Source organism: Zea mays, chromosome 5 (genome assembly GCF_902167145.1).
Source record: "Zea mays cultivar B73 chromosome 5, Zm-B73-REFERENCE-NAM-5.0, whole genome shotgun sequence".
In the NCBI taxonomy this organism is placed as follows: Eukaryota; Viridiplantae; Streptophyta; class Magnoliopsida; order Poales; family Poaceae; genus Zea; species Zea mays.
Window position 1 is genome coordinate 161,181,103 of NC_050100.1, and position 72,089 is coordinate 161,253,191.

Sequence of the window (72,089 nt, forward strand, 5' to 3'; positions counted from 1 at the left end):
CCGCCTGAACCGAAGAAAGGAAGTTGTTATCAGATGGCTGTCGATAGCAGTGAAGCAGACCCAATTGAGAGTATCAAGGTTGTGTCTGAGTTTCCAGATGTGTTTCCAAAGGACTTGTCAGGTATGCCACCAGAGCGGAAAGTTGAATTTGCCATAGAGCTTCTTCCTAGAACCACCCCCATCTTCAAGAGAGCTTACAGAATATTTGGGCCAGAGTTGGTTGAGCTTAAGAAGCAGATCGATGAGTTGTCAGAGAAAGGTTACATCCGGCCAAGCACCTCGCCTTGGGCCGCCCCTGTCCTATTTGTGGAAAAGAAAGATGGCACCAAAAGGATGTGTATCGATTATCGAGCTCTGAATGAGGTCACCATCAAGAACAAGTACCCCTTGCCCAGAATAGAAGATCTGTTTGACCAGTTAAGAGGAGCCAGTGTGTTCTCCAAGGTAGATCTAAGGTCAGGATATCATCAGCTCAGGATCCGACCTTCAGACATTCCGAAGACGGCATTCATTACCAAGTATGGGTTGTATGAGTTCACTGTGATGTCTTTCGGTCTAACAAATGCACCGGCCTTCTTCATGAACTTGATGAACAGTGTATTCATGGACTATCCTGACAAGTTTGTGGTGGTACTCATTGATGATATTCTGATATATTCCCAAAGCGAAGAAGAGCATGCAAGTCATTTGAGGATGGTATTGCAGAGATTGCGAGAGCACCAGTTGTATGCAAAGTTGAGCAAGTGTGAGTTCTGGATCAGTGAAGTCCTGTTCTTGGGTCATATAATCAACAAAGAGGGATTGGCTGTGGATCCAAAGAAAGTGGCAGACATTCTGAACTGGAAAGCACCAACAGATGCCCGAGGGATCAAGAGCTTCATTGGAATGGCCGGATATTATCGACGATTCATTGAAGGGTTTTCGAAGATTGCGAAACCAATGACAGCGTTGTTAGGCAACAAGGTTGAGTTCAAGTGGACCCAGAAATGTCAAGAGGCCTTCGAAGCACTGAAAGAAAAGTTGACTACATCGCCTGTCTTAGTCTTGCCCGATGTGCACAAGCCCTTCTCGGTGTATTGCGATGCTTGTTACACCGGTTTGGGATGCGTGTTGATGCAAGAGGGAAGAGTTGTAGCTTACTCGTCCCGACAGCTGAAGGTTCATGAGCAGAATTATCCAATCCATGACCTAGAGTTGGCAGCAGTGGTTCACGCACTGAAGACATGGAGGCACTATCTGTATGGACAGAAATGTGATGTTTACACAGACCACAAGAGTCTGAAGTACATATTCACTCAGTCAGAGCTGAATATGAGGCAAAGAAGATGGTTAGAGCTGATCAAAGACTATGAGTTGGAGATTCACTACCATCCAGGCAAAGCGAACGTAGTGGCAGATGCTTTGAGCAGGAAGAGTTAGATCAATCTGATGGTCGCTCGTCCGATGCCCTATGAGTTGGCCAAAGAGTTTGACAGGTTGAGTCTCGGATTTCTGAATAATTCGTGAGGAGTTGCAATTGAGTTGGAACCTACCCTAGAGCGGGAAATCAAAGAAGCGCAGAAGAATGATGAGAAGATCAGTGAGATCCGGCGACTGATTCTGGAAGGCAAAGGCAAAGATTTTCGGGAAGATGCAGAAAGTGTGATATGGTTCAAAGACCGCTTGTGTGTTCCCAATGTCCAGTCTATTCAGGAGTTGATTCTCAAGGAAGCTCATGAGACAGCCTATTCGATTCACCCTAGAAGTGAGAAGATGTATCAGGATCTGAAGAAGAAATTCTGGTGGTACGGAATGAAGAGAGAAATCGCAGAGCATGTGGCTATGTGTGATAGTTGTCGGCAAATCAAGGCAGAGCACCAGAGACTAGCTGGATTGTTGCAACCGTTGCAAATTCCTCAGTGGAAATGGGACGAAATCGGTATGGACTTCATAGTCGGATTGCCTCGCACTCGAGCTGGCTACGATTCCATTTGGGTAGTGGTGGACCGCTTGACCAAGTCAGCCCACTTCATACCGGTCAAGACCAACTACAGCAGTGCAGTATTGGCAGAGTTGTACATGTCTCGGATCGTTTGTCTTCATGGTGTGCCAAAGAAGATAGTGTCAAACAAAGGAACGCAGTTCACCTCTCATTTCTAGCAGCAGTTGCATGAAGCCTTGGGCACACATCTGAATTTCAGTTCAGCTTATCACCCGCAGACAGATGGTCAGACCGAAAGAACCAATCAAATCCTTGAAGACATGTTGAGAGCCTGTGCGTTGCAAGATCAGTCCGGATGGAACAAGCGATTGCCTTATTCAGAGTTCTCCTATAACAACAGTTACCAGGCCAGCTTGAAGATGTCACCATTTCAGGCGCTTTATGGAAGGAGTTGTAGAACTCCGTTGCAATGGGATCATCCTGGGGAAAAGCAAGTGTTCGGGCCAGACATTCTGCTTGAAGCCGAAGAGAACATCAAGATGGTCCGAGAGAATTTGAAGATAGCGCAATCAAGGTAGCGAAGCTATGCAGACACAAGAAGAAGAGAGCTGAGTTTCGAGGTTGGAGACTTCGTCTATCTGAAAGTGTCACCGATCAGAGGAGTCAGAAGATTCGGAGTCAAAGGCAAGCTAGCACCCCACTACATCGGTCCGTACCAAATTCTCGCAAAGCGTGGAGAAGTGGCCTATCAGCTCAGTTTGCCAGAAGGCTTGTCCGCAGTGCAGATGTCTTTCATGTGTCTCAGTTGAAGAAGTGCTTACGTGTGCTAGAGGAGCAGTTGCCAGTGGAAGGTCTGGAGGTCCAAGAGGACTTGACCTACACAGAGAAACCAGCGCAGATCCTTGAGACGGCAGACAGAGTCACCCGAAGAAAGACCATCAGAATGTGCAAAGTCAGATGGAATCATCACTCTGAGGAAGAAGCAACTTGGGAGCGCGAAGATGATCTGATGGCTAAATACCCTGAGCTCTTTGCAAGCCAACCCTGAATCTCGAGGGCGAGATTCTTTTAAGGGGGATAGGTTTGTAACGCCCTGAATTTGGGGGTAGAATTTTTTTCTTCTTTTCTCTCACCAAATTCGGGCGTTACTCTCTTTTCTCTTCCCCGCTTCGCTCCTCCTTCCCAAGTTCAAAACCAGTAAAGTGACAGGTGTCCGTGTCATGTATGAACAAAACCTAAGTGTAATGGGTGTTGCATCATGCCGACGCACATTTCTTTGTCTGATGTTGCGTGTTCGTCTCGTTCTGTTTCGGCTTTTCGGCTCGCGAGTGGAGTCTGTTTAATGGTCGTGCGTGTCGTGGGTGCCGATCCGCGTTGTGATCCAATCCAGCCCAGCCCAGCCCGACCCGGTCCGACTCGCGCGCCCCTGGCACCCCTGGCCACCCCATGCGCGCCCTCCCCCTCCCCCCCAGATCCATTTGCTTCATTTGATTTCTCCCGTGCAGCAACCTCTCTCTCTTCCACCTCTCCCTCTCTCCCTGTGGTGCCCTTGGGTTTGGAGTCGAGATCGCCGGAATTTGGATCCCCGGAGGTGAGTTTTCCCCTCCCCTTCCTCTCCCTCTCTCTCCTTCCCCTCCCCTTCTTCTTCCCCTGCGCGCCCTCCCCTTCCCCCGTCGCGCGCGCCCCTGCGGGCCCCGTACCGGCGCGCCGCCCCCGTGCCCGCCCCGGCGAGCCGCCCTCGTGCCGCCCCGCGCCCCCCGGCGTCCTCCCCGCGCCCAGCGAGCCCTCCCTGGCCCCGCGCCCGCGGCCCCTTGCCCACGCCGCCCCGGCATCCTCGCGCCCGGCGCCGGCGGCTCGGCCCCTGCCTGCCGCGCCCTCGCCTCGCCGAGCCTGCCCCGTCGCGAGCCCTCGCTCCCCAGCCGTGCCCCGGCGGCTGCGCCCTCGTCGCGCGCCCCAGCGGCCTTGCCCGGCCCCGTGCCCTGCCCTCGGCCGCGCCCCTGCCCCGGCGACTCGCGTCCCGCGTGCCTCACGGTTCGCGTGCCTTCGGCACGCGTAATGTGCTTTCGCGCGTGCGACCGTAGTCGCACTGCGCTTAATATCGTTTTAATCTATTTAAATTGTTTAGTCGACATGCTGCGTCGCGCGCTTCATCGCGCGACGATTCTTTTAATTTATAAATATTAGTGTGCTGCGTCGCGCGCTTCATCACGCGACGATCCATTTTGATTTCAGGTTGTTTATTGTGTGACGTTGCGCGTCCAGTCGCGCGACGTTTCACTTTAAGCTCAGCTCTGTCGATGTGTGCGTCGTGCGTTTCGCCACGCGACGCTCAACGTCTCTTTATAATTAATGCAAGTGTCTCGTCGTGCGCTATGTCGCACGACGAGTCGTTAATTTCTTAATTCGATTTAGAGTGCTATATCGCGCGTCTCGCCACACGACAATCCTTTTAATTTATCTTCATCTGCTTATAATGATTAGACATGAAACATGACTTTACTTTATGCTAAACGTAGTGTCTACATTAATGCCTTTCAATTGAGTGAGTGGTTTAATTCATAATAATGTAACGTGATCGTTTCTCGACTGTCTTTTCCTCTTTCTCTCTTAACCGTAATTGCGAGCTCGCGTGGAACGTGTGTTTACTTACTGCATTCTATTGTATGGTGTACTGTTCTTTTGTATTAAATATGTGGATGTATGTATATTTGCGCTCGCATAGAGAACGATCCGATCGGAGAACCCGAAGAACTCGCAGGAGAAGCTCCTGAGCAGCAGTCGGTTGGTGGAGGCAAGTGTCCCTCGACCTATCTCTGTCCTATTCATTCTTTAATTCACCTCCCGCATTACACATTTATACCTAAGGATTTACTTGCTTTTGTTATCCATGTCCTTGTTTACCTATTTGGGTTGGATTATTATTGCTTAGTCTTATGCTATTGCTCAACTCTAATCAATGAACTTGATGAGATTATCTATGATACGTTGTTTTCCCTTTTGATTATGATGATGGTACTGTGACATTTAAGGGGGCTCGAGCTATTTCTCGAGTGCCTCTCCGTAAGGACCTGTTCGTTGGATGACCGCCCGGGAAAACTGTGCAACCATGAGGGCGGAGTGGGACGCCCTTAGCTGAATAATTAGAGGAACTGAGGTGTAGTTTGCTTCGCCGTCGTGCCGTCAATGGGGCTCGGTGTATGCGGCTCGCTCTGCCAAGGTTGGTTTGCCCCTTGGGGAGGAGTGCGGTACATTTAGGAAACCTAACGGGCGGCTACAGCCTCAGGGAATCTTTGTAAAGGCTACGTAGTGAGACCCTGCCTATTCACCTTGGTAGTGTTTAAGGGTTTGATCGGCCCGAGGCAAGAGGGAATCACGGCTTGTGGGTAAAGTGCGCAACCTCTGCAGAGTGTTATGAAACTGATATATCAGCCATGCTCGCGGTTATGAGCGGCCAAGGGAGCTCTAGTGATTAGTGGTATTGATCAGAGATGTTCGGATTACAAGTGACAATGAGACTGTTGGTTCTTGGTTTCGACTCTGGTAATGGTAAGTGGTACTCTTTTCGTTTGGAAAGGAGTACATTTGGGTTAATAACGTGGGTTAACTCTAAAACTTGGCTTTTTCTACTAGTAATAATAATCTGACCAACTAAAAGCAACTGCTTGACTTATCCCCACATAAAGCTAGTCAACTACAGCCAAACAGGACACTTGCTGAGTATGTTGATGTGTACTCACCCTTGCTCTACACACCAACCCCCCCCCCAGGTTGTCCACATTGCAACCATTGCTCAGGAGAAGATGAAGCCGTGGAAGGAGACTTCTAGGAGTTCCAAGACTACGATGAGTTCTAGGCGTGGGTTAGCGGCAACCCCCAGTCGGCTGCCTGTGAAGGCCGCGTTTATCTACGTTTCTTTTCCGCACTTTGATTATTGTAAAGACTATGTGGATGTCTCAGACATATGATGTAATCGACTATTATTTCCCTTTTTTAATACTATTTGAGCACTGTGTGATGATGTCCATGTTATGTAACTGTTGTGTACGTGAATTGCTGATCCTGGCACGTACATGGTTCGCATTCGGTTTGCCTTCTAAAACCGGGTGTGACACTTCGGAATGCCGAAGATCTGAAAAACACCTTCCCTGAGCTCGTTGCTGAGAAACGATTAAAATACTCTAAGCGTTGGGTGGTCCACCGTTCAGCGAATACAGGCGATCCGGCGGTTCACCTCCCAAGCGTCGAGTGGTCCACCGTTCAGCGGGTGCTGGCGATTTGGCGGTTCACCTTCCCACCTACAGCACTATATAAACAGATGGGTTGGTGCATAGTTACCACAGCATTCATTGCCATTGCACTGTTGTGCTGTTAAAAAATTTATCTATAGCCGAAGCTTTTTTCACTGCACTCTCAAGCGAGCGCTTCATCATTTAGAGTTAACTTCGTTAGAAGAGTGAGCTTCGTCAAAACTATAAAACAACCATCAACTTTGTTAAAACCGCAAAAAATCCATCAAATGGCCAGAGTGCGTTCGACTGCAAGGGTGTCTCGTGAGGGAGAAGAAACCGAGGTCACTGAGACAGCACCAATTTCTAAAGTCATGAAACAATCAGGTCTAGTTGTGACAGAGGGAACTACTGATGAAGGTACTCCTGTTGCCGAAGCTGAATAGATCGTTGCTGAAGAAAAAAAATATTGATGAAGATGAGGAAGATTATAGTATTTTGATCCCAACAAAACCTAGCCATATAGTGGTTTTCAAGAGCTTCTTCAGAGCAGGACTGTGATTCCCTCTGAACGAGAGATAGGGGAAGTCTTGAAAAATTTCGAAATATATCTTCATCAGCTAACCCCTAACGCCATTGTTAGGCTTAGCGTCTTCATCTGGGCCCCCCGAAGCCAAGGGATGAGCCCAGATGCCGAAGCATTCTGCCGAGTGCACGAGTTGCACTACCAGACGAAGGCCAGGGCAGACGGTCTTCATGAAAATTTTGGTTGCTACAATTTTGCGTATCGCAAGGATACAAAGGCTCCAGTTCTCGGTTACCGCACAAAAAGGCCAACCGGCTAGAAAGGTGAATGGTGTTATATTAAGGCTGATGAGATGTAGAGGGGGAAACTGATGACGATGGTCATGTGCCCGATGTCCTTAAACTTCGGAATGACCAGGCCCCTGTGCAACATGAAGCTAGGGTCACCATGCCAGCTGGTCGGAGTAGAATTCTGGGTGGTGGCTAAGCAAATCAGCACTAGGGACTTGGTGCAGGAATACCTGGCCAACCGGACGTATCCAACGTCAAGTGGCTGGGGATGCCGAAGATGAAGGGGACAAAGAAGAAACATGAACTTGTTCGATTATCTTATCGTTTCAAATTTGAAAAACAGTTCAAGGAGCCTTGCCAAGAATGGCTAGATATGATTGAAACTATGTGCAATGAAATATTGGGAAACTATACCAAGAAAGAAGACCAATTGATGACAGCAGCCTTCAGCACCCGGCCAAAACGAAGGTTAAACCGGGTGATGGATGCTCTAAAATTTGAATATCCTGATTATGAGCGGCTTAGAAGGGTGTCGAAGGGGTAAAAAGGAAAAGAATTGTCAGCGTTCTGAATAGACAAGCTGCCAGAATGGTGAAGGAGGATGAGAAGGTTTTAAAGAAGAGAAAATCCAGTCCTGAGCCAAAGATGGCAGCTTCGAAGAAAAGAAAGGCTGAAATTCTAGAGCCGAAGGTTACTGAGGTAGAAGAGGAGACTCCTTCGACACCTCCTACTACCGAAGTGGCAGAAATTTTAAAGGTAATGACTGAATCTCTACCTATCAAGCTGCTAAGTCCTCTGGGACCGGAACTGATGAAGCTTTTACAGAAGAAGGACGAGCCTTCGGCTGCAAAGAAGGCGGATGGGCAGAAAAAGCGAAGAATCGTTACTGTAATGCAAGCCATTGAACGGACGCCACCATCAGCCTCGGCATCTAAAATAACACCTATTGCAAGCGTCGAGGCCACTACCGAAGCAAATACCTCTGTCGAAGCTGCAGCTGCTGCCGAAGCCACCAACCTTGAGAGTACACTTTCTAGAATTGATAAACTGCTCTTGGATATGGCTACGGAAGAGACAGCTGCGGCTGCAGAGGAGGTCATGGCCACAGTGCCTGACAAAGGAAGGAGGATTGTCGATGCTGCTTCGGAGGAGAAAGACTTCGACCTTCGGAACCTGGTCGGGCAAGAATTATCCGAGGCCGAAAAGGAGCTACAGGAGTATGGTATATCCTGTGGCTACCAGCCAGGAGCCATGCTCTTTGGTGGGATCGATGAAGAGGCCTTAGGATGCATTCGCGACCGCACCGGGGCAAAGATAATCGGCACTCTATCGAAGAGTGTCGGTTTCCCGAAGCTCGAAGCTAATATTAGCAGCTACCGGCGACAACATATCGTCGACAATTTGTTTTATTTCAACTTTAAGGTAAAATTCCTCTCTTTTTTAAAAAGATCAAGCAAAATTTTCTTTTTATTTTTGTGATGAAGCAAAGTTTTCTGATGAAGGTTTATTTCTACAAAGTATGTTGCTAAGCAAGGCACTGAGAATGCAGTAAGACCTTGAAGACAAAAAGAACGAAATTATAATCGAGGGTTTGGAAAATAAATTAAAGACTACGAAGCTTCTCTTGAGAAGAAAGATTTCCTGCTTCAGGCAATGGAGGGTTCACTTACAGAAGCCCAAGCCGAAAACGCTAGATTAAACGAGGAACTTCTCCAAAAATCAGAGAGCTTTGAACAAGAGAGAAAAGATTTGCAAACAAAATTCGAAGCTAAAGCTGACAAAAATACAAAGCTACAACAAACTTTGAAAGATCTTCGGAACATATGTTTAAACTTTGGCAACCGCTGCGTACAAAGACTGAAAAGGGTCTTCAACTCGGTTGGAGCCAGCTCCGAAGAGTTTACCCCTTCAGCTGAAGGTATTCCAAACACCTTCGAACACATTGAAGGCGAAGTTGAGGCGCTTGATGAAGTGATAGCCGGGCACGATGACTTCTATGCCCAGCTGGCTTCCCGCGGCACGGCTGTAGCATTCATGAAGGCTGGTTGCACACATGGAAAAACGGTAAACAAACCAACCTTCAGTCTGTCTCCAACAGACTTGGTTGATATCCCCAGCGAAGCCCGAAGTATTAGAAATAGATTTATAACTCAAATTTGGGCGAAGGGTGGGTCAGATTTGGCTGGTGACGAGGCCCGAAGCTTGCTTAAGCCAGTATGAAACTTATACATGTTGGCTGCCGTCTCTTGTAATTACTTTTTACCTTATACTGCTTGTTTGTGTGCAGGATGGTGGTGTCGAAGATTGATAGTCCGAAGCACATTCCGAAGGCTGCTGAAGCTATTTTTTAGGCTTGCCTGCATAGAACTTAGAAGCATTTGTATTATCTTTGTAAAGGACATTGTAATCGAGGATTGAACATTACTTTGTATACTTGTCCATACCTTGTAATATATTTTTACCTTTCCATCCATATATAAATTGCTTTGCTATGGACAAAACTTGTATCTTTTGAGCCAAAGGCGAAAAACACCTTCCCTTCTTTTCATACACAACGAAGCATGTCCTTGCTTCTTCGTGCTCATCGAAGCATTGTTGTCAAAGCTGAAGTATTTCTGTTTGTGCTTCATGTTATGATGGTGATGATCCTACGAATGTCTACATGAATGTGTATGAATGCAATGAATGATGTAATGTATTGTGCAAATGAATGTCCCGAACACACACACGAAACCACACCCAGACTCTGCATCCCCTTATGAACGACTTTTGAGTCTTTTAAGCTCTGCATCCCCTTAGGAATGACTTTTGAGCTTCTTCACCTTCTATTTCGGTGGTATTTAAGTTCTGCATCCCCTTAGGAATGACTTTTGAACTTCTTCACCTTATATTTCGGTGGCATTTGGCTCTGCATTCCCTTTGGAATGACTTTTGAGCAGAAAACTTACTATGCGCTCCCTTAGGAACGACTTTTGCATCTTCGTCAAATTTTTGGCTCTGCATTCCCTTAGGAACGACTTTTGAGCAGAAAACTTACGCTGCGCTCCCTTAGGAATGACTTTTTTGCAGCTTCGTCAAGCTCTGCATCCCCTTGGGGACGTCTTTTGAGCTTCTCCTTGTTTTTCTTTTTGCACCCGATGGTGCAGGCTCAGATTTTACATATTACATCTTTGGGGGATTTGTCCCTCGTAGGGCTAATTAAGAATGAAAAATTACAAGCTATGGCCCCATTAAAAACCTTTCTCCCCTCTTGAAAGGAAAAGGGTGCCATAGAAAAAATGAAAAAAGATTACATCAAAGTACACATAGTATCGCCGAAGCTCATCCGCATTCCAAGATCTGGGTATGTCGTTGCCGTCCATATCCTTCTATCTATAAGAACCGGGTCTTAACAAAGATATTACCAGAAATGGACCTTCCCACTTCAGTTGCAACTTGCCCATTGTATCTGGGTTGGCCACTCTCCGAAGCACCAGATGTCATGGCTTGATAATTTTCAATCGAACTTTTCTATCACGCCACCTTATTGTTTCGGCCTGATATTTATTGATGTGCTCTATAGCCTGAAGTCTGGTCTCTTCTATAGTATCTTTTGTTATTTGATAATCAGCTTCGTCTTCTGCCAAAGTTGTTTTTCTTATTGACCCTGTCTTTGCTTCTTCTGAAGTTATTGCTTCGTCACCAAATAGGAGCTTGAAGGGTGTAAATCCTGTTGACCTTGACGTAGTTGTGTTGTGGCTTCATACCACTTTAATCAACTCATCTGGCCACTTTCCTCTGGGTTGGTTGAAGATTAGCTTCATTATTCCTGTCATTATAATGTCATTTGCTCTTTCTACCAGCCCATTTGATTCTGGATGCCTAACTGATGCAAAATGAATATTCGTACCAATTTTGTCACAAAAATCTTTTGTCCACAGTTATTGCCTTCGGCACACCGAAGTGACAAACAATATTCTGCCAGAAGAATTTTTGGACCCTGATCGAAGTTATTGTAGCCAAGGGCTTCGCCTCAATCCACTTGGAAAAATATTCTACTGCCACTACAACATACTTCAAGTTGCCCTGTGCTGGTGGGAGTGGACCTAACAAATCCAGGCCCCATCTTTGCAATGGCCAGGTTGGCTGTATTAACTGGGTTAGTGACGAAGGTTGTTTCTGGTCTCTTGCACATTTTTGACAATTTTTGCACTTTTGAACCAGATCTACTGCATCTGAAGCTGCCTTCGGCCAATAAAATCCTTATCTGAAAACCTTCCCCAGCAAAGGACTAGACCCAATGTGAGATCCACACAAACCAGCATGTATTTCCTTCATCAGCTCTATACCTTCGGTTCTGGATAAACACTTGAGAAGTGGAGAGCAGACTCCATGCTTGTATAACTCCCCTTCTATTAATGACATATGGTCTTGTCCTTGCTTCCATTCTTTTATTATAAACTTCGTCATCCGAAAGACATTTACCTTGGAGGAAAGATATGATTTCAGTCCTCCAATCTTCACTATGTACAGGTGATATTGCAAGCACTGCTCTCTCTAGAAGTTCAACTGAAGGTGCTTTTATTGTCTCAAAAAATACTTCCGAAGGTAGAGGGAGCCCTTGTGCCGCTGACTTAGCTAGCAGATCTACATGCTCATTTTCCCCTCTTGGAATATTTTTTACAGAGAATCTTTCGAAGGAAGCCTCCAGTCTTCGGACTGTATCCAAATATTTTTCAAGCTTCGGATCTCTTGCCTTGCTACTTTTGTCTATATGACCAGAAATGACTTGGGAGTCTGATTTAAGGATCGCCCTTCTTATTCCCATTGCCTTTAGCTTCCGAAGCCCCAACAGAGGAGCTTCGTATTTAGCAATATTATTTGTACAACTGAAGTCCAACCTTGCTGTGTAGCATGTTCTGACTTTAGAGGGCGCTACTGGAACAGCAGCCGCTACTGCGCCGAAGGTTCCCCAAGAACCATCACAGAAGACTGTCCAGGCTTCGGCGTCTTTTGTTACTTCTTCTCTGTGATCCCCTAGCGTCCAATCAGCAATGAAATCTGCTAACGCCTGGGACTGAATTGAGGATCAATATACATAACCAATAGTGAATTCATTTAGCTCGTCAGCCCATTTTCCGATCCTTCCAGTAGCTTCTCTATTCCTCATTATGTCCTTCAGAGGTTGTGATGAAGGAACAATTATATGATATGCTTGAAAATAATGCTGAAGCTTCCTGGAGGCCATCAACACAGCATATAATACCTTCTCCAATTCTGTATAATTTTTCTTTGATAAGCTTAGAACTTCGGAAACGAAATATACTGGTGCTCGTCTTTTGACTTGGCCATCTTGCTTCTCCTGTACAAGCGCCGCACTGACTGCAGAGTGAGAGGCTGCTACCTATAGGAGTAACAGAGCCCCTGGCGAAGGTGGAGTTAGAGTTGTCAAGTCTATCAAGTATTGCTTTAACTCTTCAAAAGCCTTTTGCTGAGCCGGACCCCATTGGAAAACTTTGGCTGACTTTAGTATTTCCAAGAATGGTAGATTCCTTTCTGCTGATCTTGAAATAAATCTATTTAACGATGCCAGCCTTCTTGCCAATCGTTGAGCCCCCTTCTTTGAATTTGGCGGCTCCATCTGAAGGATAGCTTCGATCTTATTTGGGTTAGCTTCGATTCCCTTCGTTGATACCAGACAACCAAGGAACTTGCCCTTCTTTACTCCAAAAACACACTTTTCTGGATTTAAGTCTAGCTTGCTTAAAATTGGCAAAAGTCTCTTGCAAGTCAACAATATGATTCTTTTGCTTCGTGCTTTTTACTATGATGTCATCAACATAAGTCAGCACATTCCTGCCTATTTGAAAATGAAGGACCTTGGCTATCATTCTGCTGAAGCTTCCTCCAGCATTCTTGAGCCCCTCAGGCATTTGAAGGTAGCAATAAGTACCACTGGGAGTTATGAAGCTAGTCTTTGGCTCATCTTCCTTCTTCATCCAAATCTGATGATAGCCTGAGTAGCAGTCCAATAAACTCATGAGCTCCGAAGAAGCTGCTGCATCTACAAGGGTGTCTATTCTTGGTAATGGGAACTCGACCTTTGGACATGCTTTGTTGAGATCTGTGAAATCAATACACATTCTCCATTTGCCATTAGCCTTCTTCACCATAACAGTGTTGGCTAGCCATTCTGGATATGTTACTTCTCTGATAACACCAGCACCGAGAAGTCTCTTTACTTTGTTCCGAGCACCTTCAGCTTTATCCTCAGACATCTTCCAAAGTCTTTGCTTCCTTAGCCTGAAAGATGGATCCACATTAAGTGAATGTTCAATGACATCTCTGTTGACACCACAAAGATCATTGGCTGTTCAGGCGAAGACATCTTTGTATTGAACAAAATCTTAACAAAGTCTTTTCTTGCTCATCAAATAGCTGAGATCCCAGCAGTACACTTTGATCTGCTATATCTTCACATAGGAGCATAGGCTTCAGCTGATCTACCGAAGCAGCCTTCTCTCTTTTGTGCTTATATTGTTGACAAGCTTCGGCTCCATCTATGTTACGAATCGCCTTTGAATCTGTCTAACTCCCTTCAGCCCTTCTGGCAGCTTCTTGACTTCCATGGATAGCAATGGGCCCTTGCTCCGAAGGTATCTTCATGCATAAGTATGCTGGATGAAGTATGGCTTCGAATGCATTAAGCGTCCCTCGACCAATGATTGCATCGTATGGGTAATCCATGTGAACAATGTCAAAGATAACCTGCTCAGACCTTGTGTTGTGGACGTAACCGAAGGTAACTGACATTGTGATTTTGCCAAGTGCCACAATCTGTCTTCCTCCGAAGCCACAAAGATGGTGTGTAGCATCATGAATCTTGTCCTCTGGTTCTTGCATCTATCTAAAAGCCTTTGCAAATATGATGTCCGCTGCACTGCCTATGTCAACCAGAACACTGTGGACCAGAAATCCCTTGATGACACAAGATATAACCATAGCATCGTTGTGAGGATAGTCTTTGGCTGAAGATCCTCCTAGGAGAAGGTGATTGGGATATGGGACCACTTGGATCTGACGAAGGGTCCTTGCACCCCCAACATGTTGCACTCTTCTCTGCGCTTCCTTCTTCTGCTTCTTGTTGGCTGGCTCTAAACTTGAACCGCTCGTGATTGAGAGCACCAGCTTCGTGACCGAAGGTGCTACAGCTTGGTTGTTGAACGAAGCCATCGTCTCAACAGTGGAAGTGAGTTCACCGGAGGTGGGCGCCAATGTTGGGGACTTGTTCTCAAATGCTATGAGTTAAGAACAAGGCAACACAAATGTTAATGGTTAAAAACCTTCGTCCTCCGAAACATTATCTCTCTCGGGATATAATGATCTTCAGACGAAGGTTATGAATGACATACCTTCATCATTTCAGTAGGTAATAATAAAAGTAGAAACATATAAAACATGAAAAGAACATGGAATAATCATATTAAATCATCAGATTATTATTTATGTTCTTATTATATAATCATGAACAAACATTAATGGTATTGATTACATTTATATGTTCGGCTTGACAGAAGGTAAGAATCCAAGAGCGACGTACAGATGATTACCAGTCAACGTGAACAGTACGGGGTTACTATTCACCTATTTATAGGCACGGGACGCAACCCAGTCGAAATTACATTAATGTCATTGATAACTAATTATAAGCATGACACAAGTTATCATGGACTAAACGGTTTTTTCCTCTTTAAGTCGGTGTTGCCCTTCGTCACAAAGCGTGTCATCATGCCGAAGCTCCCTAGATTGTAGCTTCGGCATATACCTTCGTGTTGTATCTGCTTGCATATCATCGTGCCGAAGGTGTTTTTGCTTAGAGGACCTTCGACGAAGAATAGGGATGAAAGTGGTAATCCGAACTGTTAGAACAAATTTAATATTTTAAAATAGATATGTATAAAATTTGATGTTGATCTTTTCTTATGTTATCAAGCACATTAGTGCAAATATGAATAAAATATTATATAAGTTGTTTTATGTATTATTTGCTCCCTACAACACAAAAAGTTCAAAAATTACCGAATTTGTTTCCGAATCCATACCGAAGTTTATATCTATTATTTGAGAAAATGTAGGATGAATTTGAGATTTACCTTTTATGAATCTTAACAAGCTAGATATTAAAAACAAGAATACAAATTTGTATTGTACATTCTATATCCTATTTATTCGCAATCAAAGAAAAAACTGATTACCGAATAAATACTGTTTCCGACCGTTTTCATCCCTAACGAAGAAGAAGACCCCCAACACTAGTGTAAGTATAATATTTATTTTATAATTTGTTATTTATTTTGATATCGTTTTTTGTCCTTGTCCGACTACAAAAAGAGTTATAGATTATTAATTGTCTTTGTACTAACATAAATCAGATTATAGTTTTGTTTAAAGGGTTTTTCATTCTTTTACAACAAACTAATATATATAATTTTAATATTTATTAACTATGTCAAAAAAAACTAAAATTCAGGTACCAAAATTTTAGTAAGTTCCTTAATTTTCCTTTTTTTCATATCTACGTGGCGCGACGAAAAATATCTCCGAGCAATTATTGTTTTGAGAAAAAAAAATTTCCAAACGAGAAATTGCAGATATGATGAGGCAAGATCATTGGAAATCTCGTGCTGTCGTGCCATCTTCCGGTGAGGTCGATGGCGCCAAAATTGCTGGCACCGATGGGGCGGCTCCTGCAAAACGGCTTGACATCTCCAACCCAAACTTTTCCAACGAATGCACTGGGCATCCAGCATCCTTGCCTTCTGGTGTTCGGTGCTCGTGGATGAGCATAGAGAGGCTGAGATTGTGCATCGTAGAAGAGATCAAAATATAGGGTTACCCATATGTTCTATTCTAGAAAAACCCAAGCTTGTAAAAATATGTCCTCACAAATGACAACATCAGCCAAAATGTTTGGCAAATTTTGGCTGAAAAACATGGGAGGAGCCTACTTGTGGAAAGGAAAAAAAGCGCCCTCACATGGCTATATAAATTATGTGCTGCACCTCGACACTTCTACTCACAGGCTACACACTCTATTTCCTACACCATTCATGCGGTGCCCGCCCGAGGTCCTTGGCAGGCAGCTAGCTTAATTAGCACGCACGTCGTCCATGGCGCCCACGGATGAATCGGCTGCTGATACGCCAGCGCCACCACCGCCGCCACCTCACTTCGTTATCGTCCCCCTCGTGGCGCAGGGCCACACCATCCCCATGGTCGACCTCGCCCTCCTCCTGGCGGAGCGCGGTGCGCGCGCGAGCCTGGTGACGACACCGCTGAACGGCGCACGGCTGCGTGGCGTCGCCGAGCAGGCCGCGCGCGCCAAGCTGCCCCTCGAGATCGTGGAGCTCCCGTTCCCGACGGACGTGGACGGCCTGCCCCCGGGCATCGAGAACATGGACCAGGTCACGGACAACGGCCACTTCGTCCCCCTGTTCGACGCTCTGCAGAAGCTCGCCGGCCCGCTGGAAGCGTACCTGCGAGCGCAGGCGCCGCGCCCGAGCTGCATCGTCTCCGACTGGTGCAACCCGTGTGCGGCCGGCGCGGCCAGAAGCCTCGGGATCCATCGCCTCTTCTTCCACGGGCCGCCGTGTTTCTACTCGCTCTGCGACCTCAACGCCACCGACCACGGGTTACGCGAGCTGGCCGCGGCGGCGGCGGCGGCTGACGTCGACGACGGGCAGGAGAGGTTCGTGGTGCCGGGCATGCCGGTGCACGTAGAGGTGACCAAGGCCACGGCGCCGGGCTTCTTCAACTCGCCGGGGTGGGAGGCGCTCCGGGGCGAGTGCGTGGAGGCCATGCGCGCGGCCGACGGCGCGGTGGTGAACACGTTCGTGGGCCTCGAGGGCCAGTTCGTGTCGTGCTACGAGGCGGCGCTCGGCAAACCCGTGTGGACGCTGGGGCCGCTCTGCCTCCGCAACCGGGACGCCGACACCATGTCGTCGCGGGGGGCGGACGGCGGCGTCGGCGTCCGCGTCCAGCAGCACAGCGCGGTAGCCGCCTGGCTCGACTCCAAGGATACCGGCTCCGTCGTGTTCGTCAGCTTCGGCAGCCTCGCGCGGAAGCTCCCGAAGCAGCTGTTCGAGGTGGGGCATGGCCTGGAGGACTCCGGCAGGCCGTTCCTGTGGGTGGTGAAGCAGGCCGAGGCGTCCCCGCCGGAGGTGCGGGAGTGGCTGGGGGCCCTGGAGGCGCGCGCGGCGGGGCGGGGTCTCGTGGTGCGTGGGTGGGCGCCGCAGCTCGCCATCCTGTCCCACCGCGCCGTGGGGGGCTTCGTCACCCACTGCGGATGGAACTCGCTGCTGGAGTCCGTCGCGCACGGCATCCCGGTGGTCACGTGGTCCCACTTCGCCGACCAGTTCCTGAACGAGCGGCTGGCGGTGGACGTGCTCGGCGTGGGCGTGCCCATCGGCGTGACGGCGCCCGTGATGGTGTTCGACGACGAGAGCGTGGTGGTGGCGCGTGGGGACGTCGCGCGGGCGGTGTCGGCGCTGATGGGCCAAGGGGAAGAGACCGGCGAGAGGAGGCGGAGAGCCAGGGAGTACGGGGAGAAAGCTCACGGCGCCATGGAGAAAGGAGGCTCCTCGTATGAGAACCTGACGCAGCTGATCGAGAGCTTCGGGCAAGTGGAGGCAAGAAAAGGTTAGGCTTAGGCTAGAACAGTGCATGCATGGAGCTAGCCATGGACTACCCTCGCAATGGCAGTACACAGTACTGGTGCAGAATCTTGTTCGTGGTGAACATGGACACCCATCCCACAGCCAGCCATCCGCTCGATCATTTTGCATTATTGCCCACCAGTTCCACCACCACCACCAACCACATCGGCGGGGCTGCGGCTGCGCGCGCTAGTCGGCCCGCTTGGAACGATCGAGCATATCTAGCTAGCTCGTCGTTTTCATCCTAGCCCATAGCCATAGGTGTCGAAAGGAACTAGCACTAGCTAGACCAATAATTTTACATTAGTATCCAATTGCAGGCAAATCTATGTATAGCACTTTTAGATCGTTCGCCTGTCGTTTTCTCGATTGGAAAGAAAAATAACATGGTTTGTCTGGGCAACTTGTACAAGGATGATTTGATGGATGACTGCATTGTGCGAGTGACTTGAACAGACAGTAAAAAAGTACTAGCTACTTGTTCCTGTCAAAACGTTATTGCTGATCGGATCAGATTCGGCCTCAAACATTCAGTGACGAAGGCGAACTGATAGGGTGGCTCAGCTGGGTCTCACCTTTTTTTATGGTGCAACCTGCCTGCTCACTGTCACTGAGGTTGGGCCAAGGCCTAAGACCAGCAGGGCCACGGTCCAAAGTTTTTTAGAAACAAGTTTTCAGGCTTTACTAGCCTAAAGCAACAGCCCCCAGTAATGAAAAGAGCAGAGCAGATGCTGATCCTGGCCCTAGTCGCTCGGCCGCATCCCAAACGTCCCATGCCCCCCCCCCCCCCCCCCCCCCCCCCCCCCCCGTCTGCGGCCGGGCGCCCGCCGTAGCCGTCGCAGGGCCTAGCCTCGCCCCTCGGCTGCAGCTCACCGCCCCTAGGCTTCGCTGCTGTCTTGGCCCGCCGGCCACCGCGTCGTCCCGCTGGACACCACACCTGCATCGGGCATCATCCCTGCCCGCCGGTGGCCGCATCGTCGAACGCCCAAACAGTGCGAGCAGAGCAAGAGTGAATAGGGCTGTTCGTGAGGGCGAGGGGGCGAGGGGTGCGGCCGCCCCGGCCACCGGTTCCATGGGGCCTATCAATAACATATTATTTTATATATTCAGTATTTAGTTCTAACTATCATATGATATTTGTGACAAATAACTGGTTTAAAGTCTTAGGCCCACACAGCACATACAACGGTTCACGTGTCTAGTCTCTCGTCATCTATCAGATATCGTGCAACGTTACCCAATAACAGATTGCATCAAACGAGTTTACGATGCAACGAGTTTGCGATGCACAACTCGTGACTGATGCATCACAAAAAAGAGATTTTCAAATTTAAAGTTGCTGAAAATTTATTTAAAGTCTAAAATATCGCAAGAAAGATTAAATAGTTTGGCTACCTTATATATTGAGAAGGCATAAATAGGTAAATTTGTATTGATGTCATCATAATGACTTCTCATCAAAACATATTATAAGAAAATTTTAAGGTGAACACATATTATGAATTCTTTTACTTGAGATGAATATCTCTACTATACTTAAAGCACCAGTTTCAACGGTCGTCTTGCGTCATCTTTTTATAAAAAAGTCCCTATATTTCTTCTAAATCAACTCGGTGTAAAATATTAAAAAGCGATGCAAAATATTAAAAAGCGATGCAGAGGAGGTGGGGTTTGAACTCACACCTTGATGGAAGAAGGGTAGGAGACACTGGACGAAGATGTCTAACTAGTAGAACGTCATGCTCAAGTGTTTATAATATTGAATATAAATTGTACATAGGTATATATGATTTTTTGTAAAATAAAAAATAATCATGTCGGGCCGGACCAGCACTACGGGCCGAGGCTACGGTCCAAGCACCACACGGCGCTCGTGCCGGGTTGGCCCAGGGACTAATAAATGGGTCGTGCCTCGGGATGGCTCGTCAGACACGGCTCATTTGGCCATCTATACCTCCGCACGACGATGATGGTCCTCGCCTCAGTTGCCACCACCTCGTTCGTCATTCTACTTCTTTTCTCTCTCCTCTCAGACACTGGACAAAGATGTCTAACCAGTAGAACATCATGCTCAAGTGTTTATAATATTGAATATAAATTGTACATATGTATATATGATTTTTTGTAAAATAAAAAATAATCATGTCGGGTCGGGCCAGCATTACGGGCCGAGGCTATGGCCCAAGTACAACACGGTGCTCGTGCCGGGTTGGCCCAGACACTAATAAATGGGTCGTGCCTCGGGCCGGCTTGCCAGACACGACCCATTTGGTCATCTATACCTCCGCACGATAATGATGGTCCTCACCTCAGTTGCCACCACCTTGTTCGCCATTATACTTCTTTTCTCTCTCTCATCATGCCTCTATCTCCGCGCCACCCATTCTCGGTAGAGGGCGTAGGAGCATGCGCCTCCTTCCCGTATTCGTCCGACACCAGCCTCGACACCGACTCGCGCAGTGGCTATTACACGTCCACGAGGACGTTTCACATCATGCGCGCACCATCGTTTTCGCCGTCGTTGGACGTCCCTTTCGTCTTCCCGGCCTTCGCCCTGTTCTTCCTCCCCATCCTGCTGCCCCCGCCCACGGTCGTAGTCGCGAGCCGACCGACGCTCGTCGACGCGGGTACAGCACGAGTCGGTCATGCTCCTGGCCTTTCTTCGTGCGTGGCGTCGAGGAGGACATGGTGTCGCCTGCCACACTTAGGTTATCTTGGCGATGAGGAGTCCAGGTCTGAGATATTCGACAACCAAAGCCCATAGGGTGGCAGCAGCCAGCATATGCTACGGAGGTGGTGGTGGTGTTATGTCGCTTCGGCGGGTCCAAGGCTAGGAAAACACTCGCATCCTCTCGTCCTTCTCGGATTGACGCCTGGTGTGGTTGCCTCTTGGTTTGGAGCTGCTCCGGCTGGGCTTCTTTGTCCGCTTGCGTGCTCTCTCCTTATATATCTAGCGGTATACTACCTATGTCGCCTCCAGATGCTCAGGTCTTCGTCGTGTCCTTCTCCGGCAACGAATAGGTATGTCCGCCTCTTCCCTTCCCCTCCTGCTCTACGAAACCTTGGAAGTGGGGGAGGCGAGCGATGGGGTCTCTGATTTGCTGTCTATGGTACCCACACATTCATAAAAAATATCATGTGAAGAGTGGAGACAATCAATAAAAAATCTTGAGATCTTTTTGTTGGATAATTTATGTAGGTATTGTTGTGAGCCGTTGCAACGCATGAGTAACCGACTAGTTTATATATATACTAGGTATGTGCCCGTGTGTTGCCACGAGAGTTAAAAATTAGTGTAAAACGTAGATATAGAATAACAAACATTATTGTGATATGTTATCACGTATCACCATGCTGCAAGTATAAAGATAACATACAACCATAACAGATGATTGTTTGATGTATAAGAAATTGCTACAGTTTTATGACTCTATTGCATATGTAAAAAGGACAGAAATGTTACCTGACAGACCCCCACCTTTTTGGATTTTCCACCCTGCCATTACCGAATGAATAAAAAGGTCGATCTCTTGATCATTCGTAGACTTCAGTATGGTTATTACTTGATTATTAGTTGGCCATTGTAAAAATGAGAAATAATTAATTGTAATAGACTAATGGTGTTTTCCCCGGACATAGTGGACAATGGTGAATGGTGTACATTACTTCAACAAGCCAATGCATATAAAATTATTGTTTATTTAGTTATTGTGTTGATTAATTTAGGGGCCAACCATTAATCAAGAGGACGGAGTACCAGTACCTAGCACTAAACCAACTGAAACTCTATAAACATTTCGGTCCGACCAAGTGCTTCATCCAAGCTACAAAAATAAACGACATGTATTTGCCTTATGCAGCATGTCTTCCTCATATTACCAACTTAGTTTGCTAAGAAATTATCTGTGGCCTTGCAAGTTGGTAAGGTCGTTAGGATCATTGACAATGACAATAGAACACTTTAATAATTTTTTTAGGTGTACTTCGCACAAAATTTAGTCTGCAAGGAATCTCTATCAGGAAAGGGCGAAGGAAAGATCATCAAGGTTGGTGACCCAGTTTATGTTATGGAGGTGTTCGATTCTTCTAATGAAGCCCCAGTCTGATTCAAGGTTAAAAATAGTGGCAGTGTGTTCAAAGTAAGTGAGTTTGTTATGTGCACTGGATAAACAAAAAAATAGTGGGTTGTTGAAATTGTTAATGGGACAATAAAACACTTGCCACTGGACAGTCATTATGAGTTAGTTGTAACATTAGGGGCTTATTTATCTCTATGATATTACATACCTTGTACATCAGAATAATACAAAATAATAAGTACCAAAAAGGGAGGTGAGTTAGAAGACTATCTAAATAGGATGGAATGGATGGCTGATGGAGTCTTTTGTACCCTATACAAAATCAGTGACCCACTGCAAGTTCCTTCAGGGCTTTAGGCCACCATTGAGGTCTGTCACCAAAAAGGAAAGGAGTTCTATCACCTGTCAAAGAACTATCAGAAAGAATTTGGTGAAAGACGAATTCAGTTCTAGACCCATGTTTCTCATTCTTAGGAATCATATGATGGTCATGAATCATTCTACCTATGATTGTAACTGTTTCACATGAGTAAATGGAAATACATGAGTCACATATTTTTCTCCAATAGTCAAAAGTTTATTTCTGGTAGTTAGGTACAACTTATTCCCCGTCATTCCAACTACCCAAATGATTCGTGTGTCAACCCTTGTATACATAACATTTGGCCTACTACCAAAATATATAAATATTGTCTCATTTTGACAGGCGGCCATCGTAACTTGATAAATGGCTATTTGCAAGGCATTACCTAGACCCTCCATCGATGTTTTCACTCCTGATTTCAATTGTAAACAACTTATTTGTAGCCTTTTTGATCGGTGACGACCGAGCTCTAATAGATCGGTATGCATAGGATCTGCAAGGTCAAGCAAACAACTAATATATTGTGAAGACAAGCCTCCACAAAATTCCTCGAAAAAGTTTAGAAAGCAAAACAACGCTTACGTATATTGTGAAGACAATCGCTATGACCATAACTAAAACTCCCCAATGATCAGGGAAGTCGTTGATAAAATATTTAGGCACAAATATTTTGAAGACCACCATGGGTGCAAGAAAAGGGAATATGGTGAGAAACAAGGATCCCATATCAGGTCCAAATATGAACCAGCCTTGCAAGAAAAAATCCTAAAAATAATAGCAGCAAACTTAAATGGTGTTGCAATTGTGAAACATATGTATAAAAATAAAGCATCATGTAGCACATGGAGGACTTTGAGTTTGAGAACATTTCATTCATCAGATGTCAAACAAACACAAATACCCACTCAACACTTCAGCTGTAAAATAAGATGTGGAATATGAAAATATATATAATGCAAGAAAGATACTGCATAGAATTATAATGGACTAAAGAAGCATCTGAACATGTCATAGTGTAAATTAGGATTATGTTCATAGGGAGGGTATGCTGACAAGCCCGATATAATGGTTTCTAGAAGTTAGCCAAGTAACTTCTCTAATTAATTGTAAACTTGAAGCAGATTTCTCTAACTCTATATATATCCAGAAGCCAATGGATACTGACCACTAACAAGGAAGAAGTTGTACCTAACTACCAGAAAGAAATTCAAATTACAAATGCCCGATAAAAGAAGTCTCCCTGTCACAGCTTATTAAACAGATGGTGAGCTCAAGTATATACGTCAGGTTATGACTCATCCTGCTAAAATTGTGTTCAAGGGCTAGTAGAAGAAAACTAATTCCATCTAGTAAGCTAAGTTTCATATAATCAACAGATGGTGACTCCCCATAGGTGAATAAAAACTATCCTTCTATGAATATGTGGCAAATCCCCGATGATGAATAAGAGGTATCCCTCAACTACCATAACTATGATTGAGTGTTCTGTATCTATTGCATATGGTTCTGGTAATAAGTCATATGGGCCTTGGGGAGTCAAAACACTAACAAAGCCGAGGAAAGGCAGGCATAACAATGAGGCATGGTGCTATTGTTGAATTGAAATAACTGGGAGGTGAAAGGAACCGGTAGTAGATCTCTAGAATAGTTTATGCCAAGAACAGGTAGTAGATCTCATGATTAGTTGTTGCACAGGAATAGGGTGGCGGGGAAACCCCAAGCCCAATCATGGTGGAGACGGGAGCACAAACGGACGCTACCAACCCCACTTCCTGCAGCGAAGTGAAGCAGAGCAAAAGCATTGACAATCACATGAGTAGGACCTGACGTGACGAGCAAAAGGAAAGAAATAAAGCACAAGTTAAAGCACCTTGGTGGTGGCGTCCGATCTCGATGTCCGGCAGCGGTAGAACAGTGGCGGTGTCGGTCATGCCGGTGGGCAGCGGCACCGTCGAGCTGCTGCCGATAAACGGGTACCCCTCACTTCTGGACGGGGCCGCCGCGGACTTGTTTCTCGGCTACAGTGGGAGCAAAAGTGCGGCGTAGCCTTTTGCCCTGGCGCGTGCGCATCAGCCTTTGCAGCCATGATGGACCACGGTGGTGAAGAGGCAGTAGCCATCAACGTCGACCTATCTATCGTGGTCGAGGCGGAAGACCATGGGAGTCGGCGCCCGTGGAGGACTTCACGCGATGCCCCGCTCCTAGATCTGGTGAATGTGACAGAGGGGAGGGGCGAGGAGAGGAAGCGAGTGGGGCGCAGCGGCCGACCACATGTCCTCCATGACAGGGGTGGGTGACAGTAGGTGCGTCGTGTGTGGTGGGGCGGGCGTAGCGGTTGCCGACGCCGTGGGCATCGCCCGGGGGGCGAAGGACAGGGAGCTGTGTCCAAGGGCGTAATCACCGGCGGGGCGGTTGTTAACGCGAGGGGGAGGGGGCAATCGCGTGCAAGATGAGTGACGGAGACATGGGTCCCACCTGTCATACGATCGGAGGTGGCAGAATAGAGAGGCAGAACCACGGTGCACGGTCTACATTATAGTCTGGTGGAGACGGGAGCACAACGGACGCTACCAACCCCACTGCCTGCAGCAAAGTGGAGCAGAGCAAAAGCATTGGCAATCACATGAGTAGGACCTGACGTGACGAGCAAAAGGAAAGAAATAAAGCACAAGTTAAAGCACCTTGGTGGTGGCGTCCGATCTCGATGTGCGACAGCGGTAGTATAGTGGCGGTGTCGGTCATGCCGGTGGGCAGCTGCACCGTCGAGCTGCTGCCGATAAACAGGTACCCCTCACTTCTGGACGGGGCCGCCGTGGACGCGTTGCCCGGCTACAGCGGGAGCCGAAGTGCGGCGCAGCCTTTTGCCCTGGCACATGCGCGTCGGCCTTTGCAGCCATGATGGACCACGGTGGTGAAGAGACAGTAGCCATCAATGTCGACCTATCTGTCGTGGTCGAGGTGGAAGACCATGGGAGTCGGCGCCCATGGAGGACTTCCACACGATGCCCCGCTCCCAGATCTGGTGGAGGTGATAGAGGGGAGGGGGCGAGGAGAGGAAGCGAGTGGGGCGCAGCGGCCGGCGACATGTCCTCCATGACAGGGGTGGGTGACAGTAGGTGCGTCGTGTGTGGTGGGGCGAGCGCAGCGGTTGCCGACGCCGAGGGCATCGCCCGGGGGGCGAAGGACAGGTAGCTGTGTCCAAGGGCATAATCGCCGGCGGGGCAGTTGTCAACGCGAGGAGGAGGGGGCGCAATCGCGTGCTAGATGTGTGATGGAGACATGGGTCCCACTTGTCATACGATCGGAGGTGGCAGAATAGAGAGGCAGAATCATGGTGCACGGTCTACATTACAATCATTCCTACTTCCTAAATGATTTGTGTGCCAACCCTTGTATACATAACCTTTGGCCTCTTTTATTTGCCACCCTTGTAAAATTATCATTAGTGACGAAGTTATTGTTAATTCTCAAGAATCATGATTTCTAAAAACACGAGAAAGGGGTACAATGAACACAAATTGAGAAGCAAGTGAACACATGCAACATCTTGAGGTGCTAACTGAAGTTGTGTTATAAAAACTATGGAGTCCCTATTCTGGAACATATAAGCTTAGTTGAACTAAATATATAAATATTGTCTCATTTTGACAGGCGGCCATCGTAACTTGATAAATGGCTATTTACAAGGCATTACCTAGACCCTCCATCGATGTTTTCACTCCTGATTTCAATTGTAAACAACTTATTTGCAGCCTTTTTGATCGGTGACGACCAAGCTCTAATAGATCGGTATGCATAGGATCTGCAAGGTCAAGCACAACAACTAATATATTGTGAAGACAAGCCTCCACAAAATTCCTTGAAAAGTTTAGAAAGCAAAACAACACTTACATATATTGTGAAGACAATCGCTATGACCATAACTAAAACTCCCCAATGATCAGGGAAGTTGTTGATAAAATGTTTAGGCACAAATATGTTGAAGACCACCATGGGTGCAAGAAAAGGGAATATGGTGAGAAACAAGGATCCCATATCAGGTCCAAATATGAACCAGCCTTGCAAGAAAAATACTAAAAATAATACCACCAAACTTAAATGGTGTTGCAATTGTGAAACATATGTATAAAAATAAAGCATCATGTAGCACATGGAGGACTTTGAGTTTGAGAACATTTCATTCATCAGATTTCAAACAAACACAAATACCCACTCAACACTTCAGCTGTAAAATAAGATGTGGAATATGAAAATATATATAATGCAATAAAGATACTGCATAGAATTATAATGGACTAAAGAAGCATCTGAACATGTCATAGTGTAAATTAGGATTATGTTCATAGGGAGGGTATGCTGACAGGCCCTATATAATGGTTTCTAGAAGTTAGCCAAGTAACTTCTCTAATTAATTGTAAACTTGAAGCCAATTTCTCTAACTCTATATATATCCAGAAGCCAATGGATACTGACCACTAATAGGGAAGAAGTTGTACCTAACTACCAGAAAGAAATTCAAATTACAAATGCCCGATAAAAGAAGTCTCCCTGTCACAGCTTATTAAATAGATGGTGAGCTCAAGTATATACGTTAGGTTATGACTCAACCTGCTAAAATTGCGCTCAAGGGCCAGTAGAAGAAAACTGATTCCGTCTAGTAAGCTAAGTTTCATATAATCAACAGAGGGTGACTCCCCATAGGTGAATAAAAAGTATCCTTCTATGAATATGTGGCAAATCCCCGATCATGAATAAGAGGTATCCCTCAACTACCATAACTATGATTGTGTGTTCTGTATCTATTGCATATGGTTCTGGTAATAAGTCATATGGGCCTTGGGGAGTCAAAACACTGACAAAGCCGAGGAAAGGCAGGCATAACAATGAGGCGTGGTGCTATTGTTGAATTGAAATAACTGGGAGGTGAAAGGAACCGATAGTATATCTCTAGAATTGTTTATGACAAGAACAGGTAGTAGATCTCATGATTAGATGTTGCACAGGAATAGGGTGGCAGGGGAAACCCCAAGCTCAATCATGGTGGAGACGGGAGCACAATCGGACGCTACCAACCCCACTGCCTGTAGCGAAGTAAAGCAGAGCAAAAGCATTAGCAATCACATGAGTAGGACCTAATGTGACGAGCAAAAGGAAAGAAATAAAGCACAAGTTAAAGCACCTTGGTGGTGGCGTCCTATCTCGATGTCCAGCAGCGGTAGCATAGTGGCGGTGTTGGTTATGCCGGTGGGCAGCGGCACCGTCGAGCTGCTGTCGTTAAATGGGTACCCCTCACTTCTGGACGGGGCCGCCGCGGACGCGTTGCTCGGCTACAGCGGGAGCCGAAGTGCGGTGCAACCTTTTGCCCTGGCGCGTGCGCGTCGGCCTTTGCAGCCATGATGGACCACGGTGGTGAAGAGGCAGTAGCCATCAACGTTGACCTATTTGTCGTGGTCGAGGCGAAAGACCATGGGAGTCGGCGCCCGTGGAGGACTTCCACGCGATGCCCCGCTCCCAGATCTGGTGGAGGTGGCAGAGGGGAGGGGGCGAGGAGAGGAAGCGAGTGGGGTGCAGCGACCGACGGCATGTCGTCCATGACAGGGGTGGGTGACAGTAGGTGCGTCGTGTGTGGTGGGGCGGGCGCAGCGGTTGCCGATGCCGAGGGCATCGCCCGAGCGGCTAAGGACAAGGAGCTGTGTCCAAGGGCGTAATCGCCGGCGGGGTAGTTGTCAACGCGAGGGAGAGGGGGCGCAATCGCGTGCTAGATGAGTGACGGAGACATGGGTCTCACCTGTCATACGATCGGAGGTGGCAGAATAGAGAGGCAGAACCACTGTGCACGGTCTACATTACAATCTTATAGAGTAGTAGGGATGAGTATTCTTAGTGGCGGTTCTGCTCGGTGACGCTAGTGGAGGAGCTCAAGAGCGTGATCCGGCTGCTGCCCAACACACATCCGCGTCAATGGTGGCACCGACCCGACGTGGCGTGGGCTCGTGTTAGCACGTCTACACGAGACCGGACAGAGGTAGGGGTGGTAATGGGCTCTAGATTTTATACTACATACTTTAAGGATCTAATCAGATTAGGATCGGGTCATATTCCAATTCATTTTTAAACTAAAACTATTTAAGGGCCTTAACTTTTTGTGAAGAGACTTTTAAATCGTGTTCCATTATCACCCTAGACAGATGCTCGTGTTAGCACGTCTAGACGAGACCGGACAGAGGCCAAGGAGGACGAAGGCGAGTCCACCACGTCAGGAGGGAGTTGCTGAAGAGAAACACGGGAAGCGAAGCAGGCGACAGTACACGAGTATTTGGGCCTGAGTGGGCCACGTAAGGCGTGATGGGCTAAGTAAGCCGAATATATAGTATGGAACTGTAGCCGAGAAGGGTATGGAAAACAGAACTACTATCGTATAATTCCAGTCCGTTGCCCTCCTCTCCGTACTCTTCCTTCTGATATCTTCCTCCTGCTTCTTTTCCCCTCCAACAAGATAATATCCCGTATCGGAGATATACGATCTGGATCCCTGCAGCTCATTTCCTCGACGTCCGACATCTTCAGAGTGTGGTACACCACGTAAAAAAATATGTGTTCCTACTGCATGCGCACAAATTTAGCATGGTAAAAATGTGGGTTCAAAGAAAATAGATTAGCATACATGGAACAAAAAATCTGATTTAAATACTTTATTTCGTACATAAAAGTAGGATCTTGACAACAGTCATGCAGGTAGGATCGTTGGAACCGGTTTATGATATATACTGACACTAATTATGCTACATGGTATAGATATTTATGCACTGCGGTACAGCGCGAAAAAATATGTTTCCTACTGCATACGCACAAATTTAGGATGACAAGAATATGCGTGGATTGGCATGCACGAAAACAAAAAAACTGATTTAAATGCTTAATTTCCTCCATAAATATAGGATCTCTCCAACAGCCATGCATCTAGGCTCGTTAGAACTAATTTATGATATACGCTGAGACTAATTATTCTACACGTCGAAAGTATTTATGCAATGCGGTACACTGTACAAAATCTGTTTACTATTGCAAGCGCATAAATTTAGGATGACAAGAATGTGAGTTGAAAGGAAATGGATTGACATGCATGGAAACAAAAATCTGATTTTCAATATTTCATTTCATCCATAAATATAGGATCTCTCAAATAGCCATGTAGTTAGGCTCGTTAGAACCAGTTTATGATATATACTGATACTAATTATGCTATCGAAGGTATTTATGCATAACGGTACACTACGCAAAAATCAACAAATGTTTACATAAAATGTGAATAGAAATATCATAAAAACCTATTGACCTTGGCATAAATATATATACAAAATAGCATAAAAATAGGTCCGTCGATCCACCACCGCTCGCCGCTTAGAGAAGTCCGTCGTCGTCGCTCGCGTCTAGGGAAGGCCGATGTCGTCGAGGGAGGGGGACCATAGTGGGCGCCACTCTGCGGCGCGCACCTCTGGGATTCGCCACCGTGTGCGCTCCTCCATGATCCGCTGCCGCTGCTGCCGAAGCCTACCGCGCCTCGCGCAACCACCGTCACCACTGGGCCTCGTCCGATTCGGGAGCATCGTCGGTGCTTGCTCGCCCGCCATAGGAGCGTCGCCGCCGGTCGTCCGACTCGGCGCCCGCAGCCGCTAGCCCCCGAGATTGCCGCTGCTTGCACGCCCGAGGAAACCGCCACTGTTGCCGCTCGTCCGGCTCAGGAGCGCCGTCGGTGCTTGCCAGTCCGCCATAGGAGCGTCGTCGTCGGTCGCCCGCCTCGGCGCGCCACAGCCGCTAGCCCCCGGGATCGCCGCCGCTCGCACGCCAGAGGAAACCGCCACCGCCGCTCGCTCGCCCGAGGGAACCGCCACCCTGCTAAAACCTAATCCCTGGTGGCCTGGGGTTCTTTTTATAGCCGTCTGCACCTGGTGCGGCTGAACCGGATGGCACCGTTGGGCCAGGACTTTCTCTGGTTATTGGAAGCCCAAAGCTCCAAATATACAAACTATATATATGGTAGTGGTAGGCCTCTTCCGCCTCGCGCGCGCCTGGCCATCTATCCGCATATCGTGTCGGTCAACCATCCACATCCACACGCGCGATTTATCAAAAAACAATACATGTGTTTTAGCCTTGATCGTTCATGAGAATAACTGAGATATGAGTCGTTTGATGAGTCGGTCATTCTAAATAAATAGGTACTGCAAGAAAAGAAGTGAACAAAATTAGTCATTCTATATTTTTAGTCTTAGTCATTAATTAGAACAATTGATATAGAAGCCATTTAGTGAGTTAGTCGTTCTAAAAAACAGATATTATTGGAAAGGAAGTAAACAAACTCGGTCATTTCATCTTTTAGCCTTAGTTATTTTAGTGTGTCAATCATTCTACATAAAATAGTCATTATAAGTAAGTGAGCGAACAACCCAGCGTTTCCATTTTTTATTTTCAAATATTTAGTATATATGAGGAGTCAGGATTTGTATGACATATCTACCACAAGTAAAATATTAGAGTAGTCCTTGGCGGTTACCCGGCACAGCAAACAACAATTTGGCCTGCTGCAACACTTTCCCCGATGTCTACTACACGAGTAGATAAGCTGCTAGCCGAGCACGCCGGAGGGGATGTCGTTGCCCTTTCACTACATCGCTGACGTTCAACCATTGTAGCATGAGAGTCAATATGGTCAGCATTTAACGGCAATAACAACACACAGTAGACCACTCTAATAACACACATCTAAAAATAGATAGTATAGTGTGTTTTATATGACACGCCTTTACAACTACTACTACTATTATTATTATTATTATTATTTTAGGATAAATAAAATATCGTAGTGACACTAGTAAGACTTTAAATTTCTCCTCGAATGAGCAAATAATGAATATGTTACACAATTAATATAGTATTAGTGCTCTCAACTTCTAGCTAGTAGTCATATAGGAATATAAGCTCATTTGGTTCACTCCAAAGTCTCATTGAGACAAGTATGATCAAGTTTCAACACCATGGCTTGAGTAGACTAAACTACGAACCGCCGTAGCGCATGCCTCTCTAGCTGCTTCATCATTTACTTATATATATATATATATATATATTAAAAAGACTCACATGAGAGTTCATCCATTTTTGCTTTCTTCTATTCATGAAACATATTTTGACCATCACCGTTTATGCGTGAAGCCAGAACAATTTGTGTTCGGCTTCACCGGCTGGCCATGCGAATCCCCAGCAGCCTAGCCTGACATGCTTCGGTCACAGGAAGCCCATTTCGTTTAAGCATGCATTTGGTAGCCACACTCGTATCATAAAAACATATACTCATATCATAAAAATATATTACCGAAATCGTGTCAGGGTGGTTGTAAGATAGTTTGCGTGGTTGTATGTTAGAGCATCTTTTCAACTTCCAAAAATATTTCTTCCAATAAACGAAAATGATGACTTCTATAGAACTTTAAATCTTAAAAAAATGCTACCAATCTAATAACTCCCAATATTTTTTTAGAAATCTAATGAGCTTGTTTTTTTAGACCCCGCAATTCCAATGTCATGGCACACTTCGGCAGCACCAAAGATTTGCACATGGCCTTCATGTGTTGAAAAGCACTGCTCATGTACTTTTCTAGTTCATCGTTCACTTTCTCCTCAGCCCACATGAAGCCTTGAATGTTCTGCACGATCAATCAACATGGCACAAGAAAGTAGATTAGATCAAGGAACCAATCGAGCAATGAAGCAGCAACGAACAGACATTTTACCTGTACCCACTCGAAGTAGCTAACGACCACGCCACCTGAATTAGCATAGATATCAGGTAATACTACTACTCCCTTCTTGGCGAGAATCTACAACATATGCAAGAGGCAGAAGTGATAAAATACACTTCTCACGTTAACTACTCTGATCCAAAGCCAACAATTTTGGACTCGCGCGTGTAAACAATATTATCTCTTGCATCGGGTCGTTGTCGTATAAGCTAATACGACGACTATTTAGGAGCACTCGAGCTTGCACGCCAACGGAAGCAGCCATCATCTAGGCTCTAACTTCTAGCTAGTAGTCATATAGGAATATAAGCTCATTTGGTTCACTCCAAAGTCTCATTAAGACAAGTATGGTCAAGTTTCAACACCATGGCTTGAGTAGACTAAACTACAAAACGTCGTAGTGCATGCCTCTCTAGCTGCTTCATCATTTACTTATATATACTAAAAAGACCCACACGAGAGTTCATCCATTTTTGCTTTCTCCTATTCATGAAACATATTTTGACCAACACTGTTTATGCATGAAGCCAGAACAATTTGTGTTTGGCTTCACCAGCTGGTCATGTGAATCCCCAGCAGCCTAGCCTGATGCACTCCGGTCACAGGAAGCCCATTTCGTTTAAGCATGCATTTGGTAGCCATACTCTATCATAAAAACATATTGCCGAAATCGTGTCGGGATGGATGCAAGATAGTTTGCGTGCGTGGTTCGATGTTAGAGCATCTTTAACAACTCTCAAAAACATTTCTCCCAATACATGAAAATTAAAACATACATAAAAAATTAAATCCTAAAAAATGCTACTACTTTAATAACTTCCAATATTTTTTTTTTCAAAAATCTAATGAGCTTGTTTTTCTAGACAAACAATTCCAATGTCACGGCACACTTCGGCACCACCAAGCCACGAGCATGGCCTGTTCTGCACTGAAAAACAGTGAACTTCTCTTTGAGAGCTTTTGCTAAAAACTTCTGCGAAGGACCCATACTCAAAAGTGATAAAATACACTTCTTGCGTTAATACCTGCTCCGACCCAAAGCCAACAATTTTGGACTCGCGCGTGTAAACAATATTATCTCTTGCACCAGATCGATGTCATAACAGCTAATACGACGACCATTTAGGAGCACTCGAGCTTGCATGCCAACAGAAGCAGTCATCATCTAGGCTCTATCCACACAGTGACAAAAGTTCCAAATCGAGAACAACTCCTACGCTCTGTCAAGTATTCGCCCGGCCCGGTTGTCTCGTCTGCCAGTGCCATGTCGGCGGGGAGTGCGGCCGCCGTGCCTGGCACTGACCCGGCGCCGCACTTCGTGCTGGTCCCGATGATGGTCGCGGGCCACGCTGGCCTGATGCTCGACATGGCCCGCACCCTCTCCGGGCGAGGCACGCTCGTCACGTTCGTCATGACGCCCCTCAACCTGCCCCGCCTCGGCCGCGCCCCTAGCGACGACGCGCTCCCCATCCGCTTCCTGCCGCTCCGCTTCCCCTGCGCCGAGGAAGGCCTCCCCGAGGGCTGCAAGAGCCTCGACGCGCTCCCGGGCCTCGGCCTCCTCCGCAACTTCAACGACGCTTGTGCCATGCTCCGCGGGACGCTCGTTGCGCTCCTCAGGGATAGGGAGGGCGACGCCCCACCGCCGAGCTGCGTCGTCTCCGACGCCTGCCACCCGTGGACCGGCGGGGTGCCGAGGGAGCTCGGCGTGCCGCGCTTCTCGTTCGACGGGTTCTGCGCCTTCTCCTCCTTGTGCATGCGCCCAGGGGCGGACCGAGAGGGGGGCAAAGTGGGCCATGGCCCCCCTCAATTTTCTATCTCTCTTATATATCTCATATTTATTTAGTGTTAGTATAGAGAAAAATTAATGTTTTAAGTCGGTTGAAGTTTTCTGTTTGTATAAGTATAACACTGTCTCCAGCAGATAGTGTAAAATAGGTGACACATAACTGTAGATGATACTGTTTGTAGAGTAAGGTTCAAAATAGAGGATAAGATAGGGAATTTGATAGAGATAGCCTAAAGTTTCAATGGTAGAATGAGATGTTAGGTTGTTATTGAAATTTTAGAACAAAACCCTTGACCCATAGAATCAACCCGAGATCATTGGCTCATTAGACTCAACATATCAAATTCATAATATTCCCGTCCCATAGATGTATACTTCCCTTTTTAAAGTGTCGACCAACAACCCATGACCCTGCTCCTCAATCCAATCAATCCAGGAACATTTTGACTATGGCCCAGTCCCATTCTTATCGACACTGCCTGATCCAGTCCGCTTCGATGTCTCATTCCTTATGTCGCGACACTGCACAACCCCACCCCTTCTTGGTGCCCCTGCCTCACTCGTCATCCTCACGACGTGATGGTGTGACCCGTCCTTGAAGGTCAGCGAGCTTGTCGAACCAACGACCCTATCTCTTAACTAGAGATATCCCTTGACCCACCCCTTTCTTGGCACACTTGCCCATCGAAGAGATCAATATTCGACAAGGTACACCCAATTTTTATTAGGCTACTAAGAACTTAACAGTATGTTTACTTCTTTTGTTTATTTATTTTTTCTTTGAATTTATATCGTGTATTGATATAAAACTTGAATTCAATGCAACATTGGTTTTTATGATCTTTTGCTTGATTTGTCATGTGATTTTTTAGCTCCCATGATTTTTCGTCCTGCGTCCACCACTGCATGCGCCAGATGAATCTCCACAAGATCTTCGAGGGCGTCGACGACGACGATACGCGCCCCGTGCACGTCCCTGCTTTCCCCATCGACGTCGAGATATTGAGGGCGCGGTCGCCCGGAAACTTCACGGGTCCCGGCATGAAGGAGTTCGGCCAGGAGATCATGGCTGAGAGCGCGAGAGCCGACGTCCTGGTGGTGAACAGCTTCGCGGAGATGGAGCCCATGTTTGTTGACGCCTATGAGGCGGCCCTCGGCAAGAAGGTATGGACCATCGGGCCTCTCTTCCTGGCCCCCACCATGCCGCTGGCGGCGACAGCAGAGGACGCCAACGCCGTCCGGTGCGTGAGTTGGCTCGAGTCCATGAAGCCCCGAACCGTGGTGTTCGTGAGCTTCGGCAGCCGGGTGCGCTCATCGCTGCCGCAGCTCGTCGAAATCGAGCACGGCCTCGAGGCGACCAAGCGCCCGTTCATCTGGGTGGTCAAGCCGCGCAACCTCGCTGAGTTCGAGCGGTGGCTGTACGAGGATGGCTTCGAGTCCTGCATCGGGGAGGCGGGCCTGGTGATCAGGGACTGGGCACCGCAGAAGGCGATCCTGTCGCACCTGGCAACGGGAGCCTTTGTCACGCACTACGGCGGAACTCCGTGCTCGAGTGCGTCACGGCGGGCCTGCCGATGGTGTCGTGCCCGCACTTCGCCGAGCAGTTCATGAACGAGAAGCTCGTGGTGGATGTGCTGCGGGTCGGCGTGCCTGTCGGCGTCAAGGGTGCCGCGCAGTGGGGCGTGGAGGCGGAGGGTGTGCTGGCGACGAGGCAGGACGTGGAGAGGGCGGTGGCTGCGGTGATGGACTGCGGGGAGGAGGGCTCCGCGCGCCGGGCAAGGGCCGCCGAGCTCGGCAGGAAGGCTCGGGAAGCCGTGGTACACGGTGGCTCGTCGTTCCGAAACGTGGCACTGCTCATACAACACGTCCAGCAGCGAACCAGCACTAGAAATCCATGGATTGAAAAGAAGCCGAGCGACCGTAGATAAATGTGCATATATGTACCGTGCACTAACACGCGAGTACCACATTAATAACCGTATTACTTTACGGTATTACACAATTGATAAAAACATTATGTATTATTTAAAATATTCTTGTCCTCTTCACTTGGTTACACGGTGGTCTTCATCTGCTCAACTGTTGGCGCCGCGCTGCTCACTACAACAGTAAATCACAAAACTTCCGACGGCCAAAGCCGTCAGACATGAGCATTAAACCATCGGAGATAGGCTATGTCCGACGACATCCGTTTATCTCCAACGGCAGCTGACCATCGGACATAAGAGGTCGGATATAGCAGTATGTCCAACGGCCGCCGTTGGACATACACTATCTCCGATGGCCACGTCCGCCCGTCGGACATAATGCATGTCAACCGTTTTAACGGTCGCATGTGGGGCCCACATCCCTTATGTCCGACGGCCTGGCATCAGCCGTCGGACATAAGTACTTGTTATCTTCGATGGTTTATCTTAAGCCGTCGGACATAACAGGCTCTTATGTCCGACGGCTGACGCCAGACCGTCGGACATAACAAATTTCATAAATTACAAAAAATCTGTTTTTTAAAATTTCTGACATTTACAAAAAAACATAGATTGCATATACATATACACAGAGTTCATATACAACCACATATTCACAATCACAAATACATTCACATAAGTATTCACATTCACAAATTTAACATCACCTCACATTCACAAACATATAGTTCCAAATAGTTGCAACAAGTCTTTTACATCAACATATAGTTCCAAAATAAAAACTGACATTGTTCGACGGATAGTCTTTGACATGAACAGTGATAGTTCCAAATTAAACATATTTGATGAACTATCACTCATATCCATTGCCTGGTTGGTTCGAGTTATAGCCACTTCCTCTGGCTGGACTCTACGTGTTGAAAAGGTTGTTCACCCAAGAATGCGATGTGTCATCTTGACCAGACCCATCTCCAGGTGCGGCAACTGAAGCGGGTGGTGTCTGAAATCCCTATAACACACGCACATGAAATAGTAACCACTCAGTTTTTCATTTAAACACATAAGGCATCTATGAAAATGTCATACACGCATATGTGTACATACCATAGGGAATTGTGACAGAGGCGGAGCTGGAGGCGACAGCATTGGCATCGGCAGTGCAAAGTCTGGAGGCGACATCCCATATATTGGCATCGGGATGCCCGCTTGTTGTGTCAGTTGCTAAAAATTATATACAAGCCATTGTTGAGAAAATAAGGTACACATCATGTGTTTTGCAAAATAAGGTATAAAATGTTACTTCAACTTATCGAGTGAAGAGCTTGATTATGGGCCTGGAGGTTTGCATAATACTCGTCATTCTTCTTCTGGTACTCAGCTTGTTGTCTCTGGTACTCCAATTGTTCCCTCAAAACTGATTGATGATACTCTGCCTGTTGAAGCAACACTGCAAGCTCTATCTCTTGGGCGGATGATCGTGAACGGGACGACTGTGAAGACGAGGATGTGGACTGTCGTCCACGACGTCTCAGCTCCCTAGAATCAATCGTAGAATAAAAAATACCCAACCTACAAGAGTGAACCATGCACTTAGTATAGTAAATCATGGACTCAGTTGAATCGCAAGCATATGAGGATAATTTTGAAATCCAAATCAAATAATCCCACAGTCCATAGCCTTGTCCTCCTGCGCTAGCATATGCTGCCTGAGGGTCGATTGGCTGGCTCCTCCAATAGTACTCCTGTCCATGGCGTTGAACCATCTCCTGCACATACGAAGCCTAGAGGCAAACAATACCAAATATAAGTGCATCACCAAATTGATGGACAAACACATAATAGAGTACCAAAAACTCACTCGACGGTCGGTGGCCGTCTGAGTGCATAAAACATCAGGATTTTGAGGATCAGAACCCCTATCCCTTGCATATACACCTCCACATCCGTGGGCGTACGGCCGGATTTGACTTCCTGTACATACAAGTTAGAATGACACATTTCTATGTAATTCGAAGTTACTACATACTGTGACATACCATTCGCTTAGCCAAGCGCACATGTCCATCGCCACCGTAGTTGTGGAATGACTCAGTCCCACAGTTTCCCCTGTTCCTTTCAAAAATGGCATGAAACTCAGGGGAAGCCCACCATCTGCACAAGGCCCGATAACCCTCTGATCGGGTGGCCATCCATGGCACCGACACCTACATGAAATTTTTTTCGATAAAGCAAATACATGGATTCGTGCAATATGAGATGCAACAACTTGTTTACCTCAAGGTATTGCTCCTCCGTAAGGTAAATTGATGACCACTCGGCCTTGGTATTCAGCATCGATCGATCATCAACACTTGCTCTGTACCATGCCTTTATAGCCTGAATTCGTGCATAGTACATTGCATCTGCAACGACATCGTTCGCGTTATACTCAAACACGTAACGAGCGTTCATATCATATGATCCATCGTCCGGCAACTTGTACCGTTTCTACAAAAAAGTAGTGTTATCATAAAAGCAACCATATATGGAATAACTAAATTAGTATAAACAATTCATACCCAGAATGCATCCCAAACTAGTGCATGTGTGTTGCCAAACGTTCTACAGACACCATAGCGATAATGCTCCCAAGTGGTGGCGAGGACAGACTCGTCACTAGGCAAAGTCACAAGACTAGGCCAGTGCAGACGAACAAGATTACCAAGGACCATGTTCACCTTCCTGTAGTGTCCTGTGCCTGTGAACGAGTCATGGATCCAAGTCCTGCAAGCAGAAAACAATATAGAAATGAAAACATAACTTTCAATAACAATTAAGCAAAGATATGTCTCTCACTTTCCACTAGGCTTTATCAGAACCCGAGATTCGGGTGGAAGCTCTGGAGGTGGTCCAACAAAATGCAGCTTCTTCGTTCTCCTAACTCGAGAAGTTCTAGACCCAGCTGCAGAATCTCCACCAGCACCAGAATCCACGCCTGCAGAATACCCACCAGCATCGTCTCCAGCATCATCTCCCACATCATCTCCACCATCATCTTCATCATCATCTCTCGCATGATCCTCTACCACTAGTTCCTCAATTTTAGCATCCTATGAAACAAGTAACTTACATCATACAATATTAAGTAACTCAAATAATGTAATTTAACAACTAACTTACATCGTGTGGAGGCAAATGTTCTGCTAGCGCTCTACGTCTGCTCATGGTAGAACCTGTGCCCTGAAAAACTGAATTCTCACTCCTCAAGCTGCTCCTCGAGCTACTCCTCGTCCCAAGCAAACTACAAGCAAAAGACCTCATTTTATTTGACATCCTGTTTTAACAAAAACAAGTTAGTACATAAATCGATAATAAAATAATGAAACAAATTAAAAAATATATAAAATAATGATCCATACTCGTCAATCGTAATCATAATCAAAATCAGGATCTAGTTGCTTTCATCGATTCAATGGACACCAAGTAGCTTTCTTCTTTCTCGTCACTCATTTTCTTTTTGGAGGAACCTCTACATCATTTTGATCGCCTAATAAAGATTCTTCCAACATTTCCGTTTGTACATTAAATGTGCTGGTAAGTTCGTCGTCTTCGAAAATCTCAGCAGCCCCCACTTCCTGCTCGATTTGACTTTCAACATAACCAGCATCACCAGGAGCATATAGTCGTTCACAAGGATTAACTTTGTACACTACCCTCCAATCAACCAAACCCTTTTTCTTAGATGGATATGTCATATAATACACCTGCTCGCATTGGTGGGCAAGGATTATAGTGTCGTGGCCTTTTAATCGATCGTTGTGTTTGACTTCCACCATGCCATATTGGTTTTCTCGCGTTGTATTTGGAGAAAACCAATCACAATCGAAGAACACCACTTTGAGTTGTTTATCTCCAAAAAACTTGTACTCGAGTATATCATTAATGACTCCATAATAATTATTCACCTTCCCTTCATCATCGACAGCTCTAGTTACAACTCCAGAATTTGTCGTGGCTGCTAGAGGATGATCATCTTGGAACCTTATAGAACGGAATCTAAAACCATTGACATCATACCGACCATAACGTCTGGCAGTTACTACTCCTAGGGATAATTATTGAAGGTCCGAGTGTATATTGTCATTTATATCTACATAATCTTGAAACCAACACAAGAAATTAGGTCCCCCATCTTTTCCCTCTCGATGAATCTGGTCACGTTCACAGCCAGAGATGTAATTTTGAGAATCAAATTCACTGTTAGTACAAGGAAACAAACCTTTTAGTATAACAAAAAAATTGTAGCGGCAATGACTAAAAATTAAGTTTACACTTATAGGAGAAACTAACTCATCTCTTCCATGTTGTTATACATGTAGAGTAAAGCGGTCTTCCATTCGTCATTGGTGAAATAGTATGTTGTGTTGGGTCCTACAGTTTTGCCCCTCCATTGAAAAATTTCAATATCACTGATAGGGGGCTCGTCGACATGATACCGCAACGCAGGGTCATTAACATTATGTTCCTCTGCAAAGTATAGACCCATGAACGATGCTATCTTTTTGTATTTGAATTCTTCAGCGATGCACCATTTAACTCGTCTCTTATTACCAACCATTGCACGTAGCTTCTTTAGTGTCCTTTCGATGTGATACATCCATCTATACTGCACAGGACCTCCTACCTTAGCTTCGTATGGTAGGTGAACAAGTAGATGTTGCATCGGATTGAACAAACCTGGTGGAAACATTTTTTCAAGTTTGCATACCAAAATCGGTATTTGTGGCTCAAGCTTCTCCATCATCTCTTTCTTTATTTCTTTAGCACAAAGATGTCTATAAAAGTAGCTTAGCTCCGCTAATGCTTTCCAGACATCATTTTTTACAAAACCATGAAACATAACAGGAAGGAGTCTTTCCATTATTATGTGGTAGTCATGACTCTTCAACCCGAAAAACTTGCCCGTCTTCAAATTCACAGACCTTCTAAAGCTCGCGGCGTAACCATCTAGGAACTTTAAGTTTTTCAATCATTTCATCAATTGTTTCTTCCTTTTAGGTTTAATACTGAAAGGAGCATGTGGCTTCTTCTAGTTCTCTCCTATCTCCATAGTTGGTCTTCTACAGATTAAGGCCAAGTCTTTTCTAGCCTTAGGGTTGTCTTTTGTTTTGTCAGTGATATTCATGCAAGTGTTGATAATGCTTTCACCCATATTTCGTTCTTGGTGCATCACATCAATGTTATGCATTAGAATCAAGGCTTTCATATAAGGGAGTTCCCATAAACCACATTTGTGAGTCCAATTATGCTCGGTTCCATAACCTTCAAAACGATTTCCATGTTCGTTTAGTTTCAAATCATTAAGTCTCGCGAGAATCTCTGGACCACTAAGATGCTTGGATGGTCCCCTCGTCACAATCGTGTCCTTTTTAAAAGCGTTCCTATTGAACCTGAACGGGTGATCCTTTGGCAAAAAACATTTATGGCAATCAAAGTAACATACGGTACACTTCTTCTCACTCGCAGTCTCCTTCCATAAAAACATACAGTTATTGTCACAGACATCGATTTTTTGTAGTCCATACCGAGCCCAGAGAGCAACTTTTTGGACTGATACATGTCCTTTGGCATCTTGTAATTCTCCGGAAGTACATCACTAATCAAGTTCAAAAGCTCCTTATAGTAGTTGCTTGAGAATGCAAACTTAGACTTAATAGCCATAAGTCGAGTCATAAATACAAGGACGGTCACTTTTGTGTGCTCATGCAACGGCTCTTCGGCAGCTTTAAGGAGCTCGAAGAACTTCTGAACCTCAGGTGTAGCTGGATCCTCATAATCGGTGGGTTGACCGGAGTTCTTCGAATCAACGGTTAGAAGCTCATGGCGTACATCGTCAAGCATCTCTTCCATCCTATCATAGTCCCCCTCTTCATGTGACTGAACTTCCGATACAATACGAGGAGGTGGGTCCTCACCGTGGTGCACCCACACCTCATAGCCTGGCATATAACTGTTCTTACAAAGATCTATCGACATAGTCCTCCTATCAAGGAAATAAATGTTCTGACTCTTGCTACAAGGGCACCTAACATCGGTTCCAGTCTCTGACCGAGCAAAAGCACGATCGAGAAACGCGTCAGTCTTGGCAACCCACTCAGTTGATAGAGCACCTCTTTTCTTCCAACCTTCATACATCCACCAACGATCCTCCTCCATACTAGATACGAGACGTTAACTTAATTAGTTATGATTACTAATGAACCACACTAATACAATATCACTACAGAAAAAGCATTTCACGGGACCCTAAATCAAATAAAATAACCTTATTTCTGAGGGCTTAATAATTACCCTCGGAAATTTAAAGCTTAAATTATATAGGCACTAATAAATAAACTAAAACAAGCTAATTTAATTACATAATTAACTCAAGCCATCGGACATAACAAAACCAAACATAACTACTAGCAAACAATCTATATGCATATACAAAATTATACTAAAAATTATAAAATTACTCACTTAGCCGGACGATGAGCCGGTGAAGTGAGCGCCGGTGGGGTCGCGGTCGGGGTGGGCGCCGGTGGCGTCAGGGACAGGGGCAGAGGCTCGGGCGGGCGCGGGCTACGTCGGGGTGGCTCTGGTGGCGTTGGGATGGTCACGGAGGCGGCCACGGGCTCGTGCTTGGGCGGCTGGGCATCGGGGCAGGGCGGGAGGTCACTAGGAGCCGCTTGGGCGGCAGCGGAGACACCTTGCGACAGCGGCAACGGCTCGTCAGTGGTGGCGGCGGCTCTTTTGCAGAGGCAGCGGCTGGTGAACATGCAAGCGGGAGAGACATAATGAAATGATGTGGGCAGAGGGCGTCGGTTAAAATCCTTTATTTCCGACGGCCCCCTACGAGACCATCGGACATAAGCTTATGTCCGACGGCTTATCTGACAGCCGTTGGACATAAGCTTATGTCCGATGGCCATTCTGACAACCCTTGGATATACCACGTTACGTCCGACGGCTGTCCGAGGCCATCGGACATAAGCTTATGTCCGACGGTCTCCTAGGAGGCCGTCGGACTTTTACTGTTTTACTGTAGTGGCTCCCACCTCCCCGCCATCCATCACCGCCTCCAAGACCCTCTCTACTGTTGGCACCTTTTTGACCAAACGATCCCTAGGTCATCCTTGTAGTGAGTTTAGACCTTGAGATGATCCCTAGGTTTTGCCCACGGAGGGTTAAGATCTAAGATGATTATTTTGAAGATGGACACCACCTTTATGATGGACACCACCTATTTGGGACTAAACATTAATGAACCCTAGGTCCTTCTCATGATGAGCAATACTTTGTGTTCCGCTCTGCGAGGTGGACGGTGCAGCGGTTCGCGACGGGTTGCTGGGTCACCGAGTTGCCTGGTGATGCTCATTGCGGGGGCGTGGACGGTTCGCAGCTCTAGGCCAGACGGTCCGCAGCTCTAGGCCAGACGGTCTGTGACCTGCCGGTAGAAGCGGTGCCTTTCCTGCGGGCTGTCCAGACGTCCGCGCTCTGGGCCGGACGGTCCGCAATGGCGTAGGGTCATCTTATCCTCATAGGACCTAGATCCTGCCCCCTGGGGGAGAGACCTTAGGGTGCTCTGGATTAGCAAGTCACCCGGGGTGTCGCCTAGAAATTAAGAGATCAATTCGAGGAAGAGAACTTGATTGAAGTAGACGAAGTAGATCTTGCCCCTTAGGAGGGGTAAAGATCATAGGGTCATACTGGGTCAGCAGGCCGCCCAAGACGGATCTAGATAGTGTAGAGTCGAATAGGGGTGGAGGTGGATATGCAGAAGGCTACAGCTAGAACTATGCTACATATACTCCTAGGACAGGAAAGGTAAATAAAGTAGATAGGTTCGATTGGAATGTGTTCGGGGGGTTCTCAATCGATCGTACCCTTCATATATATAGGGGGAGGTCTGGACCCGTTCCTAGGCGATAGCTAACAAACCCCATATGATTAGATGGATAACTACGCATGTGATTAGATGGATAACCCATTCCTAGGGCCGGATCGTCCGCCACTTTTGGTGCTCAACACATGCCCCATGCCTTTTGGTAGAGCTTGGTGAACCAAAAGCACCAGTGAAACTTCAGAAACAATTGACCTCACGAGTTACTTTGTTTCCGAAGTAAGGACTCAGCTCGATGCAAGTCATCGCCTCTTGTGACCGTATAATATAAATACTTGATAGAACTTTAATGCACAGAGATCGTTTTGGATTGCATCCTCTTTGGCCATGTTTGCCTTATCAACATGTCCTAGCCCAAATAAGCAAATGGATTGGGACGGTGATACGGATTCATCACCATACCACTCCACACATGAGTAGGAGAACACATCGACGATGGATAGACCAGGAACCTCTTTCTTTTGTCCGGAGCCTTCCGAGTAACCACTTTACATGACATATTTGGTGTGCGGGGATCACCAATGACGATATTTTTATCTTTACTTTTATCGGCCGCACAAGGCCGAACTATGACTTTTTTGCTTGTCGGCTCTAATGTCGTGGCAGGGGCAGGTGGCCTGTCAATCATCACCTCCTTTTGAAACCTCAACCGACCTTCGTTTATAGCCGATTGTATTTGCTGACGAAAGACAACACAATCATTGGTGTTATCAAGAAAAGAGCCATGCCATTTACAATGTACACGCCCTTTTAATTTCTCAACCAAAGGAATTATAAGTGACAATTCAATATTACCATATTTAAGTAACTCATCAAATATTTTATCACACTTAGTAATATTAAATGTGAACTTAACTTTCTCCTTTTGTGTCGAGTGTGAGTGAGAGCGAACAGAAAGTTTGACCTTAGTGGGCCAAACAAGCTTAGTGACAGGTGACTTTTTTGGCTCTTGGGGCTTGGGTGACTGACTATATTTATGCCGGCCTTCCGCACTATGCGGATCACAGGTGACTTTTGGTGCTCCGGATGGTCCGACCTGTGCAGTCGGACAGTCCGCGACTGGATCGGATGGTCTGGTACTATTCTCGAACTATCCGGTCGCATCAGGCAACACCTGCGACCTTGTGGTGGGCTCTGTATAACTCTGGATGATCTGATGGAGGGTCAGACGGTCCAAAATTGTGTGCGGACGGTCTGATCGTGCTCAGAGTTAACCCACCATTTAACGGAGATGGCGGTGATGGTCGTCCTGGATATGAGTCCATCGGCATACCAGAATATGGCTGGGGAAGGCGCAATTGTTTCGGCGCCTAATTTACGTGACAAAAAATTAGGCATGTGAGTTTTTCCTAATGGATACGCCATCCTCTCTATATCCTTTGTGATACTTTTAATCCGATTATCAAAAGAAATTTTAATAGATGGAATATCATCGGCTGACCTGGCATCACCTATCGTGGCGAGCTATTGCAGCACAGTTGACATGTACTCGGCGTTTATTTCCCTCTCTTGGACGGTCTTCTGGTGACAATCTACCCTGAAGTGCGAGAGGAACCACTTCTCCGCCACCTTAAGCACCTGATCCTTTTGTCATTGGACCTCCTCGTCTATTTTCTTCATGTCATCTTTTAATCTTTATGCTTAGCTGCCAACAAATTAGTCAGTCTTGTGCCGTTATTTGGAGAAGCACTATTGAGATCTTTAGAATCGGCCATATAAGCCTAATTTTGTAGATCTCCAACCTCTTCACCAGCGGAGTCGCCAAAAAGTGTGTTGGCACCTTTTTGGACCAAACACTAACGATCCCGAGGTCGTCCTTGTAGTGAGTTCAGACCATGGGGATGATCCCTAGGTTTTGCCCGTGGAGGCTACCCCATGGCCCCCATCATACAAGCCACCACAACTTCTTATGTATGATGGGCACTCAGACCCGAAGCAATTCCTAATGAGCTACAAGGCAACCATATCTTCATATGGGGGCAGTACTGTGGTCATAGCGAAATCCTTCATCATGGCAGTCAAAAGTGTCGCACAAACATGGTACTCGTCTCTCAGGCCAGGGACAATCACATCATGGCAGAAGCTCAAGGATATGCTAATCACTAGCTTCCAAGGTTTTCAGACGAAGCCAATCACTGCTCAGGCTTTGTTTCAGTGCACGCAAGACCATGAGGAGTACCTTCAGGCGTATGTCCGAAGGTTCCTACGTCTAAGAGCACAAGTGCCTATAGTGCCCAATGAAATTGTCATTGAGGCCATGATCAAGGGGCTTCGGCCGGGACCTATGGCTCAATATTTTTCCTAGAAGCCCCCACAAACCTTGGAGAAGTTTCTTCAAAAGATGGATGAGTATATCCATGTCGACAATGATTTCTGCCAAAGAAGGGAAGAAGCATACAGGTTTTCTGAGATGACCTGGGTCTTCGGAGGAAGAATTCACCCTAGGCATGTCAGGTCGATCCACAATTCCAACCCGAGTGATGACAGAGGAAGTCAACCTCAAAGGCAGCAACACAGCTCCCAGTCTTCAGGGCCACAACAAAGCTCCTTCAGGCCACTAGCCTCAAGAGGTAGAGTCACAATTCAGAAACAAAAAGAGATTGCCGAAGCTGAGGAAGGTACGGAGATCAGCCCAGAAGACTGTTTTGCTTGTTCTGTGGTGAAGATAAAGGCCACGCCACAAGAACATGCCAAGTCACAATTCCGAAACAAAAAGAGATTGCCGAAGCTGAGGCACGACAGAATCAACCGAAGCAGGTCCTACATACTGCTTCGTGCTATTCTCCCTATATCCCAGAGTACATAGGTAATCAACAGTCCGCGGCCTCTGTCGCTTCGGCAAGCCACTCTCAAGCTTCCTGGGCCCAGCTCCCACCACCACCACTGGTACCACCTACTCTGAACCGAAGCCAGCAGCCAGAAGGGCACCAGCACGCTCAACAGCAATGCGATTTTCGGGAGGAGTCCGAAGCTCGCACAGTCAATAGTACTGTGCCTAAATCTAAGCACATCTACTAAAGTATATCCTACCCTTTGTGTATCTTTATCTTTTTTGCCATTTTATTTTTCTTGTATGAAAGAGCAAGTCTTGAAGAACTGAATTCTAATTTCATGTAATAATAATGCTCGTATTATTAAGTGAAATGCTTTCTCTTAACAAACTTCCGAAGCCATATAAGTCGTTCCTAAGGGAGCGCAGAGTAACTTCCGAAACTACAAAAGTAGTTGCTAAGGGAGTGCAGAGTAAGTTCTAAAACTACAAAAGCTGTTCCTAAGGGAGCGCAGAGTAAGTTCTGAAGCTCAAAAGTTGTTCCTAAGGGAATGCAGAGCCAAAATACCACCGAAATAAAATGTGAAGAAGCTCCAAAGTCATTCCTAAGGGGATGCAGAGCTTAAATACCACCGAAATATAAGGTGAAGATGCTCCAAAGTCGTTCCTAAGGGGATGCAGAGCTTAAAGACTCCAAAGACGTCCCTAAGGGGACGCAGAGTCTTGAGTGTTTCAGTGTGGGTGTGTGTGTTCAACATAAACATCATGTTGCATCATATCATTGCACCATTTCGCATAGCATTACATCATACATCATATCGCATCAATAGCAAAGATTGAGCACAAAGCAAATCTTCGGCAATAGCCTGTCGAATGAGAATGTGCTGAGGCACGAAGCAGACCTTCGGGAAATACAATCTTATCAGGAAAATCTATTGGCAACAGTATCACAACAGATTTGCCATAAAAGGGGATTCTTTCTTTACGAAGCATGAGAAGAAGGGAAGGTGTTTTTTCGCCGAAGGCTCAAAACGGTATGTTCGTAAATTTCATGCATCGCAAAGAAATATATTACATTAATTTACATGTTTGTTAGTTATCTCATACACAAATGTTACACTGTATCATTACAACAAAAGCCTAGTCTTCTTTAAGAATTTTCTCGGCGGCCTCATTCAGCAGTCTGTCGATGACTTCGTCAACGATGGTATTGGCAACACTCATCACATCCAGCGCCTCTTTCATAACGGGATCAGCCTGGGGGTTGTATGGCTCGGGCAGCGGTGAGAGTTCAGCTGTAGTAAACAAATCGTTAGTCCGAAGCTAGAAAACAAACATCGAAGCTAAAATTCAATAATAATACCTATACGCCTTGCGCGCTCGGCAGCTTCTTCGGCTCGCTTAGCTTCTCCTCGAGCATCGTGGGTTTTTTTTTCATTTTTCTTTATGATTTCATTGGCCAATTCTCGGCCACCGTTCACCCAGACATCGGAATAAAATTTTTCGCCCACTAAAGTAGCTTCGGTCGAGGGGTCTTTTGTGTCGTCTGTAGAGAAGGCGGCTTCGGTCTGGGCTGCAGCTTTAACATGGTCACAACCAGCCTTCTCCAGAATTGCTGCAACCCCTCGTGCGCCGGCAAAGGCGCAAATGTCCCCATGATCACTGAGGATCTGTAAGGCCCAAAATCTGTATAAAAAATTATTATTAATAATAAAATAAATATATGAAGAAATAAAATTGTAAAATCCTGACATCTCAACTTATACTTGAGCAATGAATGTTGAGGACTGAATTTTGAAAACCAAGAATTGTATTAGAAAAGAAGTAGTGGAAATGTTTTCAATTGAACTAAATGACTATTCATTTCATTAAATGATCCACCATAAGCATTTATTCATATGAATAGTTAATTTTGAAGTAAATCTAAATTCTTGTTCCACAATCAAAGTACTATTTTTCTAGATAGAAAGAAAACAATATGAGTGTGTCTCATATTTCAAACATTTATCAAACAAATAAATTAATTAGAATAAATAGATATCTACTTCATAATGATTGATTTTAGTGGGAATCACATTTAAATTATTAAACTTCATCTGAGATGGGAATTTGAATCTAAATCAAAGGTGCACTTAAGGAAATTGTAAATAATATATATAAAGCAAGAGAGAAAATACTATGCAAAACAAAATAAACTTATAAATAAATAAATTTATCCCATACTATGTTCGAATTGAACATGTAACCTGGGGGACAAATTTTCCACAATGTTTGAATTTAAATTTGAGTTAAAGATGTGAATTTAGAAAGGAAGAAAATAGAAACAGAAAATAATAAAAGGAAACTAGAAAAAAATGAAGTTTGGGCTCAATTCTCCGTTGTCGGCCCACCTCGTGATTTTCCCCCGTGGCCCAACTCGCTCCACCAGCCCAAGTTCTCCTCTGCGCCGCGCTGTCACACCCGGGCTTTAAGGAACAAAGCCGGGTGCATCTCATACATGCGCCAAAGAAGACAACATATACAATAACAGAGTGTATAGAGATAAATGTCACAATATAATCAGAGTACTTATTACATAGCGGAAGTCTTACAAAATAAAAGATAAATATAACAGGACCTAAAATTCATCCTTGGCGCCAGAAAGTCGACTGAGAGAAACGCCACCTAGATTAAATCAAACTCCTCGCTTTGTGGCTTCTCCTGAACCACCTGTTCTTCTCCTGTGGGGGGGTGTGAGACAGCAAGGGTGAGCTCACACATGTTCATCGCTCAACAAGTTGTGGGGAATAATGTGGCATGAACTCACCAAAGGTGGGAGTTCATGTGAAGTGTAAGGCTGATCAACAAAATAAAGGTTGAAGCTGAGCATTGCTTTTATAGGTTGGTCAAAATTTTATTAGCAATTACTAGATGTAAGTAAATACCAAACCTTAATAAAAATGATAGAACAAAATTAATAAAGAATCCCATGCATATGCAAATGAAAAAATTGAATTTAAGTTCCATAAATTAATCATCAGAGAGTCCTGAGCTGCTCATGACCTCGAGCACGACTAGTATACCAGTTTTACACTCTGCAGAGGTTGTACCCTGTACCCACAAGTCGTGTATCCCATGTCGCCAGGGCTAGCTAGACCCTTAGACACTACTATGAGTCCTTTACAAAGTTCCACTAGCTTCCGAAAACCCACTATAGTTTATGGGAAGAGCACTAGCATGAATCCCCCGTCTGATCGCCATCGTAGCAAAATCAACCCGAGAACCTCCTTGCATGCAATCCCCTACTGCCCTTGACCCTTTCGGGTAAGGTAGTCTTCCACTAGCTTTCCTAGTTAGTTGGCCAAGGGTGTCCCATTAAACCCTTGTGGTGGCACGTGTTTCTCAAGTTAAGCTCCATGTTCCAATTAACATTAATGATCATGACATGAACATAAATAGAATAACAAAATAACTGGAACATGGATATAATAAATGATTATCCCAAAACCATATAAAGCAATAGCAAACTACCCAAGTGATTCAGGGGTAAACAAGGTAATGAGATAAACAATCTAGGGTGACCTATCGGGTCCCATCAAAATTAAACCTATGCATGGTAAATGATTATAAAGAACATTATTGGGTAACAAAAGTGATCAAGGGCACAACTTGCCTGGCACTTGAGATTCCAGATACCAACTTGCTTTTCAGATGACACGTGTCCTCGCGCTAGTCGTAGCAATACAAAAAACATGGTATAGATAAAATTAACATCACACCAAACATAATAACAAACTAAATAATAATAATCTACGCGTTGCTACGAGATCGTGGGATCGAGAACTACTAAGATCAGAGTCGTGGTCATCAAGCTGTGATGTGATTACATGATTAACACCAGGTTTTATGTTTATTTTATAATCCCAGAGAAAAAGGTAACCTATAGTAGTAATTAATTCAACTTTAATCTAAATTATAACTTGACCATAGATCATATTTTAGTAGATGAGCAGTTTAATAAGACTAACCAACACACGTTACATAAGGATCTAATTAGAAAAAATGAGACGTGGTATAATAAATGTTGTTACTGTGTAGTAAATATTCATACGAGACTAACGCAACTGGAACGATTCAATTTGGAATTACAATGGGGATGTTACGAATTTCCAAAGTTTCTATGTATTTGATATAGGATTAATTATAAAATCAATTTTATTGTTGTTTTCATGACAAAACAGAGGTACTATGAGATAAACAATAATATTATAGAATTATAGAAATTGGAATGGACTCATTTGGACTTAATATGAATTTTCTATGAATTTAACAAGATTCTGAGCTGTTTTTATATAAGAAATTCATTTTATAAATCAAATTCTCTGATTTTCTATTTCCCAGGACTGGGCGCCAAATTCTGGAAAAGCCAGGGGCTGGCGCGCAAGTGTTCCCTAGACTTAGACTAACCTCAAGTTGTACTACGGGTTTATAACTGAAATCCCTATGGTTTCTTTTGTAAAACCGTCAGCCGAAGGGGTATCAGGGTCGTATGGCCGTTCGATTCTAAATCAACAGATCAGATTAGATCTGAGTCTGTAAGCGCTGCTAGCCCATGGATCTAAGATCTATGGCTCAATTGGCAACCTAGTCGTGGACCCATCGTGACCGCCCACTTGAATCCGACGGTCCCGATGAGACGCTGCGGTAGCTATTTCCCCCCCGGTCGATCTAAGCCGTTGCAACAAAGATCGACGTCCCGGAGCTTGTCCCCTACCCCTCGCCGATGACCCGAACAGCGCACACGCGAAGAGCGGCGGCGCACTTGCCGGCGTGCGGCGGTCCATGGCTTTGGCGCACTATTCCACGATCCGAAACTCTCTACACAATTTACAGGCCATAGTGAATCGTAGTGGAGAGATCTCACCGGAGGTTTTGTTGCATAGACTCTCGTCCACGGCACCGGCGGTTCCACTGTTGCTGTCCTACGACTTTGGGTGTGAACGGGAAGGAGGAGGGAAGGAGCAGTAAGCACGAGCGGGTCTTGGAAGGGGAAAGAAGGGCGCTGACCCTAGGCTCTTTGATTTATAGCCACGCAGGGTCAGTTCCGAGCTTCGCGGGGAGATCGCGGCAATGGCGTTTGTTGCGGCGGAGTTGTTACCACAAAGAAATTGAACATCGCTAGCCCCCCTAGGTCCACGCGGGAGATTAGTAGACGTGGTCAAGGCTGTCGAGCGGCGCCGTACTTCAAGGGGCAGCGCACGTGGGGAAGGAGACTTGGCCGCGTGACTGGGATTCGGTTGGGGCCTCCGAGATGCGCGGCATTTGCCAAGTTCGATACGAGCTAGGGGAACGACGATTTGGTGAGGTAGTCTGCTGTCAGGGGTCGAGTTGGAACGGCAATCGGCATGAGAGGAAGAGAGCTCGGGAATGCGATCCGGATTTCTGTGCGTGATTACGAGAAAAAGGGAGAAGAAGGAGCTGCGCAGTGGGAGGGACGGGCCTGACCGTCGGGGCCCGTGAGTCAGTGGGTGTTGAAGCGGTATAGGAAATGTTGGCCGTGCGACTGGCGCGTGGGTCTGCAGAACGGGGCCCACCCAATGGTCTCCCTTCACCGGTAGAGAGCAGGCGCGCTTGGAGCTGGGGTGCGGGCCCACATGCCAGTGTTTGAGAACGCGCACAGGAGTTCGTTGAGCCAGTGAAAGGAAAGAGGAGTAGAGAAAGGTGGGCTGCACGGGATAGGAGAAATGGAAATGGGCCGATTAGGGTGGCCGCGGCCCATGTGGTGTCTCCTCCCTTTTTCTTTTGCTTTTGTATTATTATTTTTTTATTCATAATTATTTGAATCCAAATTTGAATTTTGACTATGAATTTCACCTTTGAATTAAATGTATAAATTCAAATATGTGTAAGAATAATATATATATTTTTTATACTTATTTTTATTCCACCTAATATTCGTTTGCTTCTCTTTTCTAAATTCTAGGATCTCCTTTTATTTTCCAAATTCTATTTTGGTAAATTAATATATTTCTTCTTCAAATTATTTTATGTTGTCGCAAAATGCACACAAAACAAAATCCAGCATGATGCCATGTTTAGTGATATATATTTTTATTAATTGTTTTTAAAGGTGGTGTTCACATGTAATGACAAATAGATGCGATACACACATATAAATAAAGGAAAACACGTTTCTACTTTTAATATGATCTATTGCAAATTAGGTGTTACACGCGCACTTGCGCCACTAGCGGCTCGGGCCCACACAACAGTCACACACCGTCCGCGGCTCTCAGCACCCACGCGTCAGTCACCTCCCCGCGAGCGTTTTCCTTTTCCAGTCACCGACTAGCGGGCCACGGTCAATGCCCCTCTCCTCCGCTCGCCTACATGTGGGCCCAGCCGGCCTCGTTCTCCCCGTTGGTCCGGGCGGTTGCAACCGCTCCCAGCGATGCGGCCGGAGGAGCAGCTAGACCAGGTCCCTATGACCGTCGGGCTCGTCAGCGCCTGGGATAAAAATTGGGTCTTCTAGGGTTTTCATCCTGCAACACCTTGACCACCTATCTCCTCGCTCGCCGCCAATAATTTCTCCGTCGCGGGTGAGCTCAAGGCGACTTGCGAGGGAGGAGAAATCCTTGAGTTCGGTCGTAGACCTCAGTGCTCCGAGCCAAAGAGGTTGGTGAGGTTTGCGGCGACTTGGCGAGCGCGTCCACGGCATCTTGATATGACCACGCACTACAAGAATATTGACCTTCTATGACGTTCTGATGGTATCATAAGCGTCACAGAAGGTGTGTAATTAAAGATCTTCTGTGACGAAACATAAAAAATTATGACGTTCCTATGGAGGAATATTCTTAGGAACGTCATTATTTATTATGTTTCGTCATAGAAGACCTTTAATTATGCACCTTCTGTGACGCTTATGATCCCATCAAAACGTCATAGAAGGTCAATATTCTTTTAGTGATGCCATTAAGCAATATGTTACAACCCCCAAGTCATACTACATCAACTCAAGTACAACCAACATCATCACCAACACAAGTCTTTAATGGATCAATTACACGTAGCCGAGCTAAGAAGCTACAGCAACAGGTGCACGTGCTACTTTATGAATTTCAATTAAACACTAATGAGAACTTTATGCTACCTAAGTCATGTATGTTGATATTACTTAGGTTCATCAAAGAGTAAGGACAAAACATATCAAAGGCGAATCAGCAAGAAAAGCTATGTCCGAGTCAGTCTAGCGCTACAGAACTGTCTAGAAGAAACAGTCATATCCTTTGATTGCCAAAAGCTATGAAGGCCCATAAGTACTTTTTGGAAAGCTCTTGAAGTCTAGTTTCCAATGCTTCTAAGGCCGACTTAATCAAATCTACCAGGAAGGCAGCCGACCTACTTTAGTGCTGACTGGTTACAAGGTCAACAGTCTGTTTGATGACCAAGTTTTCGTATTAAACTGCATCATCCTACGAAGTTTCATTAAGCATGCTATATATGGTGAGAAAGCTTATGAAGTCAGCTTTCCAACGCATCCAGCCCCACGTCATTTGAAGATTCCTAGAAGAAGTTATTGTCAAAATACTGAAGGCTGCGCAGAAGTCAAACAGCCACACGGAAATCAGCTCTGCAGATCTCCCGAAGAGGCTCCTTCACATTAGCACGTGAAAATACTTTTGTTTCGTGTTTATACCTTGCTAAGGCTGGTTGTTACTAATATAAATACCCCCCATGTCTATGATGTAAGGCAGCTTTTGATAATCTAAAATAGAACCCCCTTTGTTTAGCTGTGTGCTAACAACTATTGAGAGTGATCTCTACCCCTTTGCTCTTGTGAATTCCTTCGCGAGATTGCAGAAGCGGCGGCTTCATCCGCTCCCAAGTGGTGCTCCTACTCCCTTCGAGGTCTTCTCGATTGATTGTAGGCTGTGTTGGTTGGTTCTTTGAGAGTGTGGTTGGGCGAATCCTCGATTCAGGCTGCCGGTTAAAGACGGTGGTTGGCTTCGAGTTTTATTTGTCAGGTTGCACTAGTTATCGCTGCTTGCAGCAAGTTATCTTGGCTTCTTTGAAGCTAGTTATCTGAAGATCGATCCTACATCGTGAAGATCAGGCATCGTGACGCATCATCTGGTATCAAAGCCTTAGTTGCCACGGTAGTATTCTTTACCCTTAGCTACATATATTTTGTGTTCGTCCGATCCACCAAAAAGCCATAAAATATTTTTGCCATAGCCCTTTGTTTCAATCTGTTGTTCTAGTGAGTTTTGTTAAGTTTTCAGTCCTTAGAGTCCTTGTTTAGTTGCTGGTCACTCTATCCTTTGTGTTTCCTTTGAGCCTCTTATATATATCTGAAAATATCCACCAAAAGAGAAATATGAAAACCCTCATCATATCCTTCGCGTTAACTTTGATCCTATTTAAGTTATAGCTGCTGGTTGAGTTCTTTGTTAAGTATTATAAAGTGTGCAATATCATGTCAGATCTCTGTGTTTAGTTCTATGAAAAAAGAGTATCAAAAAAAGAGAAGAAAGAAAAGTACCAAAAAAAGTGTTGACAAGATTGTGAAAGAAAAGTAGAACGATTAGTTTGTTTATGTGCACAAGTGCTGAAAGTTCATCAAGTTGTTCAACCAGTTTGCTATTGTCATTTGGTGCAAAAATTTTGGTTGGGTCTGATCGCAACACTTGCATTCCAACCATACTCCTTGATTTGCATCAAATTTGAAAATTCTTTGCGCATGTGTTTGATCTACTTACATCACTCGTATCTTGTGGTCAGCACTAGGCAGTGAACTTCTATTTGGATGGTTATTTAACTTTTCTATTTGGATGGTTATTTAACTTTACAACAACTAGAATTCAGATTGCATTCCTTGTTTACTATTCTCCACCAAGCTCCACATATAAGCCATCGTAACCGGTCTTCTGGTCTTGTATTCGCTTAACCATCACTTTATTGTTGCCACCACACATTTTTCTTGCAACCCGCAGGGACCTCATAAGAGCTTTGGTTGGTAAGAGTGGCGAGGTTGTGAGATTCTATATAGCTTCATATTCCACCTATATTTTTTGCCTTGTCGCCACTAATTTTGCAGCAAGATGGATCCCAACGTTGAGATTGAAGAATGTGTCACCCTGATACAATTTAATGAGCTCAAACAAAGCATAGAAGACAAGCAAGATCAGTTGGCACAAGATCTTGAAAGGGAAATGTGCCTTTGGGCCATTTCTATAAGATTTTGGTGATTAAGTGCTCCACACAAATGCTTTGAGTGATATTTGTGCCAAAGACTCAAGAAGTGCAAATCAAGTTTAAAGGTATGTTTCTAGACTTAGTACATTGTTTTGAAGACTAATATATTGTGTCTAAGTGTTAGAAACAGGAGAAAGCGCTTTGTTGATAAGTTGGCTATGTTCAGCCAAAAGGCTGCTCGGTCTGGGTGCACCAAACTATCCGGTGGTGCACCGGACAGTGTCCGGTGTGCCAGGACCAGTCCAGGTGAATAGCCTGCTCTCGGGTCTCAACGGTGGCGTACGACTATAAATCACCGGACTGTCCGGTGGTGCACCGGACTGTCCGGTGAGTCGTCTGCGGCAAAGTCACCGCTCTCGGGAAACAGTCAACAGTATACGACTAAAATTCACCAGACAGTCCGGTGAGGCACCGGACTGTCCGGTGAGCCAACGGTCGACTGCGCCAATGGTCGGCCACACAATCCGCGCGTGACGCGTGGCCAAGCCAACGGTCAGATGGGGGCACCAGACTGTCCGGTGTGCACCAGACAGTGTCGGTGCGCCAACGGCTCCAAGTCTTCAATGGTCGGCTACGCCAATTTAGGAAAGCAATCTGCACCGGACTGTGAACAGTGCTTGTCCGGTGGTGCACCGGACTGTCCGGTGCGCCACCCGACAGAAGGCAAGAATTGCCTTCCTAGATTGCTTCCAACGGCTCCTAGCTGCCTTGGGGCTATAAAAGGGACCCCTAGGCGCATCAAGGAGTACACCAAGCATTCTTTGATCATCCCTAAGCACCAAGACTCCATTCTAGCGCATTTGATTCGTTGTGATAACAATTTGAGCTCCTTCTGAGTTGAGAACTCCGTGTGTGAACTTAGAGCTCAAGTTGTTGGCTAGTGTGCGTGTTTGTGCTCTTGCTTTGAGTCTTGTGTGTGTTGCTTTTCCCACCCTTACTTCTGTGCTTCTTTGTGATCATCAAATTGTAAGGGCGAGAGGCTCCAAGTTGTGGAGATTCCTCGCGAACGGGATATAGTGAAACAAAGAGAAACACCATGGTATTCAAGTGGGTCTTTGGACTGCTTGAAAGGGGTTGTCCAACCCTCATCCATTGGGACGCCACAACGTGGAGGTAGACAAGTGTTGTACTTGTCGAACCACGGGATAACTCGCGTGTCTTTTGTGATTGCTTTTCCGTGATACTTGTGCTCACAAGAGCTCGCTATTTAGTCTACTAACTCTTAATCAAGTTTTGTGGCTTTAAGTTTCAAGTTTTTAGAGGATCACCTATTCACCCCCCTCTAGGTGCTCTCAATTGGTATCAGAGCCGTTCTCTTCACGCAAGGGACTAATCGCCCGAAGAGATGGATCCTAAGGGAAAGGGGATGGTGGTCAACGATAAGGAGAAGGAGTCCACCTTCAACGAGCCAAGAGACGATAAGCCCACCGACTCTGGCTCGAGTCACAAGAAGAAAGATGGGAAGAAGAAGAGGCGCATCAAGAAGATAGTCTACTACGACAGCGATGAGTCTTCTTCTTCCCAAAAAGACGACGACGACTACGAGAAAAAGAAAATGGTCAACTCAAACTTTTCTTTTGATTACTCTCGTATTCCGCATAATTCAAATGCACATTTGCTTTCCATTCCTCTTGGTAAACCTCCACACTTTGATGGAGAGGACTACGGATTTTGGAGTCACAAAATGCGTAGCCACTTGTTCTCTCTTCATCCAAGTATATGGGAGATAGTAGAGAATGGAATGCAATTTGATAGTACGGATAATCCCATGTTTATTAATGAACAAATTCACAAAAATGCACAAGCTACCTGTTGGGGACTTGTTCTCAAATGCTATGAATCAAGAACAAGGCAACACAAAAAAGGTTAAATATCAAATGTCTATCGTCCGCTGAAGCATTATTTCCCCAAGGATTTAATGAACTTCGGACGATGACCAGGAGTAAAATATTACGAAGGTTTCACCTTCGTAATCAAACTTATAAAGATGATATAAAGTGATGCAAAATATCAAAAGATAAATATATCAAGAATAAATGATACCATTCACATATTTTATTATATGAATATAATATTTAAGGTATGATTATACCTTCGCCTTGACAAGTAATAATTCCCGAGTGATGCTTTTGCAATTACAGGAATGCGTGAACAGTAAAGGAATACTGTTCACTATTTATAGGCACAGGACATAGCCTGTGAACAATTACAATCATACCCCTCATAAAAGTTTACAACATCGACTCAAACTCTTATGGACTAAAAGGTCATTCTATCTTTAAGTTGGTTTGTAATTCTGAAGCTTCATGGGCAGCATCCTTCGGCATTACGTACAGACAACTTCAACCAAAAACTGTTTCCTCCTGCAGGACCTTCGGCGACGAAGCATGGTCCCAACAGTAGCCCCTTCGCGGTGCTAGATCGTTTTTCGTAACGAGCTTGATCCGTGAAAAAAGTCTCTCAGGCTTCAGGAAGTCGAAGGTCCGAAAAACACCTTCCCTTAGCTCGTTGTCGAGAAACGATACAGCTTTCGAGCGCGTGGCGGTTCCACCATGCGAGTTCACTATTCTGGTTTTTGCGGTCCACCGCTCAGCGGGTGCGAGCAACTGTTTGCCTGGTGTAAAAATTCCCGACGATTCACCTTCCTTCCTGCAACACTATATAAACAGACTGGTAGGTGTAAAGTTACCACAGCATTCATTGCTATTACACTGTTTTGCTGCCAAAATTTTCAACCATAGCCGAAGCTCGACTCTCGGATTCGGACGAAGCTCCAATTTGGTGCCTGCTTCGTCAGAAGAAAAGCTTCGGGAGAAAAGGTTATTTATTTCTCGAGAAGTCTTTCAAGAAATTTAAAATTAAATGGCCAGATTGCGCTCTGCTGCTAGAGTTGAGCGTGAGGGAGGTGAAGTCGAAGGTGCAGAGACTGTCCCTATCTCCGAAGCAATGCAACGATCCGGATTGGTGACTTCGGAAAAAATCCCTACTGCCGAAACAGAACAGGCTGGTGCCGAAACAGAACAAGCTGCTGCCGAAGCAGAACGAGGAGATATTGAGGAAGCTGGTTCTGACGATGATTACCATATCGCAGTACCAAGCAAGCCTAGTCATTTGGACTTCGGGAAGTCGACTATTTCCAAGGCGGATTTCTCCAAGATGGTGAAGGCGGGCTATTTCAGAGAAGATGAGAAGAAGCTACTTCGATTTGGGGGAGAGGAGACTACCCCGAAGCCAGAAAAGGATGAAATAGTTATTTTCAAGAGTTTCTTAAAGGCTGGGTTGAGATTTCCTTTGAATAGGATGATTTCTGATGTGCTGCAAAGGTTTGGGATCTATTTTCATCAGTTGACCCCCAACGCCATCGTCAGGCTTAGCGTTTATATCTGGGCTCTCCGAAGCCAGGCGGTGGAGCCGTTTGCCGACAGCTTCTGTCGAGTGCATGAGCTGCATTACTAGACGAAGGCCAGAAAGGATGGGTTGCACGAAAATTTTGGTTGTTACAATTTTGCTTATCGGAAGACCACAAAATTTCATGTGATTAGCTACCGAAGCAAATGGCCGGTAGGCTGGAAGTCAGAATGGTTTTATGTTAAAGTTGACGAAGATAGAGAGAAGCTAGTACAGAGCCCTCTTGAATTGATCTTCGGAGAAACAAGACCCCGCTGCAGAATGACAACCGAAGGTCCAACTTGGGTCGCACTGGCCGAATTCAAAATTATTGCAGAACAGATTGGCGCTAGAGATCTAGTGCAGGAATTTCTGGCCTTCAGAGTATTTCCGACTATGAAGGAGTGGACTATGCCGAAGCTTAAAGGAGAAAAGAAAGAAGGGGAGCTTGTCCGACTACCCTATTATTATAAGTTTAAGAAGTATTTTAAAACGCCCTGTCAAGAATGGCTTGATACAATTGAAGTAATGAGTAATGAAATCCTTGGAAATTACTCCAAAAAAGAGGACCAACTAATGACAGCAGCCTTCGGCACTCGGCCGAAGCGAAGGCTGAACAGGGTGCTTGATGCCATAGGTTTTGAATATGCTGATTATGATCATCTGGGTGGAGATGCTGGAGGCCCGAAGCGAAAAAGAATTTCCAGCACTGCTGACGAAGAGATCACCAAGGTGACCAAAAAGAAAAGGGGAGATTCTGAAAAACTTAGCCCTGAAGAGTTGAATCCTGAGCCGAAGGTGGCCACTGCAGGAAAGAGGAAAACTGCATCTCCAGAACCAAGAACGTTGGTTCAAGAAGAAGATACTCCTGCAACGCCTTCTGCTGTTGAAGTAGAAGAGATTATGAAGGTAATGACTGAACCCTTGCCTGTGAAGCTAAGTCCACTATCGTTGGAACTGACGAAGTTTTTTCAGAAGGACAAGGCAGCTTCGGCAGAAGAAGGTCCTGCACTGCCGAAAAAACGAAGGATTATTCAAATAGCAGATGTAATTCATGGGACACCGTTGCCGACAGCGGCATCAAGAATTTCCATTGACTAGACTGCCGGAACTGCCGAAGCTAAAGGCGCTACAGCCGAAACCACCAGAGCAGAAATCTTCGAAGCTGAAACTGGCGCAGCCGAAGATGTCGGAGTTGGAACTGAGGCCGCAGAAGATCTGAACCTGGACGAAACACTTGAAGTTATTGATAACATACTTTTAAAAATGACTGAGGAAGAATCTACTGTGCCCGCGACGAGCACAGGCACTGAAAAGGGGAAAAAACAAACTGAAGACATTTTGGAGGGTGAAGATTTTGAATTTCAAGATCTACTTGGGCAAGAGCTGACAGACGCTGAAAAAGCAGAGCTTAAAAGATGTGCCATAGCCTGCGGATATAAGCCAGGGGCTACACTATTTGGTGGGGTTAACGAAGGAAAACTGAGGTGCCTTCGAAATCGTAGCGAAGCTAAAATTGTCAGAACTCTCTGCAAAAACATTGGCTTGCCGAAGCTCGAAGTGGACCTCTGCCGTTACCAACGGCACCATATCGCCGGAAGTTTGCTTTATGCCAACTTCAAGGTAACAAAAATTTTTACTATTTTATTATTATCTTTTAGGTCGCCTTCTAACGAAGATGTTTTCGACAGAGCATACTGTTAAGTAAAGTTCTAAAAATGCAACAAGATCTCGAAGAAGAGAAGAACAAAGCCGCCATTCAAAATTTGGCTGAAAAAGTTGAAAACTACGAAGCTGATTTGAAAAAGAAGGATTTCGCCATCCAAGATCTTGAAATGATGGTCAAAGAGCACAAATGTGCATTAGAAAAGAAAGATTTTGTTATTCAGACTATGGAGGGTTCTTTGGCTGAAGTCCAAACCGAGAATGACAGCTTAAAGAATGAACTGCTCCAACAATCAGAAAAATTTGAGCAAGAAAAGAAATATCTCGAAGCGAGGCTGAAAACTGAGGTGGATAAAAATTCAATTTTGCAGAAATCCCTTAAAGAACTTCAAGAGAAATGCCTTAGCTTCGGCAGCCGATGCGTGCAACGACTGAAGGATGTGTTTCATTCTGTCGGAGCCAGCTCTGCAAAATTTACACCTTCAGCTGATAATCTGCCCAGCACGTTAGAATATATTGAAGGCGAGGTTGATGCCCTTGACGAAGTTATTGGTGGGCATGTCGACTTCTGCGCCCTGGTAGCTTCTCGGGGCACAGCCACCGCTTTTCTGAAGGCTGGCTGCACGCATGGGAATATTGTGAACAGACCAAACTTCAGCTTGTCAGCATTAGATCTGATAGATATCCCAAGCCTAGCCCGAAGCATTGGGAATAGATTCATGACCCAGATCTGGGTAAGTGGCGGGCGAAAAATGGCGGGTGACGAAGCTCGAAGTCATCTTAAGCCGGTAAGAAACTTATTTTTGTTACTTTTACCTTCTCCTTGAAATTTGCACCTTCCTTACTTTGCTGTTTGATACACGCAGGATGACGAAGCTGAAGAATGACAAAGTTGAAATTTGACGAAGCCTAGCCTGAAGCTTTATAGTTGTTTACAATTTATTTTCCTGCAAAAATTCTGGAGAAACTTTTGTAATATAGTTATGGAACAACTTATGTAAATTTGTACATATCTTGTAATATATTTTGTTCCTGCTATCTGCGTACAAGCTGCTTTGCTGTGGATGAAACTTCTTTTTTGAGCCGAAGGCGAAAAACACCTTCCCTTCTTTTCGTACACAACGAAGCATAAAAATTTTCCTTCAAGTTTCTCCTCATCACCGAAGCATCTGCGTTTTTGTGCGGTATGATGATGATTCTATATATGTCTAAATGCATGTTTATGAATGCAAATGACATGATGAGATGTATTGTGCAAATGAATATCAAAATACATAATCATAGTCCTTCAGCGTTGACTTTTCGCTGTAAGCCTCCCTTAGGAGCTTCTTCGCCTTTTACTTTCAGCGGAATCAGCGTTTATTTTTCGCTGTAAGCCTCCCTTAGGAGCTTCTTCGCCTTTTACTTTCAGCGGAATCAGCGTTTATTTTTCGCTGTAAGCTCTGCATTCCCTTAGGAACGACTTTTGAGCTTCTCCCTGTTTCCTTTTCTTTTTTTCCTTTTGCATTTACATTTACATCTTTTGGGGGATATCACTCTCATAAAATTGAAATAAGGAAAATTACATGTTGTGGCCCCATTAAAAACCTTTCTCCCCCTTTGGAAAGGAAAAGGGTGCCACAAAAAAGAATATAAAAAATTACATCAAGCTAAACATAATATCGTCGAAGCTCATCCGCATTCCATGATCTAGGAATGTCGTTGCCGTCCATATCCTTCAATCTGTAGGAACCGAGTCTTGACGAAGATACTACCAAAAAGGGGCCTTCCCACTTCAGCTGTAATTTGCCTGCTGTCTCAGGATTGGCTACTCTTCGAAGTACCAAGTGTCCTGGTTCAATGTTCTTCAGCTTGACTTTTCTGTCACGCCATTTTATTGTTTCAGCTTGATATTTATTGATGTTTTCCACAGCTTGAAGTCTGATCCCTTCAATAGCATCTTTTTCTACAGAGCAATCAGCTTCGTCTTTGCCTTCTGCCGAAGCTACTACCCTTATTTATCCTGCTTTGGCCTCTTCTGGGGTTATTGCTTCGTCACCGAACAATAGTTTAAAGGGCGTAAAACCTGTTGACCTTGACATGGTTGTATTATGGCTCCATACCACTTTGATTAGCTCGTCAGGCCATTTTCCCCTAGGCTGGTTGAAGATTGACTTCATTATTCCTGTCATTATGATCCCATTAGCTCTTTCGACAAGTCCATTTGACTCTGGGTGTCGAACTGATGCAAAATGGATCTTTGTGCCAATTCGATCACAAAATTCTCTGAAGGCTTCAGAATCAAACTGTGTCCCATTGTCCACAGTAATGGCCTTCGGCACTCCGAAGCGACAAACAATGTTCTGCCAGAAAAACTTTTGAATAGTAAATGAAGTTATTGTGGCTAAGGGCTTTGCCTCAATCCATTTGGAAAAATACTCCACTGCCACTACCACATATCTTAAGTTCCCCTGTGCTGGTGGTAATGGACCTAGCAAATCAAGGCCCCACCTCTGCAACGACCAAGTGGGTTGTATTAATTGAGTTAAAGACAAAGGTTGTTTTTGATCTCTTGCACATTTCTGACAACCTTCGCACTTTTGGACTATATCTGCTGCATCCGAAGCTGCCTTTGGCCAATAAAATCCTTGGCGAAAAACTTTCCCAAGCAAGGGCCTAGATCCAATGTGAGATCCACACAGGCCTGCATGTATTTCCTTCATTAATTCTATACCTTCGGATCTAGATAAACATTTGAGCAATGGGGAACAGACCCCACGCTTGTATAACTCCCCTTCTATTATGACATATGGTCGAGCTCTTGCTTCTATTCTCCTGTTATAAGCTTCGTCGTCTGAAAGAAAATTACCCTGAAGGAAAGAGACGATCTCGGTTCTCCAATCTTCGCTATAAACAGGGGATATATTAAGGATTGCTCTTTCAAGAAGCTCGACCGAAGGTGCTTTTATTGTTTCGAAAAATACTTCCGAAGGTATGGGCAGCCCTTGGGCTGCTGACTTGGCCAATAGATCAGCATATTCATTTTCTCCACGAGGAATATTTTTGACAGAGAAACCTTCGAAGGAAGCCTCAATCCTTCGGACTGTATCTAGATACTTTTCAAGTTTCGGGTCTCTTGCTTTATAGCTCTTGTCAACATGACCAGAAATAACTTGAGAATCAGTTTTAAGAATGGCCCTTCTAATTCCCATTGCCTTTAACTTCCGAAGACCCAAGAGCAGAGCTTCATATTCAGCGATATTATTTGTGCAACTAAAATCAAGTCTTGCCGCATAACAAGTTTTAACTTTGGAAGGTGAAACCAACACAGCAGCCGCTCCTGCTCCGAAGGTTCCCCAAGACCCATCGCAAAACACTGTCCATGCTTCGGCATCTTTATTTGTTTCTTCCTCCTGAGCCCCTGGCGTCCAGTCAGCAATGAAGTCTGCTAACGCCTGGGACTGAATCGAGGATCTATGAACATAATCAATACAAAATTCATTGAGCTCTACAGCCCATTTTCCAATCCTTCCAGTAGCTTCTCGGTTTCTCATAATATCCTTCAGAGGTTGTGAAGAAGGAACAATTATGTTGTAAGCTTGAAAATAATGCCGAAGCTTCCTGGAGGCCATCAAAACAGCATACAGTACCTTCTCCAATTCTGTATAATTTTTCTTTGATAAACTAAGAACCTCGGATACGAAATATATTGGGGCCTGCCTCTTAACTTGGCCTTCAAGCTTCTCCTGGACAAGTGCCGCACTTACCGCTGAGTGCGAAGCTGCCACATATAATAATAAAGGAGCCCCTGGCGTTGGTGGAGTTAATGTTGTTAGATCTATCAAATATTGCTTCAGCTCTTCGAAGGCTTTCTGCTGGATAGGTCCCCATTGAAAGACTTCGGCTGACTTCAGCACTTCGAAGAATGGTAAATTTCTCTCTGCTGATCTGGATATGAATCTGTTGAGAGATGTCAGCCTTCCCGTCAATCTTTGAGCCCCCTTTTTTGTACTTGGTGGTTCCATTCGAAGTATAGCTTCGATTTTACTTGGATTAGCCTCAATTCCCTTTGTTGAAACCAGGCAACGAAGAAATTTCCCCTTCTTTACTCCGAAGACACATTTTTCTGGATTCAGCTTTGAACCAGCCTGTCTAAAATTAGCGAAGGTCTCCTGTAAATCAGCAATGTGGTTATCTTGCTTCGTGCTTTTTAAAATGATGTCATCAACATAAGTTAGTACATTCCTGCCTATCTGAGAATGGAGAACCTTCGCTGTCATTCTGCTGAAGCTTCCTCCAGCATTTTTAAGCCCCTCAGGCATCCGAAGGTAGCAATATGTCCCACTAGGGGTTATGAAGCTGGTTTTCGGTTCATCCTCCTTCTTCATCCAGATTTGATGATAGCCTGAATAGCAATCCAGCAAACTCATAAGCTCTGATGAAGCTGCTGCATCGACTAAGGAATCTATCCTTGGCAATGGAAACTCGTCCTTCGGACAAGCCTTATTGAGGTCAGTAAAATCAATACACATTCTCCATTTACCATTGACCTTCTTCACCATAACAGTGTTAGCCAACCATTCTGGGTATTTTACTTCTCTAATAACTCCGGCACTGAGAAGTCTTTTCACTTCATTCCGAGCACCTTCGGCCTTGTCATCAGACATCTTCCGAAGCCTCTGCTTTCTGGGTCTAAAGGATGGATCAACATTGAGTGAATGCTCAATAAGTCAATAACATCCCTGTTAACTCCACAAAGATCATTAGCTGACCAGGCAAAAACATCTTTATTGTTGAAGAGAAACCTTATCAAGGTTTTTTCCTGCTCTTCAGACAATTGAGATCCCAATAACACCTTCTGATCTGCTATATCCTCACATAAGAGCATGGGCTTCGGCTGGTCAGCTGAAGCAGCTTTTTCCCTTCTGAACTTGTATTGCTCGCAAGCCTCAGCTTCATCTATGTTATGGATTGCTTTTGAATCTGTCCAATTTCCTTCGGCCCTTCTGGCAGCTTCCTGACTTCCATGAATAGCTATAGGCCCTTGGTCCGAAGGTATCTTCATGCAGAGGTAAGCTGGATGAAGAATTGCTTCGAAGGCATTGAGAGTACCGCGACCAATGATAGCATTGTAAGGATACTCCATGTCAACAATATCAAACACAATTTGCTCAGTCCTTGTGTTGTTAACAAATCCGAAGGTTACTGGCATGGTAATCTTCCCAAGTGCTACAATTTGCCGTCCTCCAAAGCCACAAAGAGGATGCGTAGCGTCATGGATCTTGTCTTCGGGCTCTTGCATTTGTCTGAAAGCTTTAGCAAATATGATATCAGCTGCGCTGCCTGTGTCAACCAGAACATTATGAACCAGAAATCCTTTAATCACACAAGAGATAACCATAGCATCATTGTGTGGGTAATCCTTGAGTTGAAGATCCTCTTGAGAGAAGGTAATTGGAATGTGAGACCATTTTGACTTGATGAAGGGTCCTTGCACCCCAACATGCTGTACCCTTCTCTGTGCTTCCTTCTTCTGCTTTTTGTTGGCTGGCTCTGAGCATGAACTACCTGTTATCGGGAGTACCAGCTTCGGGGCCGAAGCAGCTCCAGCTTGATCGTTGAACGAAGCCATCATCTCAAAAAAGTGGAAGTGAGTTGACCGGAGGTGGGCGCCAACGTTGGGGACTTGTTCTCAAATGCTATGAATCAAGAACAAGGCAACACAAAAAAGTTTAAATATCAAATGTCCATCGTCCGCTGAAGCATTATTTCCCCAAGGATTTAATGAACTTCGGACGATGACCAGGAGTAAAATATTACGAAGGTTTCACCTTCGTAATCAAACTTATAAAGATGATATAAAGTGATGCAAAATATCAAAAGATAAATATATCGAGAATAAATGATACCATTCACATATTTTATTATATGAATATAATATTTAAGGTACGATTATACCTTCGCCTTGACAAGTAATAATTCCCGAGTGATGCTTTTGCAATTACAGGAATGCGTGAACAGTAAAGGAATACTGTTCACTATTTATAGGCACAGGACACAGCCTGTGAACAATTACAATCATACCCCTCATAAAAGTTTACAACATCGACTCAAACTCTTATGGACTAAAAGGTCATTCTATCTTTAAGTCGGTTTGTAATTCCGAAGCTTCATGGGCAGCATCCTTCGGCATTACGTACAGACAACTTCAACCAAAAACTGTTTCCTCCTGCAGGACCTTCGGCGACGAAGCATGGTCCCAACACTACCACTGTTCTTTTAGCATCCTTGTGCAGGGAAGAGTACCATAAGTTGAGTGGCTTGGATAATGCCAAGCAGATTTGGGACACCCTCAAGGTCTCGCATGAAGGAAATGAAGTCACCATGCTCACCAAAATGGAGTTGGTGGAGGGCGAACTAGGAAGGTTCGCAATGATCAGGGGGGAGGAGCCAACCCAAACATACAACAGGCTCAAGACCCTGGTCAACAAAATAAGGAGCTATGGAAGCACGAGATGGACGGACCACGACGTCGTCCTGCTTATGCTAAGGTCCTTCACTGTCCTTGATCCTCATCTTGTAAACTCTATTCGTGAAAATCCTAGGTACACCAAGATGACGCCCGAGGAAATACTCGGAAAGTTTGTAAGCGGGCGAATGATGATCAAGGAGGCAAGATATGTTGATGAGGTGTTGAATGGCCCAATACCGATCCACGAGCCTCAAACCGTTGCTCTCAAAGCAATAAGTAGCAGGGAGGCGCTACCTAACAAGGTGGCACAAGTTGAGGCGGCGAGGCTTAACGAGGAAGAAATGGCCCTCATCATCAAGCGCTTCAAGACGGCGCTAAAGGGTCGCAAGGAGCATCCCAACAAGAACAAGACGAAGGGGAAGCGCTCCTGCTTCAAGTGTGGTAAGTATGGTCATTTTATAGCAAATTGTCCCAACAACACTAATGACCAGGAACAAGAGAAAGGCGGGAAGAGGGAAAAGAAGAAGGCCTACAAGAAGGCAAAGGGCGAGGCACACCTCGGCAAAGAGTGGGACTCGGATTGTTCGTCGTCTGACTCCGACGACGAGGGACTCGCCGCCTCGGCCTTCAACAAATCATCGCTCTTCCCCAACGAGCACCACACTTGCCTAATGGCAAAGGAAAAGAAGGTAATCACTAGAGAAACTCCAAAGTACTCTACTTCTAGTGATGAGGACTCTAGTGATGATGAATTTGATTACACTAGCTTGTTCAAAGGATTAGATAGAGCTAAGATAGAAAAGATTAATGAGCTGATTGATGCTTTGAATGAAAAAGATAGACTGCTAGAGAGGCAAGAGGACATCTTTTATGAGGAACATGACAAATTTGTTAATGTTCAAAAGTCTCTTGCCTTAGAAATTAAAAGGAATGAATTACTATCTTCTGAATTATCTATTTGCAATGAATCTATTTCTAGCTTGAAGATTTTGAATGATGATTTAAATGCTAAGCTAGAAGTTGCAAATAAATCTAGTTCTTGTGTTGAGCATATTGTGATTTGCACTAGGTGTAAAGATTTTAATGTTGATGCTTGTAGTGAACATTTAATTTCTATTTCTAAATTAAATGATGAAGTAGCTAGTCTTAATGCCCAACTTAAGACTAGCAAAAATGATTTTGATAAACTAAAATTTGCAAGGGATGCCTACACTATTGGTAGACATCCCTCAATTAAGGATTGGCTTGGCTTTCAAAGGGAAGCCAAGAACTTAACAAGTCAAAGGGCTCCCATCTCCGCCAAGGACAAAGGGAAGGCCCCTATGACTAGTGGGAGTCAAAAGAATCATGCTTTCATGTATCATGATAGAAAATATGCTAGGAATTTTCATCATAATAGGAGTTTTAATGCTTATGATTCACATGCCATGTTTGGTTCAAGTTCTTCCTTTATGCATGGTAGAAATATGCCTAGGAACAATGTTGTTCATCATGTTCCTAAGAAAATGCAAAATAAATCTGCTACTGTTTTTCATGCTTGCAACACTGATTTTGTACTTACATGTAAAAATAAGAAGGTGGTTGCTAAGAGGGTGGGGCCAAATGCAAGGGAGACAAGACTTGCATTTGGGTCCCTAAGGCTATTATAACTAACCTTGTAGGACCCAACAAGAGTTGGGTACCTAAAACCCAAGCCTAATTTTCGTTGCAGGTTTATGCATCCGGGGGCTCAAGCTGGATTATCGACAGCGGATGCACAAACCACATGACGGGGGAGAAGAAGATGTTCACCTCCTACGTCAAGAACAAAGATTCCCAAGACTCAATCATATTCGGTGACGGGAATCAAGGCAAGGTTAAAGGACTAGGAAAGATAGCTATTTCATCCGAGCATTCCATTTCTAATGTGTTTTTAGTAGAATCGCTCGGATATAACTTGTTGTTCGTTAGTCAATTATGTAATATGGGTTACAATTGTTTATTTACAAACGTAGATGTGTCTCTCTTTAGAAGGAGTGATGGTTCATTAGCTTTTAAGGGTGTTTTAGACGACAAACTCTATTTAGTTGATTTTTCGAAGGAGGAGGCCGATCTAGATGCATGCTTAATCTCTAAGACTAGCATGGGCTGGCTGTGGCATCGCCGTCTAGCACATGTGGGGATGAAGAACCTTCACAAGCTTCTAAAGGGAGAACATGTGTTAGGTCTAACAAATGTAACTTTCGAAAAAGATAGACCTTGTGCAGCTTGTCAAGCAGGTAAACAGGTGGGAAGCGCTCATCACAACAAGAATGTGATGACTACATCAAGACCTCTGGAGCTACTGCACATGGACCTCTTCGGACCCGTCGCCTACCTTAGCATCGGGGGAAGTAAGTATGTTGTTGTTGTTGATGATTTTCCCGCTTCACTTGGGTATTCTTCTTGCAGGACAAATCAGAAACCCAAGGGACCCTCAAGCGCTTTCTAAGGCGAGCTCAAAATGAATTTGAGCTCAAGGTGAAAAAGATTAGAAGAGACAACGGGTCCGAGTTCAAGAAACTGCAAGTGGAGGAGTTTCTTGAGGAGGAAGGAATCAAGCACGAGTTCTCCGCTCCCTACACACCACAACAAAATGGTGTGGTAGAGAGGAAGAACAGGACGCTTATAGACATGGCGAGGACGATGCTTGGAGAATTCAAGACGCCCGAGCGGTTTTGGTCGGAAGCTGTGAACATAGCTTGCCACGCTATAAACCGGGTCTACCTTCATCGTCTCCTCAAGAAGACGTCATACGAGCTTCTAACCGGTAACAAACCCAACGTTTCGTATTTTCGAGTTTTTGGGAGTAAATGCTACATTCTAGTGAAGAAAGGTAGGAATTCAAAGTTTGCTCCCAAAGCTGTAGAAGGGTTTTTGTTAGGTTATGACTCAAATACAAAGGCGTATAGAGTCTTCAACAAATCATCAGGTTTGGTTGAAGTCTCTAGCGACGTTGTATTTGATGAGACTAATGGCTCTCCAAGAGAGCAAGTTGATCTTGATGATGTAGATGAGGATGATGTTCCAACGGACGCAATTCGTACCATGGCAATTGGAGACATGCGACCACAGGAACACAAGGAGCAAGATCAACCTTCTTCCTCAACGACGGTGCACCCCCCAACTCAAGATGACGAACAGGTCCCTCAAGAAGAGGCGTGTGATCAAGGGGGAGCACAGGATGTCGAAGATGAGAAGGAAGAAGTACCACGGGCCCCTCCAACCCAAGTTCGAGTGACGATTCAAAGGAATCATCCTGTCGACCAGATTTTGGGTGACATAAGCAAGGGAGTAACCACTCGCTCTAGATTAGCTAATTTTTGTGAGCATTACTCTTTTGTCTCTTCTATTGAGCCTTTCAGGGTAGAAGAGGCCTTGCTAGATCCAGACTAGGTGTTGGCCATGCTGGAAGAGCTCAACAACTTCAAGCGAATTGAAGTTTGGAGACTGGTGCCGCGTCCCAAGCAAAACGTTGTGGGAACCAAGTGGGTGTTCCGCAACAAATAGGACGAGCACGGGGTGGTGACAAGGAACAAGGCTCGACTTATGGCAAAAGGTTATGCCCAAGTCACAGGTTTGGACTTTGAGGAGACTTTCGCTCCTGTGGCTAGGCTAGAGTTGATTCGTATTTTGTTAGCCTATGCCGCTCACCATTCTTTCAGGTTGTTCCAAATGGACGTGAAGAGGGCTTTCCTCAACGGGCCAATCAAGGAGGAGGTGTACGTGGAGCAACCCCCTGGCTTTGAGGATGAACGGTACCCCGACCACGTGTGTAAGCTCTCTGAGGCGCTCTATGGACTTAAGCAAGCCCCAAGAGCATGGTATGAATGCCTTAGAGACTTTCTAATTGCTAATGCTTTCAAGGTCGGGAAAGCCGATCCAACTCTTTTTACTAAGACTTGTGATGGTGATCTATTTGTGTGCCAAATTTATGTCGATGACATAATATTTGGTTCTACTAACCAAAAGTCTTGTGAAGAGTTTAGCAGGGTGATGACTCAGAAATTCGAGATGTCAATGATGGGCGAGTTGAACTACTTCCTTGGATTTCAAGTGAAGCAACTCAAGGATGGCACCTTCATCTCTCAAACGAAGTATACGCAAGACTTGCTCAAGCGGTTTGGGATGAAGGACGCAAGCCCGCAAAGACTCCAATGGGAACCGACGGACATGTCGACCTCAACAAAGGAGGTAAGTCCATTGATCAAAAGGCATACCGGTCTATAATAGGGTCTTTACTTTATTTATGTGCTAGTAGACCAGATATTATGCTTAGCGTATGCATGTGTGCTAGATTTCAATCCGACCCAAGGGAGTGTCACCTTGTGGCCGTTAAGTGAATTCTTAGATATTTAGTCGCTACGCCTTGCTTCGGGATCTGGTATCCAAAGGGGTCTACCTTTGACTTGATTAGATATTCAGACTCCGACTATGCTGGATGTAAGGTCGATAGGAAGAGTACATCAAGGACGTGCCAATTCCTAGGAAGGTCCCTGGTGTCGTGGAGTTCTAAGAAACAAACTTCTGTTGCCCTATCCACCACTGAGGCCGAGTACGTTGCTGTAGGACAGTGTTGCGCGCAACTACTTTGGATGAGGCAAACCCTCTGGGACTTTGGCTACAATCTGAGCTAAGTCCCACTCCTATGTGACAATGAGAGTGCAATCCGCATGGCGGACAATCCTGTTGAACACAGCCGCACAAAGCACATAGACATCCGGCATCACTTTTTGAGAGACCACCAGCAAAAGGGAGATATCGAAGTATTTTATGTTAGCACCGAGAACCAGCTAGCCGATATCTTTACCAAGCCTTTAGATGAGAAGACCTTTTGCAGGTTGCGTAGTGAGCTAAATGTCTTAGATTCGTGTAACTTGGATTGATATAGAGCATACATGTGTTTTATGCCTTTGATCATGTTCCATTATGCATTTTATTGCTTATTTTTGGGTGCTCAAGTTGTGCAAGGGATCCCTAGACCTCACAAGTCCATGTGTGAATGATGCACATACTTAGGGGGAGA

At 45.3% G+C, this 72,089-nt stretch overlaps 2 protein-coding genes and 1 pseudogene across 2 annotated transcripts; 2 read left to right on the forward strand and 1 right to left on the reverse strand.

Annotated features, from left to right (window-relative positions):
- The first annotated feature begins 15,843 nt into the window (after window positions 1-15,843).
- On the forward strand, window positions 15,844-18,084 carry LOC103627131 (UDP-glycosyltransferase 73C3). Its single transcript, XM_008647446.2, has one exon. It carries the CDS (start codon window positions 16,113-16,115, stop codon window positions 17,643-17,645), a length of 1,533 nt encoding a protein of 510 aa, XP_008645668.1. The 5' UTR covers window positions 15,844-16,112; the 3' UTR covers window positions 17,646-18,084.
- Window positions 18,085-27,057: 8,973 nt separating this feature from the next.
- LOC103628610 (uncharacterized) lies at window positions 27,058-27,495 on the reverse strand (annotated as a pseudogene).
- Window positions 27,496-33,227: 5,732 nt separating this feature from the next.
- Window positions 33,228-35,611, forward strand: LOC103628611 (UDP-glycosyltransferase 73D1). Its single transcript, XM_020537737.1, is given in 3 exon segments — window positions 33,228-33,647; window positions 34,587-35,217; window positions 35,220-35,611. Coding segments are annotated over 3 exon segments (1,443 nt in total).
- Window positions 35,612-72,089: the final 36,478 nt, after the last annotated feature.

Bases quoted from the DNA above. Each gene is read 5' to 3' on its own strand.
- LOC103627131 (XM_008647446.2), top strand. From the start codon at position 16,113: ATGGCGCCCACGGATGAATCGGCTGCTGATACGCCAGCGCCACCACCG.